Source organism: Micrasema longulum, unplaced genomic scaffold (assembly GCF_059751315.1).
Source record: "Micrasema longulum isolate JH-2025_06_02 unplaced genomic scaffold, ASM5975131v1 h1tg001003l, whole genome shotgun sequence".
NCBI lineage: Eukaryota > Metazoa > Arthropoda > Insecta > Trichoptera > Brachycentridae > Micrasema > Micrasema longulum.
The window spans coordinates 228212-290000 of NW_028278191.1; the positions used below are offsets into that span (position 1 = coordinate 228212).

General features: G+C 32.7%; 1 protein-coding gene and 2 long non-coding RNA genes across 3 annotated transcripts; 2 read left to right on the plus strand and 1 right to left on the minus strand.

The window, feature by feature from the left end:
- The first annotated feature begins 29128 nt into the window (after positions 1–29128).
- On the plus strand, positions 29129–36804 carry LOC148277620 (uncharacterized). Its single transcript, XR_015823406.1, has 2 exons — positions 29129–29777; positions 36639–36804. It is a non-coding gene; the product is annotated as an uncharacterized LOC148277620 (long non-coding RNA).
- Positions 36805–49320: 12516 nt separating this feature from the next.
- LOC148277621 (ketimine reductase mu-crystallin-like) lies at positions 49321–60150 on the plus strand. Its single transcript, XM_088232642.1, has 3 exons — positions 49321–49785; positions 51986–52150; positions 59764–60150. Exons 1-3 carry the CDS (start codon positions 49411–49413, stop codon positions 60133–60135), a joined length of 912 nt encoding a protein of 303 aa, XP_088088768.1. The 5' UTR covers positions 49321–49410; the 3' UTR covers positions 60136–60150.
- LOC148277622 (uncharacterized) lies at positions 55566–57177 on the minus strand. The gene is made up of 2 exons (XR_015823405.1): positions 57085–57177; positions 55566–57006 (listed from the first exon to the last, which is right to left on the minus strand). It is a non-coding gene; the product is annotated as an uncharacterized LOC148277622 (long non-coding RNA).
- Positions 60151–61789: the final 1639 nt, after the last annotated feature.

Sequence of the window (61789 nt, forward strand, 5' to 3'; positions counted from 1 at the left end):
GTGTAATTATTTATATCCTAACAAAAAGGCGTCTGGTGGTTTGTATGGGTGGTTAAATATAAATATTCATTGAGATATTTGATAAACAAAAGTTAAAACTTTAAATATTGAAACTATAAAAAAGCTCATTTGGGACAGTGGGCAAATAAAAATAAGAGCTTTATTGACACCATACTCAATAAACATATATTCCTAGATTTTAAATATTATTATTATTATTAGAGCACACATAAGAATATGTTTATATTTGCAAGTTTCAAAATAAATAAAAAATATTTTTAAAAAAGAATATCTACTGCTATTAAAAAAATTGACATTCAATGCTATTCAATTGTGATTTTTTATGAAATGTTTAGAAAATCTGGTTAATCTGATTACATTTAATCTTTCTAGGCCTTACGTTAACATTATTTACTCTCACCACATGACACTATCCATGTCGCCACCAAATAGTTAAAAGACAGGCTAGGTTGTTCATAAAATGCCGACATTCACCTAAATGGCTAGGCCGTTTGTTGAATGAATTAAGATTACTCAACGTGTTGGCTGGTAGTAAGCTAGCCTTTTGGATATGGCCGAACCAAATGCCGCCGAGTTAGGTAAGAATGTGTTCAATCATAATAATAATAAAAAAAATACTTAACTTATAAAGTTAGATTAAGGATAAATTAAAAGGTAAAACTAAGGATAACCCAATTGAGAAAACTTTTTTTTTAATTATCAAACTTAACCCAACCCATCCTAATATTACCTAGCTTCCCATAATAAAATAAATTAAAAAATAAAACGATTATTATCGTGGTTTAAAAATTAAAAAGTCTAAGGAACGTTCAACTAATTTGTTAAACGTTAATTCAACGAACCACTCATCCATTTAGTTGAAAGCTGGCGTTTAATAAACAGCAAAGCCGCTCAGTCCAGTGGCTGATTAAACTATTTAGACATCCATAATATCTTAAAACCGAATTTTAATTGAAGAGAGTTGCTCTTTCAATGCCGAGAGAAAAAGATAAAAATGTTCAACATTTGGCATACTTTATTGAACGTTATTTTTTCTTACATCTTATACTCGTAGTTAAGACAATTATGTATGTTTTGAAAACAATGCAAACATTATAACACATGGTTTAATAAAATAGATCCAGTGAAGACATTAAACTTATATTTTTTATTATTCCATCGCCATCTAAAGCTTATAAGGGTTTGTATCGTTAAGTACTTAAAGTTAATATGACCCATTTTACGCTTTAGATATCAAGTGTGACCTAAGATGATTTACAACCCCGTTGAGAATTAAGCTCAGAATCTTTTGCATGGTAGTATTATATGGCAGCTATCAACAACACTGAATTTTATTTCTTTATTTATTTTTTAACGACGGTAGTCAATTGGTGCAAAAGGCATAATACAGTTAAAAAGTAATTAAATATAAGATACATTTTAAGTTGATAAATCTGACTCATATATTATGAATTACACATAGGCACATTGTGTATGTTGTATATTTTATGTTTATTATGATAAAAACAATTTTTTTAATAACAACAAACTGGTAATAATTTCGTACAGTCTTTTTGAAATAGGGCAATACCTTCGTTTAATTTATTATGTCATCAAATAACTTAACAAAGATTTTTGTGTTCTTGTGTTCAGGTGGATGAAAAAAGTTGTTGTTTTACGGGAAATAGAATCACTACTAAATTAGTGTTTTCAACTCTTAAATAAAAGTACTCAAAAAAAAAATCGAGTGGAAGCTAGTGCCTCTCGTGATTCACTAGTGTTATTTACAACCATCCCCGAGATCTCGGGTTCAATTTTTGGCATGTTCGGTTAAGAAGGTGCAATTAAAAATATGACTTTTTAATGTAATATTTTATAATCATCGAAATAGATTAACATAATAACATACACGCCACATTCCAAATACTTAATTCCATACTCCAAACTAACAATACAATAACAGCACAAACACAAATTATGTCATCTGTACGTATTCTCATTACATTCTGTTGTTCTTTTTAGAAATTAGTGTTGTATATTGTGTTGAGTAAGCAAATGGTTATGTGTTAGGTTTATGCTTTTTGAAAAAACAATTTATTTATGAATATAATGTACCAACATAACACTGTGTCCACAATAAAAGCATCCACCCTTTTCCCAAAACTGTTAATAAAGACTCGTGTCTTTCTTCACTTTTGCATATTCAATTTAAGCAAAGTAGTAATTTCTTTACAATCAAACCGCGAAAACAACAATACCTTACAGATTTTTGTGATCAATCAAATACGCATGATCTGTACAATTATCTTTTTATAATTTCTCAGTATGATAGTGAAAGATTGCAAGCATGCTCCAGATCGTGAGATCTGATTGGAAACATTAGAAGATTTTGCCTTGTACAACATGCACTTAAGCAACACAAAAAACAAGAAAACAATATGCATACCGAAGCACATCAGTACAATAAATTATCAAGACACTTCTGGCAAAGTCCTAATACAGATCCAAATACGATCCCTATCAAACTCAGGCGAAATTACCTCTCGTCATAACAACGACCCCTCACAAAAACCCTAATTGTCCTTATACTAACAGTAGGAATAATCCTGTACAAAGACCCTAATCGTCCTAACAACCTCTCTGTCAACTGTAAAACCATCATCATCATTCCATACCAGATCCTCAAGGCATCGCTGTCAGCTCCTGTGCATCCTCCTAAGTCAGGTTCTTGTCCCGTATTTCCGACATGAACTGCCGACAAACGACTGTTCGCTGACTGGCAGTGGACGTCAAAAACGTCGAGAATCCGATGCCTTGTGAAGTACGCAAGCGTGATTAAGGCTCTTGGATGGCCGAGCTAACTGTATCGCTTCACCAGAGACGAGTGTTCTCATCTTCATGTATCAATCGGTCGAAATGCGCTACAATTGAAGTAACAATGCAGTTCCCTATGCACTTTTGGGTGGAGAAAGGGAAATGCTTATGACGATCGTTGTCAATTCTCATAAATAAACAAAAGTCTGGCTTTTTGCAAAACTACCCTGTAATATACATATTCTAAAAATACTAACACACTGTGGGAAATGGTGTCGTTATAATGTTTTCAAGAATAAAGACACATGGGCTGCGATAACAAGCGTTATCTTTATCGATACATTAAGAGACTTTACATAATCTTGTTTTCAATTTAACGTTTATTCGTCAAAAACCTGTAATTGAACATGTCAAGAAAAAAAAAACATATCCAAAGAAAATTTTATTTTTATTTGCAGATTAAATTGAAAATAAATTGATGGATGTGGTATTTATTTTGTAGAACTCCATATTTAAACTTATAAGAAATCAAACACTGATTTGAGTCTACTGAACCCTTTGTTTTATTTTTACAAATATAAAAATAATAATTTCGTGACAATTGTTTACCCTGGTGCGAAGGTTTTCACGGTCACTGTTATCAATATTATGTATCTTTTTTGGGTGATACCGTGTATGTTGGATTTGATCCGACGTTTCGGCTACCATTGCAGGAGCCATCTTCAGGGAAAACTGTGTGTTTTATAGAGAAATGTATGTGTTTAAGTACTAGTAATTTGTACCGTGTCACAGTCAGCAGTAGGCACATTTCTTGTTTTGTAGGAAAGAATAATTATGTTTATGTACTAGTAATTTGTACTGTGTCGCAGCCGGCAGTAGGCACATTTCTATTCGTTTTTGTCATATGTAGTGCTGGGAACCATGTTGAATTTAATTTAAGCCCGTCGTCTTTGTTTATATTATTTGGATGTCTGTGTATTTCAATTGCCTCTTTTATTATTCGTGCACTATAATTACTAGTTTTATGTAGAATTTTTGGTTCAAAGGCGAAAAAATGTCCTGTGTCTATAAAGTGTTCCGCTATTGCGGATTTGTCTGGATGTCCAAGTTTACACGCTCTTTTGTGTTCGTCAATTCTCATCTTTGCTGTGCGCCCTGTTTGTCCAATATACACTTTTTCACATCCTTGGCAACTTAGTTTGTACACGGCTTCAGTTTCCAGAGGATTTTTATCTTTTGGTTTTACTAAATGGTCTTTTATTTTTCCACAGTCCCAAACGTTGTTGCAATATTTTGTTTTTTCAGCACTTTGGCTATCCTGTCAGTTACATTCTGTACATATGGTAGGTATGCAGTCCCTCTGGTAATATCTTCTTCCTTGTTCTTCTTTGTCCCTTGCGATTTAATAATGTTGTCAATTTGTTTCTTCTTATATCCATTATGCTCCAATGCATGTGAAATTTTGTTGAACTCTTCGCCCTTTTCGGAATCTTCGCATATTCGAGTCGCTCTTGTTAGAAGTGTATTTATTAATCCTCGTTTTTGGGCTGGATGATGATGTGAATCAGCGTGTAAGTATCGATTCGTATGTGTTGGTTTTCTACAAATACACAGACATCCAAATAATATAAACAAAGACGACGGGCTTAAATTAAATTCAACATGGTTCCCAGCACTACATATGACAAAAACGAATAGAAATGTGCCTACTGCCGGCTGCGACACAGTACAAATTACTAGTACATAAACATAATTATTCTTTCCTACAAAACAAGAAATGTGCCTACTGCTGACTGTGACACGGTACAAATTACTAGTACTTAAACACATACATTTCTCTATAAAACACACAGTTTTCCCTGAAGATGGCTCCTGCAATGGTAGCCGAAACGTCGGATCAAATCCAACATACACGGTATCACCCAAAAAAGATACATAATATTGATAACAGTGACCGTGAAAACCTTCGCACCTATTTAACTAACCTCTATGGGGAGGAAATTTACAATTCTACACGCCTGCTGGACAGCAACAGACAGAAAAGAGACAAGCTATTAAATACTCTATCTTTTTTGTTGCGCTGCCGTGCTCAGGTAGTCACACCACACTTCATTACAATTAAACGACATATTCAATCACCTAAAGCTGAGAGAATATTTCAGAGAGCAGAACAAGCCTTAATAAGAGAGAGGATTAACGATACACGCAAGCTACTCAACGGTGTATCTGAAATTCTCTACAAACTTCATTTATACTTAAGTGCAATATTAGCACCCAATGACTGGACAAAAATTGATTCGATTACTTATCGTCAATCGGAAAAAGTGAAGTTTATCCATGAAAATAAACAAAAACGAAAATTTGAAAAGATTCGAAAGACGCAGACCAAAATCAACAAATGTTTGGATCCAAATACGGTGGTTAAGAACTTATCTAATCACAAATTAAGCTCAAGTGAAATAGAAGTATTGGCAAAAGGGTTCAATTATGCCATAACCCCTAAATTTATCCCAGTTGTGGATATCATCTGTGGAGTTGAAGCATCTCTACGCAAATTACCTACGGTTGTAGCGGAAGAAATCCGCCAAGATACGAGTATCATTCTACGACGAGCGAAGCCTCCAATATCGAACTTGTCAACATCTCAACGACAAGCCCTAAAAGAATTACGAAGAAATTCAGACATTGTTATATTACCAGCAGATAAGGGCAATACAACTGTAATATTAAACAAAACGGATTATATACAGAAAATGCGCGTCTTAGTAGAAACATCTACATACAGGAAACTAAAAAGGAACCCAACCGATAAATTTGATAGAAAAACGAGAGAATTAGTGAAAACATCAAAAATACCCAAAGAAGTGCAACAGACACTATTTGTGAAAGCCTCAAGGACACCCTCGATATATGGCCTTCCCAAGATACACAAAAAGGATATGCCCCTTAGACCTATAGTTAGCAATATAGGAGCTCCAACTTACAAACTGGCGCAGTATTTATCGAAACAGTTGCAATCACATACTGGAAAGACCAACTCGTTTGTAAAAGATTCGGCTCATTTTGTAAGCCTTCTTAACAATATATCTGTGACAGAAAAGGACATTTTAGTAAGCTTTGACGTAGTATCGCTGTTTACTAATGTACCAATGGGAGACTCGATGGCTCTTCTGAGTGAAATTTATGAAAAAGACATGTGCGATATGTTTGAACATTGCCTTAAAAGTGGCTATTTTTCATTTCAAGGTGAAATTTATGAACAAATAGAAGGAGTGGCCATGGGTTCTCCACTTTCGCCAGTGATAGCAAATTTCTTCATGGAAAAATTTGAAGATACAGCATTGGATACAGCAACTCTTATACCGAAAGTGTGGCTGAGATACGTAGACGATATCTTTGCAGTCTGGCCACATGGGATGAATGAATTAAATACCTTTCTAGATCATTTAAATGCATTACATCCTCTGATAAAGTTTACAATGGAATTACAAACGAACGACTCTCTTCCATTCTTGGATGTAGAAGTAAAAAGAAAACCAAACGGCAGTCTTGGGCATACGGTATATAGAAAACCAACACATACGAATCGATACTTACACGCTGATTCACATCATCATCCAGCCCAAAAACGAGGATTAATAAATACACTTCTAACAAGAGCGACTCGAATATGCGAAGATTCCGAAAAGGGCGAAGAGTTCAACAAAATTTCACATGCATTGGAGCATAATGGATATAAGAAGAAACAAATTGACAACATTATTAAATCGCAAGGGACAAAGAAGAACAAGGAAGAAGATATTACCAGAGGGACTGCATACCTACCATATGTACAGAATGTAACTGACAGGATAGCCAAAGTGCTGAAAAAACAAAATATTGCAACAACGTTTGGGACTGTGGGAAAAATAAAAGACCATTTAGTAAAACCAAAAGATAAAAATCCTCTGGAAACTGAAGCCGTGTACAAACTAAGTTGCCAAGGATGTGAAAAAGTGTATATTGGACAAACAGGGCGCACAGCAAAGATGAGAATTGACGAACACAAAAGAGCGTGTAAACTTGGACATCCAGACAAATCCGCAATAGCGGAACACTTTATAGACACAGGACATTTTTTCGCCTTTGAACCAAAAATTCTACATAAAACTAGTAATTATAGTGCACGAATAATAAAAGAGGCAATTGAAATACACAGACATCCAAATAATATAAACAAAGACGACGGGCTTAAATTAAATTCAACATGGTTCCCAGCACTACATATGACAAAAACGAATAGAAATGTGCCTACTGCCGGCTGCGACACAGTACAAATTACTAGTACATAAACATAATTATTCTTTCCTACAAAACAAGAAATGTGCCTACTGCTGACTGTGACACGGTACAAATTACTAGTACTTAAACACATACATTTCTCTATAAAACACACAGTTTTCCCTGAAGATGGCTCCTGCAATGGTAGCCGAAACGTCGGATCAAATCCAACATACACGGTATCACCCAAAAAAGATACATAATATTGATAACAGTGACCGTGAAAACCTTCGCACCTATTTATGGTATATCACGTCTGTTGTCGTGTCATATTTGTTTTTAAGTGTCATATCTTAATTTGCCATCTTTGGACCTAGAAAAATAGAGTACTTGAACTTTAAATAGTAACACGGCTAGTATAAAAATGGCATATTATACTTGGCGACCTTATTACTGGTACATACTTTCAAAAATCAGCTTAAAGAATTGTTTTTTTTTTTTTATTTGTCCAAGAAAAATACAAACGATGATATTCGAGGGTGTTAAAATCGGATAAATATTAAAAACATCTTCCCTGGTAACCTGTAGTTTTACGTGTTTAAAAAACATATATTTTATAAATCATCAATTTTCCATCGAGAAAATGATATTTTGTTGTGTAGAAAATCTTCCCATTCCAATACGGGCTTTTTCTACTCAATAGTTAGCTACTTTCTAGTAATCCCCAAAAAATTATCAATGTAGTGGACAGATGAGGATCGTCAATTATTACAAATTAATGACCCGAGACAACGATCTGTGCTCATAAAAAAATATTCAACAAAACGTAGATGACATGAAGTTTATTGATGTGTTATACTTTTACCCTTAGATGAGATCTCTGCTCACTTACTTGGAGGGCGCTAGGGTTCAGGCTACGGGGGCGTTGTTAGCACTTGGTGGACGGGGCCAACCTCCTCACCCGCTAACTCCACATCTGAGTCTACACAGAGACAGAAGAGGGTTGCAGCAAACTATACTTATGGTAACTTGCTTTTGCCCTTTTAAGATGAAAATAAATTTATATGTTAATGATATTTTGAAAATATGAAGATGCTCTGTGGTTATTTGATACCGTGAGGTTTGACCAAGCCGATGTATCTTATCATTTCTGAGGAAGGCAGAATAAATGGTTCTTTTGCGATGGATTTCGATTTCGCAGTACTTTTAAAGTTTTACAGTGTTGAGTCACATCTATTAGTGCTATTTTATTTATTTTGTTTTAAATGACTAACTCAAGTTGATATTCCGACTGATTTTGGACTGCCCCTTTACGTGAATATAAACAAAACCTAAAACATTTATTGTGTTCTTCATCTCAGTCAAAGAATAAGTATATGAATCTTAGCATCTTTTCCAAAGTAGTGAAGATTGTTCATACGCTTAGACTAATTACCTTTTATTTTAAATTCATCTTAGGAATCTAAACACCAAGTTTGCCAAAGTAAACGTTTTGTTCATAAACACCCTTTTCAGGGGCCTCATATCTTCTTCTTGGTGGTAAATGTTATTATTGAGCTCGTTTTATTATTGAGCTCATTTTCACTGGCAAGTCTACTAAAGAACTGGATTTTATATTCTTCAAGAGAAATTTTAGCGAAAGTATTAATCGAATTTGGTAATGATAAATTTTTCAGGTGCCACCCTGGCTGAGACAGGAGTTCCGCCCGCTGTCAGGCCCCCGGAGCACCACTGACTCGCCCCCCGCTACGCCCTCCGTGACACACTCGTCCCCGCCCCCCAGCCCCGACTCTTCCGCTCTGTGGGGCGCCCACAGGGGGGCGGCGGACGGCGTCTCTGTCCTGCATTATAGTGATATAGGTAATAATTTGGGATGGATGAAGCTAATAAAATAGATATTCCTCTTCCTTACCACCTCCGCTTCTAATTGAAGATCAGCAGACGCATCCAGGAGGCATGTTTGTAAATACCTGACGCGCTATTTGTTTAGGATGCTTCGCTATTTGGTGGGAAAACGAAATTCTCAACACTGGTGGTAGGTGGAACCAAAGTTTAGAATGCGGCACATATTCAACAAAATAAATGCGCGATGTACGACACGAGGTCTTAATGTGGCGGGTAATCAAAGGATACTGAGGTGAGAGGTGAACCGTAGTTGTGGGTAAAAGGATGAAGAAGTTATGACAATACTTTGTTGAAATAAGTTTTTTTTTGGTCTTAAAATAGTAAAAATATAATATATGAATGTCCTAATATTATTTAAATTTATTTCAACAGAGAGGGAAAAATTTTTGAGAAGGGAATATGGAAGTCTAGGCATTTACAGGGCTTATGACCTGTCATTGGCTGGTTTAAGTGGCCACTTTACACACTGTGTAACATTCACCATTCTGCCCAAGTTTGAACATCCACATTTCCTCAACTAAATTAAAGTGACCACTTTAACATTCACCATTTTAAGTTTAAACATCCACATCCACATTTACTCTTCTATCTGTTGACTTTTGTGAAGAAAAAGAGTTGAAACCTTTATCACGTGGGTGAGATTCATCTGGCTGAACCAATTCACCTACAAGGCAACGCCTGAAAAAAAACATTTTTCAAATTTTATACTAGAAATGTGTATTTGAAGCTGACGCAGAATTACTTACTTTTGTAAGGTTACTGTACAGCAGATTTAAAAAAAAAGATAATGCTTTAAGTTTTATATATGTTAATTAAAACAACACAATATTTTCTGTATATCTATATGTAAAAAATCTAAAACAATTCATGAAGTAAAACATATGTATACCACACCAAAATTAAATTATAAAATGTCTTCCTCGGCACGGGTTTTCCCAGTGAGAAATACATTGTAAATTCAATTTTGTAATATATTTTTGGGAAGTATTAAATAAAAAATAAAAAAATATTATAATAAAACATTTAACATAAAATAAAAATACAAAAGAAACGTTAATATTTGGCTTAAAATTAGTCAGGTTTAAATTATAATCTCCTCGGCGGGTGATTTTCAATTTGTTTCTTTTTTTGACATGTTAAATATTCACATAAATAAGAAATTAATATCTATTATAAAAAAGTATCACTAATATAGCTTTTAAGATTCTATCTGTGTTGGTTGGATTGTTACATAAATGGAAAACTTTTGGTGATGGCCTCCCTAAATGGGATCCACTCTCGTAGAACCCCATTTTCATCTCATGGACCCCCAATTTTTTACCTAATGCCACGGACCTCCTGCAAATCATGGTAGACCACCGAGGGGTCGATATAGACCATTTTGGGAATGACTGAACTAGATGGAGTGTTTTTCAGTTGCCTATATAATGAAATATTATTTCTGCAAGAAAATATTTATATTTGTTCTAAAAAATGACTTTCAAGCTTACCAGCAACATAACTGAAAGAAAATTTTATCCATATCGATTTTTTTATACATCAAATCCGATTTTACTTTAAAGACAATTCACTGTATTTTTGTTAACTTTACATTTTAAGTCGGGCCCTTGTTTGTTTTATTTACATACTTTTTTTTGCAGATGACAACATTTCGGAAGCAGTTCCTATTCGACCCCCTCCCCCATTGGTACCAGTTTTCAAAAATCTGCAAGAATCTTCACAAGTATAAGCAACAGTTCCACCCAAAGATTATTATTACGACTAATACCGTCACAGAGTGCATATGTGTATATGCGCATTTTAAGATGGAAATATAATTATTTTATTTTTAATGCATTAAAATTATATAAAACATAAGAAATGTTATTTTTTTATCATCTTGCTCCATGTTGAGCGTCGTGAACTTATGGAATGTCAGCCACTGGGAGTGTGATACGCTTCTATTCTTCCCGCTCTCGGGCCAAGTGAGGGCACCGTGAGGCTGTAGTCTGATAAAAAGTAAGGAATCGTACGATTTTCCCATTTTGAAAAGCAGTTCTTTCCAAATCGCGCGATTGAAAGAAATAAATCAATGAAAATACGAAAAGAATTTTTTTTTAAATATATTTCTGTTAAAAAAATAATTAAAATTTTGATATAACTCAAATATCGGCCCTCGGCTTCTGTTCACAATTAATTGGTTCTTGAAAATGTGTGCGAATGTTAAATGTTTGAAAGTCGGGGGATGTAAAATAATCACACGAGAATGTATTTTTGAATAAATATAATTTAGTTACTGAGGCATGTTTTAGTGCTTTAAGTGTTTTTTTCATAAATTTGTAAACATTTCGTTGAAAACGAGTTCCACTCTTCTTTTTTTTTTTCTTGATAAAGAGTTCAAAAATATGCTGCGTCTTTCTCATTCACCCTACATACTTGGGATATGACATGTTCTCCATTGTTATTGTTATTTAACTTTCTTTAATGTTGGTATAATTTACACGTCAATATATATATATGAATAAACAAAACAACACAAAGAGATAGATTAACAAATTACAACAGGGATGGAGAATACCTTAAATAAGGGAATATGGATGTCAAGGCATTTACAGGGCTGATGACCTGTCATTGGCTGGTTTAAGTAGCCACTTTACACACTGTGTAACATTCACCATTTTGCCTATGTTTGAACATCCATATTTCTTCAATTGTTCCATTTGTTGATTTAAGTGAAGTTAAAGAGCTGAAACCTTTATTGTTGTGAAGAGATTCATCTGACTGAATTATTTCACATACTAGGCAACGCCTGAAAACAAATTTTCAATTTTTACACTTTTTCTTGGACCAGTTGGTTTCATTACAATATTTGAATTTGTCCAAATGTTCGTAGACAAAAGACTGGATTTCACCCCCTCGGGAGTCATTAAGATTAACAAATTACAACAGGGATGGAGAATACCTTAAACATAGGCAAAATGGTGAATGTTATACAGTGTGTAAAGTGGCCACTTAAACTAGCCAATGACAGGTCATAAGCCCTGTAAATGCCCTGACATCCATATTCCCTTATTTAAGGTATTCTCCATCCCTGTTGTAATTTGTTAATCTTAATGACTCCCGAGGGGGTGAAATCCAGTCTTTTGTCTACGAACATTTGGACAAACTCAAATATTACAAAGAAGTAGGTAGTCAAGTTTCAATAAATAAATACACATTGTAAAAATAATCAAATTATTTGACACAAATAAAAGATATTGTCAGTTCCATATACTGCTGTCTTCCATGTACTCATTTAGTCCATAATAGGCCTTTTTTAGAAGTACGCCTTTTATAAAAAAGTTGGATTTATTGTCCGTCATAATTAGGACATTGACGGGTATTATATTGAAGAAGCGTACGCAGTGCCCCACAAACGATGTGCGTAATTTACTAAGCTTCACTTTCAGGATTATTAATTTATTTAATTTCTATTATTATAATTATGTTTGTCGCTATTTTTGGGAAAAAGAGATATATTTGTACGCACATGCAAAATAATCCCATAAATATACACTGGTATTACATTCATTCATAAAAGTTAAAAAATTGTAACGATGGATGAATGCTTAATTTATATTTTTTACTTTCAAAGTCTTGATGATTTTATCAGCCCTTTTTTTCCCACTTTCATGGTGTATTTTATTTACCAGTTTTTGCTCAATTTAGTATGCATTTGACAAAGGTGTGTGATATTTAATTAACCCATTATCATATTTGCTGATGACATCCAAATTAAGATCAATGAACGTAATGACATTGCCCATGAGGCTAAATATTTTGTCTGCGATAGTTTCCAGAGTCTTTTCAGAATTAAAAAAAACACTCATCATTTTTGGGCATAATTGTTTCGAGGAATCTTTCATTTCTGACTTTTTTATTTCAGCCCACTATTTTTCAATATAGCTGATTCCTATATTATGTATCTTTTTTGGGTGATACCGTGTATGTTGGATTTGATCCGACGTTTCGGCTACCATTGCAGGAGCCATCTTCAGGGAAACCTGTGTGTTTTATAGAGAAATGTATGTGTTTATGTACTAGTAATTTGTACCGTGTCACAGTCAGCAGTAGGCACATTTCTAGTTTTGTAGGAAAGAATAATTATGTTAATGTACTAGTAATTTGTACTGTGTCGCAGCCGGCAGTAGGCACATTTCTATTCGTTTTTGTCATTTTCAATTTAATCCAACATACACGGTATCACCCAAAAAAGATACATAATATTGATAACAGTGACCGTGAAAACCTTCGCACCTATTTAGCTTATTCCTTTTCCGATATAGTTCTTCATCGATAGGACACATTAAGTAAGTAAGTTCTCCTAAAATTCTCTGTCCGTTTACTTGATGACTTTATTAACGCCACGCCATTTCCACGTCTATCCTGGCATACATTCCTAGCTTCTTTCACATTCATACATCTTGTCATACATGCCCTTTGGTTTTGTCTGCTTTTGACATGACCAGACTTAAGATTTTGGTTTATCTGATCATGCCACGTCCACCGTGGTCGTTCTCGTCTCACGTTACCGTTCATATTCGCCATATATACTTGTTTTACCATGCTCTTCATATAATATCGTTTAAATGTAGCTGTTTTGACCGCGGGAGCAATGGCATTGAGGCCAAAATTTTTTTCATTATCTATAAAAATCTGTGAAAAACATAATGTTTAAAAATGTGCAAAATAGCGAATTGTGCGAGAGGAGAATGTGTCAAAATCAATAGCTGTTTGTAATTACTTTTTGACCGGTAGAATACGCCTCTTGAAATTTATACTTAACACATAAAAACAAAAGATTTTTAATTTTTTTAAAAAGTTTTCAGTTCAGTTTCAGTGCTGCAGAGCAGCGTTTATTTTATAATTAAAAAATACATAAAAGAATTTGTTACTCACTAAGTCTAAAGACTTTTCGGTGTGAAAATTTTTTTTATTTTTTTTTTATGACAGGTTTAAATTACATTAATTTTATTTGTATTTTATTTGTATTTTATTTGTATTTTAGATTTATTTATAAACAGGCACTATAAAGTATCAAGAAGATATTTCTTCAGTTTTTTTTTTTTCATTTGAAGATTTTTCATGTTAATGATGGTTTGTGGGAGATCATTGAACAATCTTGGAACAACGCAATTTAATGTTCGCTCTCCCAAGTAATTTGTAATTCGGGGAACAGACAGGGAGCCCTTAGTTTTTAATCTAGTGTTGTGAGTGTGGGAAACTCTTTTATAGATTAAAGATTATAAATTGAACAGGAATGTAATTAAAGTAAAAAGTAACATTTTGTTTTCGAAAAAGGAAAAAATGCATTTGCAATAATTTTAATTTGGAGATATTTTTCTAAAATTAAAATTAAATTGTGACATCAATAATTTTTAAAAAATATTAGAATTATTAACTCTGTTTCATGTAATTGTGTTTTTTTAGGAAAAACATTATTATTATTTTTTTTTTTTGAAAAAAAGAAATATTTGCGTTCTTATGATTTACCCAAATATTTAATTTTGAGGGCCATTTTCAACGAGTTGTAAATAACTCACTATTAGAAAATGGAATCAAGTTGGGGTAGAGTAGGATTCGAACTACAGACCTTTGGTCCGTGAGTCCGAGACACTAGCCACACGACCACAACCCGACCAATTATGGTTACAAATACTTAATTTCTTCAGCACGTTTTTGGCCATTCAGTTGAATTCTCGCATTTAACAAACAGCCGAACCATTTTGTTGAGTGGCTGACAACTATTTGGTGGTGATATATATAAAATAATGGATCACATTTTTTAAAATTGATGTCGACCTTTTTCAAAATGTTGGTAAGATAAAAATGAAATCTGAAATCGGCCATTTTAGATCTAAGCCATTAAATTATTTATTTGTATTTGACATTAACATTGACAGGAACATATTTACCAAAATAAAATATTTTGGAAATAATAAAATCAATAAATTTTTGATTGATAAAGTTTTTGTTTTCTTGTATGAAGTAATTTATTTATTCATTCTAGATTACACTCGTTTAAATATCAATGAAGTTATTAAGGCTATTTTTTTATTGTCATTATCAATCTATTTCCGTACCTTATGGTGCATAAGGAACTTAATTGGTACACCAACAGCAGCGTATCTTGATCATTTTTGTTAAATAATGGTAAGATCATCAGTATTATGCTTCAGGTGTTAGTCTATTGACCGATAAATATATTCTACTGTAAAAACACATTTTTCGATTCCGAAACGATGAAGAATATCATTCTGAGTGTAAACTAAAACTAGAATGATTTTTTTTTAATAAAAGTAAAACTGATTGCAAAAATGACGAAATTACGATTATTGACTATCTGAATTAGTACTAATATAATGATTGATTGATTAAAATAAAAATGGTAAGTCGGAGTTTGAATCTCGGGTTTTCTTATCATGAGTTCGTGACTCTACCATAAGACCACAACCAGCCTTATCTCTATAAAGTGGAAAAATGTATTATATTATTCTATGTACTCACAATATTGAATCGGCTTGTGGTCCTGTGGCTAGTCACGTGGACTCACGTATCAACAGTTCGAGGTTCGCACCCCGCTCTACGATAACAAAATAAATTACCAGAATCTGAAACGAACATCAAATGTTAAAGATCGGGGCGTTAGATTTGTGAGCACTCTGAAATTTCATGATCACGTAGAGACAATCAGTGGTAATGCATTGAAGATGTTAGGATTTTTTCTGCGTACTACCAGGGTTTTTGAAAATACCCGCGTACTGATAATTGTTTACAACTCGAAGCGAAGTAGACTCGAGGGTGGCTCGATAATTTGGGGGCCACATGAACTGTAGTCCTCTCTTATGATAGTTAAAATCTAAAAAAAGTTTCTGAGATATCTCTACATGAGAGAGTGCGGGTATTATCCTCGGCTCTACCCGATAGAGTTTCTCCAGGGTATGCTTGGCCACAACCGTTTAGAGACTAGAAGGAATGTGTATTTGATTTTACATTTTTATCGATTGTTGCACGGTATGGTCGATAATCCTGAGATTATGATGAGCATTGGTAGTTCCTGATAATTACCCAGTAATAAAGACAGCGTCAGCATACATTGTTTCATATTTCGATATACAGGACTAACCTGCCAATGGTTATGCCTGTTGGAAGGGCTACCGCTATGCTGAACAACATCGCCCTGAATCAATATCTAGATCAATATCTGTTCCATGTATCCGAAGGGGTTTTCCGGAGCAGGATTCTCCTACTACTTTGACGTGATTCTCTTTCTCAATTTTTTTTATTTTTATAATATGTACGTATTGAATGTATGTTTGTAATATATATGTAAGATTTAAATGAATAAATGAGTTAAATTTAATTGAACTTGAATCCTATTTTCTAATAGTAAGTTATTTATAACTCGTTGAAAATGGCCACCAAAATTGAAATATTTTGTTAGATTATAAGAACGCAAATTCATATTATTTTTTCTGTATGCAAATAATTGGCAGAATTCCAAATTAAAATTTGGTAAGGTATCAAAAATAAAACACTTTTATTGGATTCAATTCTATTTTTTAAAATAAATGACGTAAGGACATTATCAAACAATCTTAAATCTTTTTAAAAATTTATCAGGAAACTTTGTTAAAGGCGTTAAATTGTAACAATATATAAAGCCAGGAACTTTTGGGTAATAGCTCAATATTATGAAAGCATAATACTCTCCAATAGCAAGAGTTTTTTCCTCTTAAACATAGTTTCAGTGATGTGAAAGATGTCGATCTTCCAAGTAATCATATTAAGCTGCCTGACTGGTCTTCCTGTAGGCATGATCGGAGGCAGGTTGGTTTTCTAGATTTTCTAGCAAATCGGGGCAAGTTCATAGATATGAGTCGTTCCTGGTTGTGTCTTTTTAAAAATTTATTTGGACCCTTGTATTTAGTGGCCTTACGTTTCATGTACAAGGCTAAGGTACTCGGAAAAAATCGTTTTTGTTTGTCTTGGAAATGGGATGTTCAATCACTGATTTTGGTTTATTACCTTTATGAGTCCAATCACCATTGTTGCAAAGTTCAAGAACAATGGCGCGTGATAACTATTTTTAACTAAAGTTTGGATATCTGTTAAGGATATCCCATCTTTCCTGCATTCTGCTTCAATTCTGCATTTCTGGTTGTGTCACTAGAAGCCGTGTCATCGTATTCAAACAATTTTTGTAATGTGTGGTTATTAGATAAATTAATGTATGTCAAAAACGAAGGTAAATAAATAATCTGTCGAGGCTTTCAAAAACTGCATTTTGACTTATTGTAACGCCTCTTTCATCGCGATAACGCGTTATTTAAATTATGTAGTTACTGCATTCTACCTTGCAATAATTGATCTAATTACGCAGATTATCATTTCATTACTATAGTTGTTGTTAATGCTGGTAGCTAAAATAATCTACTGGAATTGAAGGACAAATCAGAACAAGCTAAAATGCAGAAACAACGTGAATTCTTGCACAATAAAAAAATAATAAAAATTGCCGTATGTGCATATTTGATAAGAAATTATTATATTATTTTATCTTCGATAACGTTACAATTATTGCCGATAATTTTTCTCTTTTTTTCTCCTTCCAAATTCATTATCTGATCCCACGTTTTCATAATTTAATACATATAATATAATGTACTTAAAAAAAATAAAATTAAGTTAATATGTTCAAGCCTTATCTCCCAAATAAAAAAAACAGCCGTTTTTTTTAATTAATGAGTTTTTTTTTATATTTCACCATAACATAAATATGTATGAATATTTATGGTTTTCAGTACAAAATTTTGACCAATCTCTTCTTTTGGCCTGTCTGTTTATTGGTTGGCTGGAAGATATTGCTTTTATTAATATGCCCGCTAAAGTACTCATTCTTTGTCCTTGAAGTTTTAAATAAATAACTTTAAATAATAATTTACATTGCATCGCTTTTGCGAAAATCATCTTAATTTCGCTGAATAATAAATTCCCTGTCACGTCTTGCAGCTACAGAGCGCATTTTCAGACTTTTTGGGATGTGTAATTATTGACAAATTACAACAGAAATGGAGAACGTTTTAGAGAAGCGAATATGGAAGTCTAGGCATTTTCAAGGCTTATGACCTGTAGTTGGCCGGATTAAAGGGCAATTTTACAAACTGTGTAACATTCACCATTTTGCCTATTTTTGACCATCCATATTTCTTTAATTCTTCCATCTGTTGATTTTAGTGAAGTTAAAGAGCTGAAACCTTTATTGTTGTAAAAAGATTCATTTGATAGAAATATTTCACATACTAGGCAACACCTGAATACAATTTTCGAATTAAAAAAATTTTTTTTTGACCAGTTGGCTTTATTACAATATTTTGAGCTTGTCCAAATGTTTGTAGACTAAGGACCGGATTTTATACCCTAGGGATTCATTAAGATAAATAAATTATAAACTTGAATATAAATACAATATTAAAAACTTTATACGCAGCACTTTTGTACGCAGTAACTTGGAGTTTGCATCTGTTGTGTGGAGCCCAGAATACATAATAAACATTGAAAGGATTGAAAATGTTCAACAATTTTTTTTGAAATACCTAGATTATTAAAACAATAAAATGCTTTGCACTTACAGCCAATCTGCTAAACAAAATTGATTTTTTACCCTTGAAAAAATATACGCACCATATCTAAATTTTTCTATTTATATAAATGATTAAATAATAAAGTAGACTCTTTTAACCTACTATCCAAAATTAATCTTAATGTGCCCTTTTGCGTGACAAGAAATACGTATTTATTCCATATGCCAATCTGTAGCACTAACTATGCACAGCACTCTTTCCTCTATTGTTCTTGCTCTAACTATAACGCCCTTTTTTCATCTATTGATATATTTAACACGCCCCTTAATTTATGTAAAATAAACTAAGACTCACTCTTTCTGGCTGCGATACGATCCCACTTGCTATTTATTGATGCTCACACTTACACACACCTGAACACTTACTCCCACACAAATACACACAATCTACACTTACTCTCACACAAACACACCCTTTTGTTGTGCCACAATTTAATATGTTTGATTTTTATTTAGAAACTTCGCTGGTCTGTCTTTAAACCGTATCTTTTTTATGTTTTTATATCATTGTCGACTGTTTGTTTCTGTAAAATAAATATATAAATAAATAACAGAGATGGATAACATTTTAGAGTAAGAAAGTATTGAAGTCTAGGCATTTACAGGTCTTATGACCTGTCATTGGCTGGTTTAAGATACCATTTTACACACTGTGTAACATTTACCATTTTGTTTATGTTTGAACATCCACATTTCTTCAATTCTTCCATCTGTTGATTTTAATGAAGTTAAAGAGCTGAAACCTGATTCCCTTCCCTAAATGTTCTATATCTCTGCCGTAATTTGTTTATAATAATAACTCCCGAGGGGATAAAATCCAGTATTTAGTCTACAAAAATTTGGATAAACTCAAAGTATTGTTTAAAATTATGTTTTAAAAATCGTTTACAAATAAGAGCTAGATTATAAAAAGAAGAAAGTATTGTAAATAGGACACACTATATAAACAACATCGTTGATTAAAAATAATGTTTAAATGCCGATAAGATTATTCCGGAAGAAGAAATATTAATTCCTCGGAATAAATTAGTTTAATCAGTAATTTTACCAATCACATATAAAAAACAATTGTTTTTTTCTGCTTCAAGTCTCTTCGCTATTGAAAGTCTAACGCATTGGTACTCTATATTAATTACACCTAAAATCAATATTCAAAATGCTTTTCATTCTGATTTTAGTAGTAGCGGTTACGCTTCAAACATCGTTCATAATATTTTCTATGTGGTATACTTTGAAAACTAGGAGAGAAGAATCCAATACATGTGTCACAAAGTTATGAGAAAGTGCATTGTTTTGTGTATATGTGTGTTAATATTCAAATATTTCATAATTATCTGCCAAAGTTAATACTGAATCAAGAAGGGATTATTCCAAGAATAAACAATTGCATTTTAAAGGTGAGTGAGTTATATATCTTTATATATTTAATTCTTCTGTACGTGTGATGTCACTGAACTCCTAAACGGCTTAACTGATTTACATGCGGTTTTCAGCGAAATGTAGATCTTTGCGCTGCGCGTGTTCGAAGAAATATTTTTTTTTTAATCGAACCTCTAAAAAAAAGTTAATAGCATAAATATTTTTTTCATCGACCTATCAGGGTTATATTCAACGAGAATGCATATAAAAAATGGATAGCTGTTATTTTTTTGTGTTTTGTGTTTGTTTTTGAATGTTTACAAACGACATTCGCTTTTTACGGATCCCAATCAGATTTTTTCTTAACGTTCCTTATAATTTCTTCTCATTTATTTCTTTTTATTGGATTTTTGGTAATGCTAAAATATTATTAGCTGATATTAAATACATTTTAAAAATCACATTCATAAATAATATGCACCCCTGTTGGTAAGAAGAGCCGAGTTTGACATTTGCAAAAAGAATTCTATATTTGAAAATGAATTATTTTATGTTTTGGAATTTAACCATAAACAAGTACCTAGATACCTACTAATCAATAAAAAGTCTTTTGCCTACTTTCGGGCAGGACAACGTCTGTCGAGTCGGCTAGTATAAATACACAGTTCTGTGTTCATGAGGATGAAAAATATAACTATGTACGTGAAATAGTATCGGAACCGTGGACAAGCGTTTTTGACTCGATGGCGCTCTTAAGTAAAATTCTTTAATAAGGAAATCGAGTGGAGATAAGTTCGCTTAGTGTTAGAGTGGTCTGCACGTTCGCCTACCATTCTTAAATTTTAATATTTGTATATTACCATTTACCGACTTTTCTGTGTCTACCGGTTTCAAGACGTGCCCGTCTCTCCGTCAGGACACCAATTAAACAAACATGCAAAACCCACTATACACCTTCACCTTACTATTCGTGTTAAAGAACATATGAGGTGTCTTCACAATAAAAATTCCTCCGAGTTCGCAAATCACCTAATCAGTTTAATGCGTATTTATTGCATGGCAAATAAGATACAGCATTTGGTTGTGTATGCGTTGCGGCGATGATGGGTTGAAGAGACTGCACTTGAACTACATGCTGGAACTGAACTGAAATTGTTGGGCTGACTGATGTTGACTTCGTTCTGTGGTCCCTTTACAGCCCACATTCCTTTGCAGTTCTTTTTTTTGTGGTCGGAACGATGTGAATATAATGCATAACGATGCTCCCGATTTTATATGCAATACAGCTAACTGTTCTAGATTCTAAATTCTAAAATTGCATTGTAGGTTGTATTGGATTCTATAGAAAATGATGACATTGCTTTCTTCGTTCATCAGACTATTTCAGGTGAAATGTTTTAGCACGTGTGTGTCATCGATTGTGGACTATGAATCCTACAGGTGTATTTTCTTTTAATCCGTGTCCGAGAGGATGAGTTATGCATGTGAATTAGAACCTGTACACTGGATAAATGTTCTTGACTCGATGGTTAACAACAGGTGAAACCCTATAAAAGGAAATTGGGCAAAGATAAGTCTGTCTTGTATAGTAGCGAGTTCGTTTAAGATTCTTGAGGTCCCGATCTTGTCATAAAACAGATATGCCATTTGAAAATGTAGCATTATTATTAAAATTATCATTTTTATACATTTTAGGTTCTTTATAGATAGAAATTAGCTCATTTGGTTTAAAAAATATGTTTTGGAAATTGCACAATAACAAAATTTCGTTTCGTAAACATTTCGTTCGATGTGATTCCCGCGGTTTATCCTTTATGGTACTTCTTCTTTTAGCGGTACCTTATCAGGACCCCCCGACGTTTGCGATCACTCCAGCGAAAGCATCTCAATCCTGCACTACTCCGCAGCCAAGACAACTGCTTATTGGATGTTGATGACGATTGAGGATGATTCGCCATAGCGATTCCTGGGAAAAGATGACCAGAGTGGTTTCCCGTTGCTTTCTTAGGTGGATTTATCTGTCGGGGCTATCTTCCCTTAGCTGGTTGGTTCTGGTTTGGAGGCGCCAGAAACTCGCCTTTTATCCCCTCGCTATCTGCTATGATCACACCGTTATGAGTGTGATCACATTGCCCGGGGTTCGCGAAATGGACGCTAACAAGTTGGACTAGTCAGTATTGTTGCCGGTGGAATGCAACTAGGCGTTCGCAGCATTTTAGACAATCACACCTTCCAAGATGTGACTCACTGCGACCCTACTGATGCATGACGGTTCGAACGGTACAGATATACATAATATGTAAAATGTTTTTACTGGAACAAATATAAGAATATGTTTTTGTGTACCCTATTTCAAGATTTAAAAGATTTATATTTGAAAAAATATGAGCACTAGAATCAAAGTAATATAAACTGTATTTTAAACACGTATCTTTAGTTGACAACGTTATCTTAAGATTACATTTTGTACTCACGCTTTGATTTTATGCAATAAACAATGTGTTATCGAGTATTTATATAGTTTTATCACGTATCTATACAATAGATTAACTGAGGCTTATTTAATGACAATGTACGTAAATTTAAGTAAAAAATTATACAACCATGTTTTAGTATGTCCAAATGCTTGCAGGCCGGCTGGATTTCCTCCCTAGGAAGTTATTCATATTTAATTGATTTTATTATTTATTTATTTATACTTTTACATTGTTTGTATTCTTTTTTTTATACAGAATAATGTTCCCTCACTGGAATGTCCCGTGCCGAGGGAAACATTTTATAAAATTTGAAACATGCCTAAGATTAGCTATTTAACATAATAATAACAATAAAAAAATACGTAATTTATCCAATTAACCTAATTATAATGAACATAATAAACAATAAAAAACAAAAATATTCATAAAAAACATAACCAATTTATATGGACCAATTAAAAAAAATTCATAAACAGTGCATACATTTTACCTATTTAGCTTGATCCACTCATCGATCCGTGCGCAACCCACCTCCACTATCCATTTCTTAATAGCAATTTTATATTGTGAGATTGTTGAGAATTTTAAATAGTAATTATCCTTTTGGGTAATTACTATATAAAATAGTAGTAAAGTAGTTTGATCCAAGGTTGTATTTTTTATTTTTTTTTGCAGTATCAGGGTGGAGTATCTAGTAACTCTTGTATTTGTAACGGAAGGTAGAGAATAATGTTTACGTGCGCATAGTAACAAAATTTGGAATTTAATTGGAAGTTATTCATTAAAATTATAATTGGAAAATTGTTTTCAGGCGTTACATAGTTGGTGCTTTAGTTAAGCCGGATGAATCTCACCCACGTGATAAAGGTTTCAGCTCTTTTACTTCACAAAAGTCAACAGATGGAAGAGTTGAGGAAATGTGGATGTTTAAACATGGGCAGAATGGTGAATATTACACAGTGTGTAATGTGGTCAGTGGTCAAAGTGGTCAGCAAGACAGCGTATGTGTATAACATACGCTATATTGCAGAATTTTATGTAAAATAAATCGATTAATTACATTTTTATCGGTATTTCGTGAAGGTTTTAAAACAGACCATATTAGAAAATGCCAAGAATTCATTACAAATACGGAATTATAATTTCATAGTTGAAAAATCAATAGGTATCAAAGAAGCGACTAGTTAAACAACAAGATTGTAAACAGATGTAGAAATACCAGCGCTTGAAACACATTTTTAATCAAATGACACTTAAGTACGGGTATGTGCGAACGGGGACAAAATATTGTTCGCGTATGCTGTATCAATGAACGGAAATACTGGCCAGGAAATTGTACTGTAAAACTACTGCTGAATGAGGATATTAAGAGTCACGGCAAATTGGATATTAAAAATGTTTTCTTAAACGCAGTAAAAATAAGAACATTTAACTGTACGGCAAACTTTCTTAAAAAATGTATGTAAACATTGATAAAAATGCTTTTAATAAAACTGAACTACGTTGAAAAGTCACAGGTTCTGGTGAACAATATTCAATCAATCAAAGCGTTTTTTTTTTTTACATTTTTTTTTTTTTTTTTGCACCACAACAGGCCAGGAGGCCTAATTACAGTGGTGAATTACATCACAGAGCACCCAGGCTTGAGAAAAATCACATTTTAATTTTTGTGTTCTCACCGGGAATCGAACCCGGAACCTTCCGTGCGTGAGTCAAGCGTCTTGACCACTACACCACGGAGGCCGCCGTTGTTATGTTTTGTGATAGACTTTTGGGGTATGAACCCCAAAAAAGACATGAGTTAGGAAAATTGTTTAGTTTAGTTTTTTAGTATAGTGTAGTCGTTTGACTTGAACTTGTGACGTCACGGGTAAAAGAAATGATAATTCTTATTCTTATTCTTAGAGGTGGGGGTCAGTGCTATTCAAGCTCCTGACGTCACTGCGACCTGTGAAAATCTATTGTGACGGGTTCCTGCGAATAGTTTTCGCCCTCCAAGCCCGGGTCTATAAAGAGCCTGGCTACTGCCTGGAAGGCGAGGGTTTACATCTCGCTAAATCCCCCCTCTATGCCCAGATCCGTAAATTATCAGAATATTAGGTAGGGGGCGAGCTCTTTAATATCCTCAGGTTTAACCAGTGATCTCCCGAGGATGAAGCCCCTTTTATGATGTACAGGTGTTTCTTCATATGCACTGCAGAACCTACACCTAGATGTTTCAGAAAGGTTCATTCTAGCAAGGTGTTTGTTTGATCTGCAGTGTTCTGTAAGGATTCTGGTGATAACCCTCACATGATTCTAGCTGAGTTTTATTAGCAATGATAATACGATACATATTAACAAAAAACTTTTTTTTGGCTTAGATTGTTAGTTTATAAACAAAAAAATATTTAAAAAACCAATGAGCTTGCTTATTGAAGAAAGATAATCATCTGATAATGTAAATATTTTAATAAAATGCTAGGCAGTGTCTTTAGTTTTTTATTATATACGTACATTTTTTTAATTAAAAAAATAAATAATAGTAGTTTGCTTATTATATAAGTAGTCTCGTTTGGAGTAATTCACCGTCATAATACTGTCCACAAGCAGTGGTGGATAGGGCACTGCATTGATTCATTCAATGTAGCAAATGTAGATCTTCCATTACACGAAGCAAAGGTGATCAGCTTACGGTTTATTTGCCTCTCCAGGGAGAGTGAAAAATTGCAGTGAAAAACCACGTTTGAAATAAATATTTCATGCCAACCATGACGAGAATCCAGCTCAAGACCTTAACCAATATTGGCAAACGCGTCAACCACTATACCACAAGGCGAACTTTTTTTTTCATAATCGTTATTATGTCAGTAAAATTTCACTTAAATTTTAAACATTCCTTTTCAACATTTTTTTCTAAATAATTATTTCAATATTTAAGTTTGTCCAAAGGACTTTCTTTGTTTACAAACATTTGGACAAACTCAAATATTGTAATTAAATCAACTGGTCCAAGAAGAATAAAAAAAATGGATGTTCAAACATAGGCAAAATGGTGAATGCCACACAGAGTGTAAAGTGGCTACTTAAACCAGCCAATTTAAGGTATTCTCCATCCCTGTTGTAATTTGTTATTACTTTATTTATGCATTTGTTACACGGGTACTTATTTTTAATCGTTTTACAGATGTCATATTTGTTTCTTTTAATTTTAAGGCAGATAGATTTTTGAGTGTAAAGTAGAACTAGAACCCTGGACGAGTGTCACTCGATGGCTGCTCTCAGGTAAAAAACCTGAATAATAAAGTTGAGTGAAGAAAAGTCCGCCTCGTTGTGTAGTGGTTGATGCATTCGACTACCATTCTTGAGATCATGGTTTCGATTCCGGAAGGTGAACGTGAAATATTGATTTTGAATTTTGTTCAAACTACAAATTTTCATTACACCTGGTAAGTGTAAAACTGATCACCGTACCTTCACGAAACATATCAACATGTGCTTCATTTGGTTTACCACAACGATTTTTTTTTTTTTTTTTTTGTGTTTTTTTTTGTATTTACGTTTAGTCACTCCAATAATTAATTAAAAAGTAAATAAATAAACAGTTTCATATCATATACATCTAATAGGGATTTAAATACGTTCTCACGGTTTGGTTTTATCTTAGCCTTTTTACATCCGGCAATACTACAGCTCACTCCATCGTGAAACTTCACCATTATTAGGCTTGAATGGATAGTTCATGTTATTCCGCTGAATTTTAAACAATAGTGCCGAAAAAGAGTATTTGCAGGGAACTTTTTAGCATTACGTTTTATTTAAATCTGCAGCAGAACAACACAGAACTCTTGTGCAGACCTACGGCAACCATTTGTTGTCGGAAACAGCATGAATATATTGATTTTGACGTTTTAAAGATAATAATTTTGATGTCTAAGGTGATGAACGCTCAGGCAAAAAACTGAAAGCATTACTCTATAAGGATTCATGTCAGACTCGAAATGAACATACACATTCATTAAGAGTTGATCACATAACAGATGCCAAACGTTTGAAAGCATTAGAAAGTATTCAACAGTATAAACCACGTATTTACTGAGAGAAAACCAAATGCCGCCAGTAAGGCGTTTGTAATAAACCAATTCTCCTCTACGGATGCGAATCGTGAGACCTTACAAGGGCCCAAAAGAGTGAAATTCCGAGTTCAAGAAAAGGTGCCTCAGAAGAATTTTGAGGTAATAACAGAACAGACGCAACAAACGCCTACTTTTCAAGGCATCAGGTTCTCAACGTCCTGGACGCTACTATCAACTGTGCGTCGGTAGTTCATGTCAGAACCGTAGGATTTGAAGGTTGAGGGTTGGAACTCCTACTAGAGTTAGAGATTAAAAAAAGAAGCGAGGTAGCTGTTTAATGCGTATTATTACATGACGAATAAGATGTAGCACTTGGTTGTGTAGAGCGAGCATAGCGACGATGATGGGTCGAAGATACTGCACTTGAACCACATGCTGGAACTGAGTGACTGACTGACTGAACTTTACCGGATTATTGGGCTGACTGGGCGTTGACTGCGCCCTGTGGTCTCTTTATAGGCCACGTTCCTTTGTTCTTCATTTCGCCATCGTAGGGACAATGTTAATGTTCTGCAGGACGTCGATATCGTGTTTCACAGAATGTGATGAATTGTATTCAATAGAAAACGCTGAGTTGCTTCATCGGTCGTCACCTTATAATTTCAGGTGAAATTATTTGGCACATGTGTGTCATCAATCATGGACTATGAATGAACCCCACAAAACTACGGGATGCGAACCTGATTTGGGAGGATGCACATAAGCTGGCAGCCTTCAGAGATGGGGAATCTTCGTGGATAAAATAAGCTCTAACTAGGGAGCGAACACGGAATGGTGATGATGATATTATCTTGCTATATGCAAATTTATATCATTATATTTTGCTTTCATTTCATTGAATTATATACTTAATTTGCCATGTTATTTCAATTTAATATAAACGAATGTTGAATGCAAATACACTGGCTCAGGCATAGAATAAAAATTCACATTCTATCACTTTTTCACAATATATCCTGTTTATCTGAGAGAGTTCTTCCAACTCCTGTAACAACATGGACCATCTCTTCGTTCTAGTAACGAGAAAACCCCGTTAAAACCCTTTCACCACTCTAATTTTCTTGCCTCCTCTTTCACAGTTATAGCTGCTCGATTGTGGAATAATCTACCCACTAATATAAAACCTCTTTATTTATATATAAGTCAAGATTGAAATGTCACCATCTAAATATTTGAGTTGTTCCTTTCTTCTTCTTTTTTCTTTTCCATCTCCTCTCCTCTCTTCATAGTATAGTGTTAATATTTTTTTTTTTTGGTTAATTTTGGTTTTAATATTGTATAAAATTTTAAGATTCAGTATAATTTAAAAAAATATGTTAAATGTTCATGTACTGGTAATTTTTTAAAAACAGTTTGGGTAGGTAAGAAAAAATGGCTTTAAGGCAATATTCCCGCCCTTATGTTTATATATATATATAGTATTTATTTATTTACATACTTAAGTTTATTGTACATTATTTGAGACAATAAGTCCCAACTCCATGGGACTAAAAGTCCTGTGTTGAGATGGGACGAGCAATTATATATGACACAGACACATGATAATATAACCACAAATATAGAATTAGAAATATAAATAATAATTTTTAAAAAATATAAAAATGTAAATAAATCTCTAGACTTGCCCATTCTCTAACCCCTTCTTCTTGGTTGATTTAAAGAAAAATATTATTTCCGGGATCACGTAAAAGTGTACGCTGAGGACTATTATTGCATTTCTGATAATTACTGCACTCATGTACGCGTGGTCAGAATGCCACGTTTCAATAATTTCGGCCAATACGTTGGCCAGTACGCTGGCGTATGTATATATCTACACTGCCCACATGTTGGCGAATCCTTTAGTATCTGTAAGTATGCTCCAATGTGCGGACTTCAAAGGCGACATAGAAACTGTTGCAACAGCCACTTTTTAAATTTTATTATTTTATTTAAATAACAAGTTCGAAAATATATGCACTTTAGCGGTCTTATTGCTAAAAACAATGTCTTCTGGCCAACCAAAAACATTATCATCAACGTCATTCCCTTTCCGCACCTAATAATGCATAGGGCACTGCATTGGTACACCAATTGCAGCATATCTAGATCATTCTCACGCTCACGCTTCAGAGACCAGTCCAGGGACAATTAAATATTCTATTGTAAAAACTCCCCTTTAAATTAATATTACAAATCAACCATGTCGGGAATCGAACCCGAGACCTCTTGCATGGTAGGCAAACGCCCTGACCATTGCACCTCGAGGCCGACTGATCATCTACCATAGTAATAAATAATTTAAGAAATAATTCATTCATGAAAAATGAGCGGCTTGTAAATGGTTACCGCACAACCCCCCCAGCCAGCTATTCTGTGGGTTGCTGTGGATTGAAACAGAATATAGTTTACACTTCTGAGAGTGTCAATATCCAGAATGTGTCTAAAAGCGCAGAACAGATGGCAGTGTATGTTTATAATGTTTAATAAGTAGATACATGTACATAACATTACTTAATTCTGTATTATTATCATACCTTTATGTAACTATTTTTGTGTCCTAAAATGAGTTTGTTGCAGCTCTTGGAAGTACGTAAAAAATAAACTAAATGATTTCACAATAATAAAAAAAAATATTCACAGTTGAAAAAAAACTTTTCGAACATAAATTAATCAATATATTTGATTGTGTTTGCTGCTTTTGAATATGAGAGTCATTTACTAAAGTTGAGAACCGCGAGACGGAACGGAACGAACATCGTTATTGAGAATTTGAAATGACAACCAATACGAGTATACACAGAAGGTCCAACATTACTTCTTTAAACTTCAAATTGTTAACACGCAAGAAATAAACACACAACCGTAACGACGCGACGGTAATATAATAATTTCTTCAATTTCCGGAGATAATTTGTTTGTTTTTTCAACAAAAGTGTTATTTTCCAAGTGAAAAATGGCGTTTATTTTTGTGTTTTTCTCCATGCTCATACTGAAAATTTCTTTTTTGATGTTTTCATACTGGTTTACGAAAAAACACGCTCACGAAAACTGCGCTTCCCCTAAATTGGATCTTCCGAGTATTAAAATAACAAGATTCTAGCAAAATTAAACGTCAGTAATTTTTATAGTTATTTATGGAAAAACTGTAATAAATGCAGAGACTAAAAAGACATTGAAGTTGTGGATTGTGTATCAAAGAATTCTGTAAGTAAAAACACGAATAATATATATCATTTATATTTTTAATACTACTGTATGGCGGAGCGTACCTATGTATGTGGCCATTTGAAGGGTTACGTATACGAATTTTTTTTAAATAATTTTAAGTGTGAATTGTACTGAAAATAATAATAATTTCTGTACTTTAATGTTGTTGGATTTAATAAAATCAAGAAATAAATATCAGTTTTAAAAAATCTTAATTTCTGCACAGCTAAATTGAAATTATTTATTTATGCTTCATTTAGTTAGTTATTTCGTTTTTTTATTTGATTCATACAAATACATACATATTAAAAAAATATAATAAAACGTATCTCAAGCTCTGTGAGGACAAGGGCCCTGTGTTGAGTTGGGATACAACATAATGGAAAGTGGAAGCACGTACATAATTAAATAATAGCATTATTTTTGTTAATATTATTACACGAAGATACATATATTTTAAAGGGCATCTGGACAACATGCTTAATAGTATATAAATCTATGCAATATCTCGCAGCAGTCTGCTGCAATGGTCTCTTCCCTTAGACAAAATTCAGACTATAACGTCTTAAGAATAAACATAAAATCATTTAATAAAATAAATATCATAAACATTTTTTTAAAATTAAAGTTTAAGTGATAATTATTGATGGAAGTTCACTGTAATTTATTTTAGAAATGGAAGACGAGGGATATTTTAATCCACTTTTGGAATTTGAAATATTCAGTGGCCGGTTTCATCTCTTTCGCGATATCTTTGAGACTGGTACATTTATTATGAAATTCAATGTATTTATACAAAACAGAGGTAAGGAGGTGATGTCGCGAAAGCGATGAAACCGGTCACTGGATATTTGAAATTTGTGGGTTAAAGTATCACTCGTCTTTTATTTTCATTATATATATTTTGAAATATAATTTTGAACAATAAAATTTATTGATACATTTATTAGAGATCGACTGAAACAAGATTTTGCAGTCGAAACCGAAATTGAATTTGACTTCTGTTCTAATTTTGGCCAAAACTGTAACCGAAATTTAATAAAATAAGTTAAAAGTCACTTCAAAACGCCCAAAATCAGGCGTTTTAATTGTTGAACCTTACGAGTTTATTAAAATAAGTGTTAAATAAAATACAAAATGAAATTAAACACATTAATTTAATGAGTTAATTTGTTTATTTTAAGCGCATTTTGATTCATTGTTATGTTAAGTTGTACATAAAAAAAATCTTTTATTTAGGAAACATACAGTACAGTTACAAAGTTTGATATTTTACACAATTAGACTTAATTCTAATGGACCAGTGAAGTTTCCATATTATAAAGCAATTATATGTAAGGTTAATTATGAAAGTATAAAAAAGAGAAGGAAAAAGAAAAACTAAATGAAAGTTGTTTAAAAATTAAAATTCAAGTGAAAAAAAGATATTTTAAAGTTTGTAGTTTGTAGTGAGTATTTACAAATGGAAATAATATTTTATACATATACATATAACGAATATTTAATAATTCTTCAATGTACGCTATTTGAACTTATATTTGTAAACTTTAAAGTTCCCTTATGAGAATATGTAAGATCTTAGAACTCACAAGAACTAAGTCACAAGCCATAAGATGCATCCGAGTACAGCCAAACGTAATCAGAAACCACGGCCGAAACTCGTTTTATCGGCTGAAACTGAAGCCGAAATTTCGGTCGGTTTATAACATTTCTATTAATTAAGATATTAAAAAAAAGTTTAATCATAAGTCAATTAAAATTAAACGTTAAGTGTAGTATAATCTAGACATGTCTCATCGAAAATTGCGAAAATTCATTTGATAAAGAAACTATAGTCCTTAAAATGTAACTTGACTAGAATAATGTCAAAGGAGTTATTTATATTGACACACGAAAAATCATTTGTATCTGGCGTGTTAATTATTTTTTTTATACAATGCTTGAAACATAAATCAACATTAATATATAAAATCAGCGTTAAAACTAAAAGAAAACTAAAACAAACCTAATTATTAACGACGTTCTTACAATGGACTAATTCATCAATGTAAATTGATTGAATAAAAAAATGATTCATTTGATGTTCACGAAAAAAGTAGAAAAGTCTCATTTTTTGTTGAATAATAGTGTTGAACATACTACAACAGGCTTGTTTTTTCGTTTTTTATTTTAATTTTCGGAAACAGAGTTTCATGATTGCATGAAATAACTGATAAAATCGATTTGATCAGTGACCAGTAATTTCCCATCACTAATGAAATTAGTTTGACAGCTGTCATTCTAATCAAGCTATATTTTAAGGACTATAGATTAACAGGAATAAAAAAATTAGAAATAGCGCAGTTAAAAAAATAACCGGATTAATGTGTGCCAGACGTCATCCGGATATGCAGAAATCCGGATAATTGGACAAACGATTAAATTAAGGCAATTGAGAAAGAAGCTTCAGATCTTCCGAAAAATGAGACTGAAAATACAACAACAACAATAACAAACCATCACGCCGTTTCCTCGTAAGGGTAGGCAGAGAAGATAGTACGCCACATTACTCTATCTTTGCACACAGATCTCTCTTCCTCTACATTCATACATTCATCCTATCATGCACGCGCGCCGATTATTCCGACTTTTGACATGTCCTTTTTTTAAGTAATTGTTGGATTTAGTCATGCCATGTCTTTCTCGGTCTTTCTCTATTTCTGCGTCCATCAACATTTGCACTGTAAATATTCTTAGTCGTTCTTTCGCTGTCCATTCACTCTACATGTCCAAACCAGCGCTGAGCTCCTTTCTTGATTTTGTCGACGATGCTTATCTCAGCCTTGCATAATTTACGGATCTCAACATTTGTGCATTTATCGCCTGAGAGATTGCATTTCGACAGCATTGGGCCTACTTTCATCCCTGTTTTTCCAAAAGTTCATACTTGCTCTCATACATCAGGGTCGGGAATACCCCCAATAAAATAGGGTTTATTTAACAAAACGGTTTTATGAACTCTGCTCTATTATTTGAGAACCCGCTATCCTGACTAGTTCTCTGTTACAGGTAGCAGTAAAATTTATTTATGTGAACAATTCAAAAATTAAAACTTATTGCAACACAGAGGAAAAACATTTTTGAGAACGGAATATGGAAGTCTAGCCATATACAGTGCATTGGCTGGTTTAAGTGGCCAATTTACACACTGTGTAACATTCACCATTCTGCCCATGTTTGAACATCCACATTTCCTCAACTCTTCCATCTGTTGACTTTTGTGAAGTAAAGGAGCTGAAACCTTTATTTTGCGGGTGAGATTCATCCAACAAGATTCAGCAATAAGTTTAAATACGAATAACTAGCTAGGGAGGAAATCCAGCCAGTCTTCAAGCATTTGGACATCCTCGAACATTGTTGAATTAACTACCTGGTAAAAGAAGAAGTATAAAAATTGGAAAATTGTTTTCAGGCTTTGCCTAGTAGGTGATTTGGTTCAGCCGAATGAATCTCACCCGCATAATAAAGGTTTCAGCTCCTTTACTTCACAAAAGTCATCAGATGGAAGAGTTGAGGAAATGTGGTTGTTCAAACATGGGTAGAATGGTGAATGTCACACAGTGTGTAAAGTGCCCACTTAAACCAGCCAATCAAAGGTCATGTAAATGCCTATACTTCCATATTTTCTTCTCAAAAATGTTTTTCCTCTGTGTCGCAATAAGTTTAAATATGAATAACTTCCTAGGGAGGAAATCTAGCCAGTCTGCAAGCATTTGGACCCACTCAAACATTGTTGAATTTAAAAATTGCCTAGTCTGTTCTTAATTGTTATTTTAGAAACCGTCTCACGATACAGTTTTATTAATTAACGGTAATTGTTATTGCTTTTTAATAACTAAAACGCGGGTCTCATAAAATAATGTATAAAATACAATCAGTAACAACAGTCATTATTTAAATTCATAAATAATAAAATCGAAGTTCACCTTGGATTATTTTTTGTAATTTGTAATGCATCAATCAAACCTAGTCTCTTATGCACAACTGGGTGTGGAAAAACAAACAATGATTATTTTTTTCTTATTTGAATGAATCTACCGTAAAGAACTAGCCAAACAATGTTTTTCTGCGCGAAGTTTTGATGTTTTGAAAATGACATTTCAATTTGGTCACAATGCTTCCCCAACCGATAAATAATTTGTACTCAAAAAACGTAGAGTTTTGCCTTGAAATTGATTCTTATAAGGTCATTACAGTAAGCGGTTTATTCTAAACGCGACATTGTGACTCTGGCGAGCTAAATTTTGGGACAATTAAACTAAATGGGTCTCTTCACGTAACGATTTGTTATTCTAACAATTCTTGACGTCCGCGTCCGTCCGTGATGATTTTAAATGATTTCATAATGCTTTTTTTTCGGTCAAAACGGTCATTATCATGATTAAAAAATGTAATAAAGTTTTAATGTATATATTACTTATAATTTTTCGTAAAGGAATGACCCGCTAAGCCTCTATTTTGCGGCCTATCAGCAGGTGGGATAGAGGGAATATGAAAGGAGGTAGTGAAAAATACACCACAGTACCCAGACCATATGAGAAAATAATAATTTCTTCGATTTTTTTCTTGCAGCTGGCGTGAATAGATTCCGGAACGCCAGTTTCACAGTAGACCGTCTAACCAACTGCGCCACGGCGCCTGTCAAAGTGATTCGGTTTATGGTATTTTTTGACAATTGAGGAAGTTTATTTTTCATGATTTTTATTTGTTAAAAGACCAAACTAAGCATTTTGTGAATACCATAGTTTTCTTTAAAAAAATATAATAATAATAATAATAATAACAGAGATAAAAACTTTGTTTTTAAATACCTATTCTTCACTTTTCTACAGACCGGTATCAAAGCTATACAAGATTCTTTATAAAGGTTTCCTTAACTAATGAATTCTACCCTATTTTATATTATCAATGTTTACTAAATATTACATTTAGAGCTACATTTAGAGCTAATAAAGCAAATAAAGTATTTTCGTCCTGTAAAGAGGAGAAGTGTAACGTGAGATAGATACGATCTTTAAAAATACACACGAGTGGATTGAAAGAAGTCCATATGTAATATTTAGTAAGCCTTGAAAAAATAATATTGGATTGAATTCATTAGTTAAGTATACTTTCATAAAGAAGCTTAAATAGCCTTAAAACCGGTCGGTAGAAAAAACGAAAAAATGGTATTTAAAAACAAGTTGATTTTATCAAACAATGTTTTTAGTATGTCCAAATATTTGTAGACATGCTGGATTTCCTCCTTCGGGAGTTATTTAGATTTAATTTTTTGCAACATAGAAGGAAAACATTTTTGCTAAGGTATTATGGAAGTCTAGACATTTACAGAGCTTATGACCTGTCATTGGCTGGTTTAAGTGGCCATTTTACACCCTGTGTAACATTAACCATTCGGTTTATGTTTAAACAATCACATTTCCCTAGCTCTTCCATCTGAAACCATTATTATGTGAGTGAGATTCATCCGTCTGAACCATTAACCTGCTGCGCAAAGCTTGAAAAGATTTAAGGAAGACATTAAAGATTTTAAGGAAGTTAAAACATAGGCAGAATAGTGAATGTTAGGACTAATGACAGGTCATAAGCCTGTAAATGCCTAGACTTCCATATTACTTTTTCATAAATGTTTTCCCACTCTGTTGCAAAAATTTGAATGTTTTTATTTATTTTATTTTGATGAATAATTACAAAGTTAGTGCTTAAAATATAAAATTTAAAGAATAATCTCTTAATTTTATGCGACAAATTACTGACAAATTAATTGCACGTGATTTTTCTCCGATTATTTCACCTAGGCACCTGTTCAAATCTTATTTTGTATCACGTAATAACGGATGTTATTTGATAAGAAATTATATAAAATACCTGCCAACAGCATCCGGTTAGCAGCGAGGTATTTTACATAACAGCTTGCTAAAACCTCTTGAGATCGTTATTTGCAGCGGATAAGATTCTATTGGACAAACGCAGACGGATAAAATAATATTTGGATAGAGATGAATGGAATCCCCTTCTTTATTCACATTTAAATCCCAATTGAAATGTCACACATCGCCATAATTATTTAGATTTTTTTAATAACAAAGTATGCTTGAATCGAACAGCTTGCCCACCACATAGCGCACATCGCTTCAAATTAATATAGAGAGAGGTCGCCCAGCAGGGGCGAATCGTTCAAATAAGCGATCATGCACAGCTTACCATTGTATTAGACTTTCGATAATAATGTATTATAGTAACCATGTTTAAGGGAAAATAAAAAAAATAATTGTTATCCATTATAAATCACGACCACCGTTAAAATCTTTTTATAAAAAAAATCTATGAAGTGTGTGCAGGGCCCAGCCAGTTCTTAGTGAACGATGAAACTAGCCGATTATTTCAGCTTATTCCTCCATTCAAAAAAGGACACCATATTTTACATCTTTAACCCAGTCAGGTTTTTTAATACTGAAACAAGCTTGCAGATTACATATATTATTTGAAGATTCTCTATTTGGAAACAAGCATTTCGAACAATAATTCTGAAGGACTATTTTTCTTTAATAGGATACCGTTGACGGGCGTTGACATATTATGCTTCACATAGGACATGTGGCGTTTTGGAGTGGCCGGTTTCGGCATTATTCATTTTAAAAGCAATCGGCTCCATGTGGTGTTTTATTTTCGTTGCTAGTGGGCCAGATGGTGTGATTGTTATAAAAAGCAAATATTTAATCTTAAAAAGTATTCCTTGATCAAAAGGGAAAAAAAAAATTAAAAGGAAAACATTATACGATCGAACAATGTATTTATATTAATTATTTTTTGTTTCAGAAAATGGAGCCAGAGACAAGGATTGCCAAACGAAGATTTTTTATTTTTTATATTAAATAATAATTCCAAAGTTTTATTTATAATGTAGATGTAAGATTATTTTATGATCGAAGTTATTTATTGTTAACATGTTTTGCATTAAAAAATAAAATAATACTTAAAATGATGCCTTCGTTTTTTTTTTTAATGCATTTTTTCCTTAAAAACGTAATTTACAGATACATGCACACAAACATTAATAAACTATAAACAAAGCCAATGACAGGTCATAAGCCCTGCAGATGCCTAGACTTTCATATTCCCTTCTCAAAAACAGTTCATGACTAGTCATACGCTCTATAAATGCGTAGACTCCCGTATTACTTTCTCAAAAATGTTTTCCCTCTCCGTTACAACTAACTTCAATTTAAATAAAGGTTGAGTTTTTCTACTAACATTTCTTTGTGGAACTGCATTTTAATTATATTTATTAATGATTAATTATATTATTCCACTTTTATTTATAAATTTTTACCAGTGACCGGGTTTCGTCGTGACTGACTCTGGTAGTATAATGGACTCTTGGGCCAAAGGTCCAAGGTTCAAATCCCAATTTACTACAACTCGATTAGTTATTTACGAATTTTAGGAAATTGTCCAAAATTTTTAATATTTGAGTAAATAATAAGAACACGAGTATTTCTCTTAAAAAAAAAATAATAACAAATAAAATATAACAATGAAAATAAATTAGTTCTAATTTAAACAATCTAAGTATAAAGTATTTTATTTATTTGACACTTTATATACATATACAATATATATACATATACGGGCGGGCATATTGCCTTAAGACAATTTCTTCCTACCTACCCAAACCGTTCAGTTTGAGAAAATTATAAATACATGTAGATTTGTAAAGTAATAACAATTGTATGGATTTAAGTTTTGTTTGTATATAAATAATTAAAACCGGTGAAACTTTCATAGTTTTATAATGTTTTCTAATGAAAATGTATTTGAATTACATGTATTTAAATTTTATTAAAACTATAAAAGGGGCCGCTGGTTGGTAGTTCCATCGATAGCTATGTCCCTGGGCCTGGGGGTTATTAAGTTATTCTCTGAAAGCAAAAAATCCCGGCAGTTAATTTTTATCGAGTAGTTTCATTGTTTGTTTTTTAATGGTTACAATAATGGGGAATGAACGTGTGTTACTTTATAGTTTAATATTATTTTATCGGGGCAATTCTTTAAGCGGTTTATTTCTAAAATTTCAAGTTCATCTGATTTTTGACATTTGTTGCATGTGTAAAGGAATTGCAAACTTAATTGAGTCAAATCATGTTTTTGATGAAAATACAAATTCAAGGTAAAAAATTAGATAAACTTGGAATTTTAGAGTCTTTAATACTTTATATTAAAATTATTTTAATTTAAACTCTTTTTTTTTTCATAATTATATAAAATCATAATTTACAACTCCTGTTGCTCTTGTATATAACATAAAAATTTGTTTAGTCTCCTACCAGTCTGACGATGTCGGTCACGGCAAAACCCGGTCACTGGTAATTTAAAAAAAATAAAAGTGGAATACTTAAATCAATAAAAGTTTTATGATGTTGACGTTGAATTTTCGGAAGCGTATAATGCATTTTTTATAGATATCATCAGCCTGTTTGCCTACCATTCAAGTGGTCTCGGCTCAATTCCCGACATGGTTGACATAAAATATTTATTCAAAAATACGATTTTACCCTAGAATATTTCATAGTCTACGGACAGGCACCAGAGGAATATGATCATCTTAGCTTTATGTAACAAAAATAATGAAGACACGTTTTGGTTGGTGTAGAAATGCAGTGCCCCATCCATCAGTGCAGAAAAGGAATGATGATGATAAAAAAAATATTGGTTGATTCGTAATTTTTTGGGTCAGAGACCCTCACCTCACTTCCAACCTTACTGAACATGTATGATACTACTGTAGGTAGTATCATACATGATAAATATAGCGCAGGAAATTGGTAAAATAAACCAAAGTAGGGAACAAAATGCCGAACACTCTTCTAGTGGAACGGAAGGCCTGTTGACTGCTGCCAACAGGCCGGCTTCTCCTGAAGAGTTTTAAGTGGTTTCCTTTCCACGTGAGCAAATGCTGAGAAGTTCCTGATTAGCCCACATTAATATATCCCTCCTGATCCCAATGGTTTAGATAAATTTTAAGATATTTAATTGCAGAAAAATCCACTTTTTGAAATATAAACCTTGTTTATTATAAACAAGGTAAATAATAAAGCAACTCCCATATAAAAAATTAAAAAAAAACCTTACTGAACTTAATCTAACCTAATTTTAGTACGAACTTGATATTTATTACCCGATGTACGCTAAGAATTTCACGTAGTACTAATTTAATACCAATCACCCGAGGTAAAGTGAGCATCTCGCTTTAATACAAACAACTCGAGGTAAAACTACAACCTCTTTTTAGTAGTAATTTAATTATTATTACCGTCTTCCTCTTTGTTCAATTTGTTCAGGGAGCACATAGTGAAAAAAGCACTAGAAGGCTAGAAAGGAGGACCTAAAATTGGTGGTTGCCTAATCAACAACCTCAGATTTGCAGATGATACCCGACTCCATGCTGAAAACGAGCAGGAAATGGCAAATGTATTGTCTCTGGTATGAGGAAAAAGTCGCACATTTGGGCTGGAAATAAATCGAAACTCAAGATCGTTGACAGAGTTAAATATCCTACAACCAGCTAATAGACTCCAAGACCCCGAAAAATTGCAAGACTTTATTTATTTAGGTTTATTATTTCTTGCGGGTGGTGCTTACATTACAGAAATTGAAAGACGCATCCTATTTGAAAATAAAAGCCATAACTCTGACCAAAATTTAGCAAGATCGGGGCATCTCTAAGGAAACTTAAATATGGGTAGTGCGTATGCTTGTCTTTGCAATATTCTTATGTGGCGCAGATACGAGGACAGTTAAAGCACGCGAGCAGGAGATAATAAATGCCTTCGAGATGTAGTGTTGGCGTCAAATGCCGAGAATCCCATGGACAGACAGAAGAGCAAACGTCTTCATACTGGAGAAGCTTAACGTGAACATTTACCATTCTGCTCATATTTGAACATCTATATTCCTGCAATTCTTTCATCTGTTTATGTTTTTGAGCGCTGAAACCTTTATTTATGCGGGTGAGATTCATCTTTAACTTCAAAAACATCAACAAATGAAAGAATTGCAGGAATATAGATGTGCAAATATGGACATAATGGTGAATGTTACACAGTGTGTAAAGTAGCCTCTTTAAGCCATCCAATGACAGGTCATAAGCCCTGTAGATGCCTAAAATTATGTATTACCTTCTCTTAAATTTTATTCATCTCTGTTGTAATATGTTAATGTTAACAGCTTCCTAGGGAGTTGAATCCAGTCCTTGCCTATGAAAATTTGGACAAACTAAAATATTGTTGTCTATAAAGCATGCTGTATAAAAAATTAAATATTTCAGACCGACACACTTTAAATTTTCTTTAAAATATACACATTTTCGTACAGAATATTTGATTTTACTTTATAAACAATTGAAGCTAATTCTGTTACTTCCTATTATAATCGGGGCTCTAGACTGACATCTACTTTGTTCTTTAGTACTACTACTACTACTACTGTACTTTAGTACATAAATGTAAAGTACGTAACAAAAATCCGCAATTGGAGTACCAATGCAGTGCCCTATGCATCATCGGGTACGGGTAAGGGTATGATGGTGATGATATTATTAAGATAATAAAGCTTTGTCAATACAAGTATGAAAATGTTTTGGAATTCGTACCAGCCTTGTCTTGTTTAGCAGTAGGTACCGACGTAAACCAAGTTTAACATCTGAATCAATGTTTTTCAACAAATTCTTTTAAAATGAATGAATCATTTTTACAACGTATGTAAATGTTTGTGGAATGAAATGGGAAATCAGTTATTAATAATCAAGCTTGGGAAATATTTCATATTTCTTACTTGAACTTTCCTCATTTCCTCTCCTTTCTTCCCTTTCACAATTTTTGAATTTTCATTTAATTTAAGGACAACAACAGCTTTTCAGAAAAAAATATATATTGGATAGCCACTATATCACAATTCGTAGTTTTCTACTTACAGACAAAAACATTCACAAACTTTGAATGATAAAAATTAGGAATTTAACAGAAAAAAAGACAATTTAAATAAAAGGTATGGTTTGCATATTTTAGGTACATATAACATATAGATATAAACAACCTTGGCCATACATACTAGGCAAAAAGACAAGTTAGATTTTTTTATATTGGGATTGAAAAAAAAGTAACAATTGTTTATAAATACTGATTTATTTACTACTACTACTACCATCACGCCATTTCCCCGTAGGGGTAGGCAGAGAGAATGAACCGCCACACACGTCTATCCTGGCATACACTCCTAGCCTCTTCCACATTCATACATCTTGTCATACATGCCCTTCGGTTCTGTCTGATTTTGACATGACCAGACTTAAGATTTTGGTTTATCTGATCATGCCACGTCTTCCTTGGTCGTCCTCGTCTGATGTGCAGAATTTCTTTGCTTGTATAACAAGCATCCGAAGTAAATGACACTCACAGCTCAAGAGATTTCGCTGCGGTACCAGTCATGACGTAAGAGAGGGCGGAACCACATGGAATGATGCGATCGGCAGGAGGCCGAAAGAAACCACTCGAATAGCCACCATTTCTTTATTTGGGTGTATTCTTCAAATACGTATTCTTTATTTCGGTTTTGATGTTGTATTTTTAAGGCCATTGTTTTTTTTTTAAATATTGACTGTAAATGATTAATTGGATCTAAACCAGGTGACTGGGCAGGCCAATTAATAAGGTTGGTTTTATAATTTTAAACCGACCAATACCTTTTTAGAGAAAAAAACAGGCAAAATATATTAAAAATTATTTTCATATAAATTATTTTTCTCCAATATATTTACTTCGACATTCGTTTCACCCGGCCAAAGAGTTTTCGCTAAGTCATCTGGTGTCCAGTTTTGGTGCTCTCGTGGCTAGTTTAGCCGTTTTTTCCTGTTGACCTCAGGGAGCCAAGGATTTTTTATTGCTTTGTAAACCCATAACCAAGATTTTTAAAAATGCCTCCTCATTGTGCGAGCTAAAATTTTTGCACTACGTTCAATTTGAATCTCTGCAAATATATTCGAAGACGTGCTTTGACAGTTTTTTAGTGAAATGTTTATCTTTGTCTTGTCGACAAGTAGTAATTATTATTCTGCCAGGTTTTGGCCAGTTTTCATAAAAATTTGATTTTATGAATCATTTAAGTATAATTTAGACCGCATATCTGGGCATTTTTTTTATTGATATTTAAAAAAGGCAGTTTATTACACATTATTTGAGATATAAGTCCCAACTCCATGAGACTAAAAGTCATATGTTAAGTTAAGACGAGCAATAAGTTAACACATCACAAATATTTTATAGGATCAGAAACATAACAAAAATAATAATAATATGAAAACAAATATATGGAACATCAATCTGGTAAAAAGTAAATTCACATTCGAAAAATCATCAGGGAGTTTCCCACTCAAATCCCTCCCACTAAGGAAAATCCAGTCCTTAAATCCTTTCTTGAAAATAGTTTTTGTTCTTGAGAGCTTAATGCGCTCTTCCAAAATATTGAATACTCTCGGTGCGATAAATGAGAGATGTCTCTGTCTGACATAAATCGTGCTCTGGGAAAACCTTGTACGAACATTTTGCTGAGATCTCTCCTTCTTGTTCGACCAGAAGTGTGTTAGTGCTTCTTTTAGGTACAGTTGTCTCATATCCAGCACCTTCATGTATTGGAACAACTGTTCTGATGAGTATGATGGAGGGCACTGAAATATTATTCTCCATTGTATTTGCAGTAAAATTATGAGAGATTTTAAGATGGATGCCTCTACACCATATACTTCATAATGTATTCTAAATTTAGTTTATCCCCACGCACGGGCCATGCCTATGTGGGATTTTTTAATTTGTATAAATAAAGTGATATATTATGTTATAAAAATGTAACAAATATAAACAGAAAATTGTAAATTAATTAATCTCAAGATACTGTGTATTTGCTTAAAAAACATAAAAACTTAACAAAAACATAATATCGTTTTTCGAACTAAAATATTTCTGTACTGCTTTTGGCTTTATATCAAAGCTTTGAAATTATTCGTAGAACATTATCTTATATTTAACTCATTGTGTGATTTTTATCGAAACGCTGTCTTTTTGCCGAAGGCAGCATCTCCAATGTCAAGAAATTATTAAGTATAACAAAGATTGACAAAATGTTAAACAAAATTATTATGGAGTTTTGAAAAAAAAAAAATTAACTCGTGAAAAACTTGTAAAAATTTACTTTGTGGTTATTGAATATAATAAAAGAAATAAAACAACTTTGTTTTTAACGAAAAATATTTTTTTTTTCTGCTGACCGGTTTCAAAGCAAACAAGCTTCTTCGTCAAGGTTTACGTAGCTAATGAATTCTTTCCTATTTTATTTTTATCATGTTCACTAAATACTACACGTGGAGCCTCGAGTCTTTTTTTTTCCTAAAAAGGTGGTAATTTGATATGATTATTTTCGAAACTAGACAGGAGTGGACTAATATAAATATTGTTTATAAGGTTATTAATTATTTTTTTCTTATTATGATAACTCTTTTTTCATTTCTAAGATTTCTAAGTTGTCTAATTTTAATATTTTATTTTCAACATGAAGTCCTTTTAATCCAGTGTCTTTATTGAAGTTATGATTATTTTCTATCAGATGGTTTGTGAATTCAATAAAATTGTCATTATTTAAGTCCGCAAGTGCTTTTTTTACGCTAATATAAAAGTTTCTTTAAGTTTTTCCAGTGTAGATTGCATTACAATTTTATTGGTATATTCCAGATTAATTATATTTATGGACTTTGTCTTGATAATTTTTCAAATTACCACCCTTTTAAGAAAAGAAAAGACTCGATTTATTGGCTCCACGTGTAGTATTTAGTAAACATGATAAAAATAAAATAGGAAAAAATAAATTTGTTCCCTTGAAGAAAAAGCTTGATTGCTTCGAAACCGGTCAGAGGAAAAAAAAATGTGGTTAAAAACAAAGTTGATTTAATTACAATATTTGAGTTTGTCCAAATGTTCATAGACAAAAGACTGGATTTCACCCCCTCGGGGGTCATTCTTCACAACAATAAAGGTTTCAGCTCTTTGACTTCACTAAAATCAACAGATGGAAGAATTGAAGAAATATGGATGTTCAAACATAGGCAAAATGGTGTATGTTACTCAGTGTGTAAAGTGGCCACTTAAACCAGCCAATGACAGGTCATAAGCCCTGTAAATGCCTTGAATTCCATATTCCCTTATTTAAGGTATTCTCCATCCCTGTTGTAATTTGTTGATTTAATTATTTTATTAAAATTATTATGAATCAGGTTACTGTCCCATGACTAGTGTTTTGGACTCACGGATCAGGAATCTGATGTTCGAACTCCACTCTATTTTAAATTGATTCCCATTTTCTCATATTGAGTTATTTACACCTCGTTTAAGACCCTAGAATTGAAACATTTGGGTAAATCATAAGAAAATATTTATTAAAAAAAATGATTCGGTCGGAGTTCTAATGCAGTTCCCTATGCATCATCGGGTGGTATGAAAATGGTGTTATTTTTGTAATAACTTAAATTGAATAATATTGTTTACTGTTAAAGGTCATTGATCTGTTAACTAAAACAACATAGAGTGAATCGACGTTGTGGTTAGCAATCTAAAAAGGAATCTTGAAATTGCCTTATATAGATATTTGATTCACTTATGAGTGGTAAATAACAATACTATGGTAAATAACAATAATTATCAATGTTTAACGGTATATGCAGTCAATCCAAATGAAACATTTAATAATCATCATCATTTCCTTTCCGCACCTAATGGTGCATCGAGATACACTGCATTGGTACACCAATGGCAGTGTATATTGATCATTTTTGTTACATGAAGGTAATATGATCAGTTGATCAGTCTTACGCTTTAAGTACCAGTCCAGGGACTTTGCAATATTCTAGTGTAAATCCATACTAATTTCTTGACAATTGATATGAGAATAAAATAAAAGAGACATTGGTTTTTGACTGACAATGGCATATTATAATACTTATTGTGAATATATTAATGTGACAATTTTACAAATATGTATTTTGATGTCACGAAAAAAAGTATGAATGTCCCGTTTTCCGCACCCCAAAACTGAAAGTATCAAAATGAAATTTCCTGTGTTAGTAAGGGAAACGTGTCTAAAATGATGCCTCTAAGGGAGAATTGATATTTAATAGACAAAAAATTTCAATTTTTCAATAATTTGACTAGTTTTGAAAAGTGTAATTATTTTTCTATCTACCACAATTTAACAAATTATGTAACTATTCAACAATTTATTTATATACCGGTTTTAGCAAAACCCAACCAAAGGATCATTTTGCCCTACCGCTTGTACAAAATGATCCCTTGAGGATCATTTCATAGGATCATTCAGGAGTTATGGTTACTAAAAAAACAACTGCATGGCATAAGATGTTAACGACCTTATCTCCCTTAGTAGATTAATGACTTTTTTTAAATTCTTCTCAGCGTTTTTTTTAAATATATTTATTCTGCTTGTGCAAAAAAAGGTTTTAAACGAATATATTGTTGTGCTATATGCTTGTGTATATATTGTTGGGTTATAAAGGTGCTAAACTTGCTTTGTTTCTTTGTTGTTCTCAATATGTGTTATTTTCTAAATGTAAATCTTATTTTTGTCCCGAATTGAGTTGTTGTAACTCCTGAAAATGTCATTCAACGTATTAAACTTGTAAAATACTTTATGTTATATGATTTATAAATAAAAAAAGCTAAAATATAAATAAACTGATATATGAATAATGAAGGAGATAGGTATTTTTTTGTAATATTGTATGTGCAGTATAAATAATGTCCTGTATTAAAACTTTATATGATGTTTTAAAATGACTTTCTTTAGATCAGACAGGTGAAAATTATGTTCGCGTCTCTCCGCCTTTATTGTCAAATGTTTAAAACGTTGTTATGCAAATGTTTAGAGAATTAAACAATATGTAGCATTAGAATCTTCGCTAAAACCCAAAGGGATTGTTTTACTTCAAAGGATCATTTTGTACACGTTTCCTTACATTATACGTTTTCCAAAATTATTTTTTATATTTTTTAATTGCACGTCCGAAGACGGCAGATAAAACTTGGTGCTTTTATGGGTTTTAAGGTGGTGACGAAAAATCAGCGAGCGTTTCATAAAAATTTCATTTTTAAACTAAACTTTTTTAAGGGGGTATTTGCTAATATCTAAATTAAAACTTCAAAAACTAAACTATGGTTGCATCGTCTGCTTATACTGTGATAATAACGACCATATCTCCTTTATTTCTATATCTACCACTTCCTCTATTCTTGAGAGCGTTTCATATATTTATTTTGTTTGTGTAAAAAAAGATTTTCGGCTCATATATCATCATCAATCTATGTCCACTCCCTAGTTGGAACATATAAATGATGTACACAATAGATGTACATAAATTAATTATAAACATAAACATTTGGTAAATTATCTCTGTTTATTAAGTTAGTCTTCTTTGTTTATTCTCAAATGTAAAAATATTTTGAAAAAAGTACATGGTCAAGTGTCCTCGACGGGTAACCCCAGTGAGGTCACATTATTATTATTATGAATTATAGTTTACAATGAAAAAAATATGAATAAATTAGTAAAAAAAATATACGGTGTCCACGAAGATTCTCCAGGCATCCCTGTCGGCTGCCAACTCCTGTGCATCCTAAGTCAGATTCGCATCCCGTAGTTCTGACATGAACTACCGACGAACAGTCAGCAGTGGACGTCCAGGACGTCGAGAACTTGGTGCCTTGTTAAGTAGGCAAGCGTGGTTAAGGCTCTCAGGAGGCATCCGCAGTACATGGCCAAGCCAACCATATCGTCTCCGATTGGTGACAGTTGTCACCGGAGTTTGCTGCGTCCCTTTTTTTATTACTTCATTCCTGAAAAAGTCAAACCACCGCTTCATATATCGTTGTGTTATAATTATAATAATAATTATTAAAATTATTTTAGTTTTGAAGGTTAAAAGTGTTGTAAGACGTGACTTATTTCTTTGTAGTTTTTAATACATGATTTAAATTTTTCTGAAATATATATTTGTCTAAGCTCTGAATTGAGTTGTAGTAACTCTTGGGAATGTAATTTTTATGTTTTATACTTTGTGAAATACATCTTTTGTATTAAATGCCAACGGTTTTTATCTGGAACCACTAAAGACAAATACTGATTTTATTTAATAACATTGTATATTAAAAAAACAATCTAATCATTTTAAATGCACATTAATCATTAAAATACTTTTATATAAGATAAGAAATATGAATATAAATTGAAATATTATGTTCAAAGATTATCGTTGATAAGAACAAATAATATTAAACGAAGCTGATAATAAAATATTTAATCATTTTAATATTTGATAAGCGATAGAATGGTTGTAGATTATTCTATTTAAAATAAAATATTGTCAATAGTTTGAGAATAAATGAATAAAAAAATAAAGTACTATAAAAGACAAAGCGATCCAAATGTTTAAACTAGATAACAACATTTACATTTATTTCAACAGAGAGGGAATGTAAATATGAATAACTCCCCAGGGAGGAAATCCAGCAAGTTTGCAAGCATTTGGACATACTCAAACATTGTAAAATAAATTCTGCTATAAAAATTTATAAAGAAGAAAAAATAAAAGAACTTGAGATGAATAGGTCACTCAAATACCAACATAATATTAAAATTCCTAAATTCCATACAATTCATGGTTAAAATAGTTTAGTCTTCAAAGGTGTAAAAAATAATCATAATCTTTCCAATGAACTAAAAACTATTAAAAATAACATGTCAATAAATAAATTTAAAGTTAATCTAAAGAAATTTTTTGAAAACGTGTAAAAACAACATTAAATCTTAATTAGTATGAATGTATTATTGTTTTATGTTTTTTCTTTATATATCCCATGTTTTTATTTTTCTTTCTCATGTACTCGTATTTAAAATTATATAAACTCTTATAAATAAACAACTAAAACAGTGTAAGTCTCTCCAAGCACAAGAGTTAGTCTATTTTTTTGGAGAGTTACAGCGATAACATTGACTAGATGTGTAAAAATAGATATGTTTAGAATTTTACAAAAACATGTACTTTTTTATGAATAAAAAAAATATTTAAAAAAAGTATGAGGTGACATTCATTATCATGACGTTTTGAGATCATGAAGTTTTCAGAGGGTGATTATTACAGTTTTTTGTATGAAAGTGTCCTGGCTGTTTAAAGCAGAACATAACATCTGCACCTTAAAGCTGAAAGGCGGGAAGTCACATTTTTCGCAAAATTAAGGTATGAATGTCATTTTGTTCATATATTCAGATGCTATTAATGCCAAAAACATTGAAGTCCTCTGGAAAACCACTACTGAAATAGCTTGTTCTAAAACACCGGTAGTGCAGTAATAATAATCATGCTTTCAACAAAATTCAACGGTTTACTGGTATTAGCAGTGGATACCGAATAAATTTCACAATTTTTATAACAAACTACCTCTGACGCAGCGAGGGATTTTGAACAAGATTAAGTCTTATTGTCATAATCAATTATGAATCAAACATTATGTGTTTTATTTTGCCGATAATTTAATTATTTTACTTTAATTTTTTTCACATAATAGTTGCTTTCAATTACTCTTTTATTGCTACTAATATTATTATTATTATTATTTTTTTATTTTTTTTTTACACCACAACAGGCCAGGAGGCCCAATTACATCACAGAACACCCAGGCTTGAGAAGAATCACATTTTAATTTTTGTGCTCTCACCGGGAATCGATCCCGGAACCTCCCGTGCGTGAGTCAAGCGTCTTGACCACTACACCACGGAGGCCGCCATCATGTAATATCATGTCATTAAATTTATATTTACTTGTTATTTCCATAAATAGTGTACGTTAATTAATGGCACGTAATTTAATGTTTTCGACTAGAGAAAGATTTATAAATCCATTATTTTTCATTCGATATTCTACATGACTTTTTATAATTAAGTCCGAAGAGGAATTAAAGCGCCGGCCGGTCGGTTGGGACAAAAAACGTTGAAGCTCCATAGTTTTTTGATAGTCCATATTTCAAACCTTTTTTTCTTAAATATTCTTATCAAAAGCCTATAAATACAAATACATAACAGCAATAAAATTGTGTTTTTACTTCGAGCGATACATTTGAAACAGTTTCACAACTTCAAATCGCTCTTTTGAACAATTTACCAAATGTGACTTCCAGCATTTCAGCTTGAAGGTACAGAAATTGACTTTGCTGAACTCGATAACACCAATGTATCACTTTTTCAAAACTGTGGATTGACTGCTTTCTGCATAACTTTCAACAGAACTATGCTAATTAAAAAAAAAACAATTGAATGTTCCCTAAACAACAACATCCTTTGGTTTGTTATCAATATTAGCTATAAATACTAACAGAGACCGCCAGTGACTTTATTATTGAATCGGTTTAACAAGTGTTCGGTTGTGTTAACATATTTACAATACTTATTGAAATTAATTGAGTGAATTTATTATTCAGTGAAAATGGAAAATATTGTAAAAGTGTCGGACCGAGAAGTCGAAAGATTGCTCACTTGGAGCAAAACTATTCAGGCGGTAAAACAGGCGTTGATTTCGGTCACAAACGTGCCAAAAGATGGCGCTGACAGTCCAAAGAAAGAAGATTTGATTTCTGTTCAGACGCCGCGAACATTCACCAACCTGCCATCTAGTTCTGGAATTTTACTATGCATGCCGAGTTTCATTCAAGGTATGGATCTCGGCTACGGAAGGAAGGAGTCTTCGCTGTCTTGCAAACTGATAACGGTTTTCGAAGAAAATGCGAAAAGGGATCCGCCATTACCGACATCTGGCGGCGTCGTTATGTTGTTCGATGATGAAACAGGTCAAATCAAAGCGGTGAGAAAGTCTCAATCTTCTTAAATGTTCCGTTTTTCGACTGTGCATTAATCTTGTTAATAAATTACCAAGTTAACGCTTGCTACGCTACCGTTTTCTGATACTTTAATCTTAATAGGTTTAAGAGTAAAAGTTCACAAGCAAACTTGCTGTATATAGAGTAGTTGTTTTCAATATAATATCTCAATAGACTTTTGGGTGTCTTAGGAAGTGTATAGATTAATGGAAAGCTTTGCTTTATTTGCATATTGTAATGAATGTGATTAAGAAATAACGATAACGTAAATTCTCAATGAATATTTAACTAAAAACATTATTTTTTAATCAGTTTTCTTGCTTTCCTTAAAATTTATTTTGTTTAAGATTCGTATAGACGAATATAAAAATATCAATTTAATGATGAATTTCGGTGCTACGGAGAATTGTAAATAATAAATGTTTTCTTAAACGCGGTAAAAATTAGAGCATTTAATTGTAAGGCAAAGTTTCTCGAAAATGTATAAAAAAAATGTAAAAAGGTTTTGAGTTAGTCCAAATTTTAGAAGACAAAGACTCGATTCAACCACCTAGGGAGATGTTAATATTAACATATTACAACAGAGATGAAGAACACTTTAGAGAAGGGAACAAAGAAGTCTAGGCATCTACTGTAGTTATGCTTGTCATTTGTTGTTTTAAATTGCCACTTTACACACGGTGTAACATCCATCATTCTGCCTGTTTTTAAACATCAATATTTCTTTAATTCTTTTATCGTTGATATTTCAATTCAATTAGATGAATCTCACATGCATAATTAATAGCCTTAAAATTAAAAAAACATCAACAACTGGAAGAATTGATGGAATTTGCCAATACTTCTTATTCCTTTCTCTGAAGTATTCATCATCTCTGTTGAAATATGTTGAAAACGAACTTTGTGATAGATTTTCGGTTTGCCGGAAGCAAATTCGCCAATCAGCAAAACTCACCGTATAGAACTTGTGACGTCGCAGGCGTAGTTATTTAAAAATGTCAAAACTTTAAAAAATCATAGCGTAGATAACATGGATTTTTTTAGTTTAGCTTAGTTCGATGGTCTATTGAGAAATTTATTTTTTTAAAACACTAAACAATGATGAAGATTTAAAAAAACTTAAAACAAATAAAGACATGTCTTCATTGAAATAGTTCATATGAATAAATACAATATTTCAATTTAATTTTAAAATCATTAATATTTCAGGTGTAATTTTACAATAAATTAATCATTGCCTATTTGTATCATCATCATAATCTTTGCCTTGTCATATGGTGCATAGGTAACCGTATCGATACACCAAAGCAGCGTACATTTATTTATTTATCAAATATACATTTTTTCATGTTTATGTCCCGACAAGCTCCAACTCTAAATTAAATTCGTGTTCAGTGTTAAGTTGGAACTTGCAAATGAGTCAAAAAGTAAAATAATGAAAAGATAAAATAAGAAGGTAAATAATTTAACATTAACTCATTTAGTGGTACAAAGGGCACTGCATTAATACACCAACCTCCGTGTTACAATCATTATTTTAATGTGAAAGTAAGATAATCACGCATCAGGTTAGTACAGGGAATAAGAATGATTCTAGTGTTCAAACACATTTTAATGGGCTTGTCACACACTTGACGAGTGGCATGGGAAGTAGTGAGGAAAGGAAGCAGAGACGTAGTGTGGCAACATGACTCACGCTCCTCGTTGTGCCCACCGATCCCTATTTTGACTGTTTTTGAGCGCGAGTCAAAGGACTGGCAATATGAGCGCGAGTGGTTAGCCACATAATCGCACGGTCGCAGTACGCATCGAGCGCTCACACAAGACGCACGCGTCATTTTTGAATGATGTATATTTCTTTGTATGACATTGATATAATAAGCAATCCTAAAAATGCATAGCGCGCACGCTGTCACAATTTCAACGTCCATTGTATAGTACGACAAATGACAAGCGCGAGTAGAGCAGTGTATGGGCGGAGAGGGCAACATCGGGCGGGGGGGCGGCAGCGCGAGGAGCAAAGTGAGGAGCAGCGCAAGGAGCATAGTGTGGCGGGGCAATTACAGAATACATGTTTCATGTCAACCATGTCGGGAATCAAACCCGAGCCCCTTGCATGATAGATAAAGGTGCTGACCAGCTAGGCTTGCATTACGTAAATCAAATGATAATACAATTTTGCAGATGATGGACGCAGATCAGTTGACGCAACGCCGTACGGCTGCGGTGTCCTGCGTTGCTGGGCAGGTTCTCGGGGCTGGAGGACGCAGAGTTTTGGCTGTAATAGGAGCTGGTAGTCAAGGAAGGACACACGCCATCCTGTTTGTCAAAAAATTCCAATTTCTCGAGGTAAATAATTTTATTTTATTATTTTTTACACCACATAAAAACCCTAAAACAGCTCAACTACGTAAGAAAATAATACAGTACATAAAACGTTTTCACCCGCTTCAGCGTATACTGCGTAAATATCACGATCAGCTTTGGCAGTTTTACTCCCTCGAATGAACGCGACCAGAAGAGGTGTCGAAAATGCCCAATTTCGTATCCATGACATTCCATGTAATCAAATAAAATAATGTATGCATCGTAAAACCAAATACAATATCTTGTAAAAAATAAAAATTTCTTTTGAATGACGTATATCTAACCTTTACCATTTAATTTAATTTTAAATTAAAATTTTAATTTATTAAATATGTTAATAGAATTAAAATTTACATGTTTTATAAATTAATTATGAGAATTTATTTTTTTAGCTGAAACAAACAACCTCGGTATATTTTTAAACTGTGAAATAAGTATAATATATGCCTGAAGGCGTTATTTAAACAATTCATAGAATCCCTCTAGGAAAATGTAATGTTTAACTTTGTATACGGAGCTTGGAACCAAAATATGTAAAATTATGTAAAAGTGGAGGTAGGTTTTCTGGTTAAATTTATCAGGGCGGTAGTCAAACCGTTTACTGTAGGAATAATAATGTCTTTAGTACATTCATGTTATTTGTTTTTGATTGAATTTCTTAAAACATTTACTTGAGATGACTCTAGACGAAGCGAGAAAACTTCCGACGTTGCTTTTATAACCTTATGTACCCGTACACGTACATGTTGAACTTATGCATTAAACATCAAGTTATTATTATGTAAACAAAATTATATTATACTTTCCCATACATACAAAATATAACAAAATAGGTTATTATTAACAAATTACAACAGGGATGGAGAATACCTTAAAGAAGGTGATATGGAAGTCTAGGCATTTACAGACCTGTCAATGACTGGTTTAAGTGGCCATTTAACACACTGTGTAACATTCACCATTTTGCGAATGTTTGAAGAATCCATATTTCTTCAATTTGTTGATTTTAGTGAAGTTAAAGAGCTAGAACCTTCATTGTTGTGAAGAGATTCATTTGACTAAATTATTTCACATACTAGGCAACGACTGAAAACAATTTTCCAATTTTTTAAGCTTCTTCTTGGACCAGTTGGTTTTACTACAATATTTGAGTTTGTCCAAATGCCTGTAGATAAAATACTGGATTTAACTCCCCGAGAGTCGTTAAGATTAACAATATTACATTCTTTAACGTATTCTCCATTCCTGTTGTAATTTGTTAATCTTAACGACCCCCGAGGGGGTGAAATCCAGTCTCTTGTCTACAGGCATTTAGACAAACTCAAATATTCTAAAAAAGGTTATATTTATTCCAACTTTGAGTACTTAATAATGCATTTTGGTGGGTTTTTTGCTAAACCACACTAATATTAACCTATAAACCCTTAAGCGGGATAGTTGAGAAGGTTTGCACGTTCACTGTTAATGATATGTTTCTTTTCTGGATGATACCGTGTGTGTTGGATTTGTTCCGACGTTTCGGCCACCATTGCAGGAGTCATCTTCAGGGTTAATTGTGTGTTTTGTAGAAAAAAGTATGTGTTTCTGTTTTCTACAAAACACACACAGTTTACCCTGAAGATGGTATTAGTGTGTATTTGTTTAAGTTGTCTTTGTGTTTTTGTATGTAACCGCTTACTGACTTTTTATGTTCACCGCCTTCGAGACGTACCCGTCTCTTCGTCAGGACACTCACTGCGCTAACATGCAAATACTAAAATACAATTTCACCTTTACCATTACATTAAAATAATAGCTTTAAAGAGTTTGTAAAATTATTTCATAAATTTAAGGGACAATTTTTTTTAATCGACTTTAGTAATTAGCAATAAACAACGTATTTCAAAAGGTTTTTAAATGAATAATTGTTGTAATAAAAATGTCTATATCATAATATATATTTACTTGGGGACTTACTTTTAACCTGATTTTCACCTAGATTTTCTTATACCAAGCTAAATCCGAATAAGAAAAAGGTTACTTATAAAAATATTTACGACCTAGTATAACTATACTAAGCTTATTTCATCTTTTATTTTTTGACCATGCAACATTTCTGAGTACATTTATGAACAAGCTGCGTGTGCATGTGCAGTTACTAATACTAATACGTTATTCGTATTAGTAACAAAACAAAACGAACGAAACAAATGTCAAGCGTAACTTATAAAATCCTGGTCAACTTAAAAACGATAATGATGTTTATTTACTGATAATGTTAATATTATGGCGTTCAAGACTTGGATTTTTTTCTAAAAGAACAAACTGTAAATAATCTATTTTTTCTAGGTTGAAGTAAGACGATTCATAGATATTACACCTCGCACAAATTGACATTTGTCATAAAAAAAATTACATACCGAAATGAAATATGCCATTGATAAATGTTTAGACACATATATTTTCTTTAAATACATTTAAAAATGTAATATAATAAATATATTATGTATAAAATACTGCAAAATATTACAAGGATCATTTTCAAAACAGATGCTAAATAAAATTTATCTGAATGTTATGTAAATTTAACTATCATTTTTATACTCATAAACGATATTTCACTTTCAAATCTCTAAAAAGATAGTGTGTTTTCTGAATTGTTTAAGTTCAAGATAAATGCAATTCATTTTACTACTGATAAACGGGACGAATGGCAGCTCGTAGTTATCCTCATTTATTCTAGTGTTATACGACGTTAAACGCGGGTATAAACGTGAAATAAGTTTCCATGGTCGCTGCCCCAGCTCTATGCTGGGTATAACTTTTTGCGAGGTTTGTAATTAAGAAGGTTTACTTTACCATCCTTATTATATCACTATGCCTAGGCGTAATTTTATACCAGGTTTATAAGTAAAGCCCTAAGAGAATTCGGCAACGAGGATGATAGTTTAAAAAGTTATCAGCTTTCGTTAGAATAATTGAAGTTGGCAGTCTACAGTGGATTCTAGAAACATATATTTTACAGAATACGAGAATCGTTCTGTTATTTATAAATACATTTACAAACAGCTTTTTCCTTACACGAGGGCTTCTGTTTTGTTTCATTTAAAATTTACTCTGATTTACGACTCACCAAACAAAACAAGGAATGTTTGAGTATCCAACACGTACTTTACTTGTTTGGCTGCTATTTTTTTTTATATATATGTATTTTTTATTTAGTTAGTTGATCAACAAAGTCTAATTGTATTATTTTTTTTATGTACATAAATTTACGGATAAAGTCCATTTAGAACATATGTTCTTAATGGACTTTATTACTTTATTTCAATAACGAACGAAGAACTTGAAACGAAATAACTTAAAAAACTAAGGACAAATAAAAATAATATATAAACATAATGAGAAGCAGGTTATAGATGTAAGAAATTTATTTAATATTATTATTTATTTTTGAATTAATCAGAAAAGTTATTTAAATTATAAACATAACAATTCAGATCCATATTCAGTTGCATCGTCAGACCTTAAAAACCATCTTACCCACGCGGTCTGGCTTTTTAAAGAAACGTATTCCCTTATTTTCTCCCTGGATTATGGAAATAAAACAATGTTTCTTACGCAATATAAACATCTACCATTGGCAATATCTATATTGCCATTTGCAATTACAAAATTGCCTTCTGAGCTAGAACATTCCAAAAACTCTTAAAAGCGCCTAGTTTTATTTAGCCGCCAATTAATTTTATTTAGTCGTCTTCGGTCGTAAAGTATACGAACATGATAATTATTTTTTTGAAAAAAACGAAGTATGCCTACATAGTAAACTTCTATATAATACCATTTTTAAATTATTTTTTAAAATCTGTTTGTCGATTTTAGTTTGGTACAATCAGTCTCACGTGCAGTGGTCTTTTTCGCATTGCGAGATAGTGACATAACAGTATTAAAATATGTATTCATAAAATCGCTCTGCGATGAAGAATTTCGGTGGCAAAGCATCCATGCTTTCTCATCCGCCTACCAGATTAGGCAAGTGAAATAAGGGACAAAACCAGTCTTAGACAAAACATGCTCTGTTACCACATGTGAAATTGCGCAATAAGACAAACATTAAAATAAAAAGCTTTTTTTGATAAACATTTGTTTATTAAATAAAAGCATTTATCAACCTGCATCAAATTCCCTAACATTCTAATCTCACGAGTATTTTAAAAAAAATATTTCAAAAATCAAGTGGAGAATTTCACAAAAATTCAATAAATATGCCAAATTTTTTTCTCGTGATAATTTATACAATCAAACTGTATCTCAAATGATAAGAAATTCTAACTATTGTATAAAAAATATAGAAGTAAATGTATTTTAGTTATTATTTGACACGTTGACCAGCAAAATTGAAATCCAACTTTCGCGCGTTGATTCGCAACCGGGCAATTCACTGCGTCATATGAATACTGAGTTCAATAATTTGCAAACAACAGTTATTTCACGTGGAATGATGACATCTCAGTTACGAAATGCTTAGGTAAAGTTGATATAAATTCTCGGGGATCACAAGGAAACTAATGAGAAGATCACATTTGTAGCTTCATAAATCCTAGAGATATTTGTCGCGTTCACACCTCAATTAAGTCTCACGCTATGTGCTCTAGTTTATGCGACAAATTTATACGAGACAAAATCGGCTTGAAAAAAAAACGTTGTCTTGATCAATAGAAGCAGGTCTGTTCCTTTTGACAAAATATTATATTTCCACATAACAACAGATAGACATCTCGTGCCCGCTGGAAAGGTTTATCGTTCATCGCAGAGCCATATCAAAATTTGTAGGTCAAAGGTAAATGAAAAAAAGTACCCTGCATGAATACACAAATAATTAGAGGAATGTTACAACGTTGGTTTACAACAGATGAGATACGCTTTAAAGTTTTTACCTGAAATCGAGTCATTTGTTCAAAAATAAAATGGTTTTTCCATTCTCCGACGGTGTCCCACCGCCCTGTTACTTTATCAAATGCACGGACAAAAGATCGTTCGTTGTCACAAACCACTCGAATACCGCACCACAGAGAACAGGTGAGTGTAACCGGTACCAAAAACCATGTGACGAAGTACTTACATAAATTATTCGTTACAACACTCAATGTCCTAATTTATAATTTTACTCTGTTCTTTTATATTTGGTGACGTCATGGAGTGGGAGAGATGTTCGTCAACGAATATTTCAACGTGGGATAAAAATAAAATTATTTTTAAATTTTATTAGAAAAGTTTAATATTCAAAAGTTGACGGAACAAGTTTCTCACGCCTCCCTTTCAAAATACATCCACTAGTTAAGTAAATTAGTACGAATCAGTTTCCATTAAAAAATTAAAAAGAGGAATATTTAATAAGACCTTGTACAGATTTACATTGGATAATAATATTTAATACGACTTCAGAATACGTGCATAAGGTACACTTTTGGTCTTAGAAAATATGATCACATTTCTGATTATCGTAGGCAACTGAAATGGCTCAAAATTAGACAGCGGAGAGACTATCACTCCCTCTCACTTCTGTTTAATGTACTTCATGGTCCTAACGCTCCTATATACCTGCGTAACAAATTTCAACGCTTATCAGTTCACAGTTTACCTCTTCGTTTTGATTCTCAAGGTACTCTCTAAATACCCATCCACAATTCCTCATTCATATAGTGTCAATATTTTAAGTTTGTCCAAATTTTTGTAGACAAGGACTGGATTCAATTCCCTGGGGAGCTGTTAACATCATCATATTACAACAGAGATGAATAACATTTTAGAGAAGGTAATATAGAAGTCTAGGCATCAACAGGGCTTATGACCTGTCAATGGCTGGTTAAGGTGCCAATTTAATATAAATAAAGAAATAATTCAATTAGATGAATCTTACCCGCATAAATGAACATCAACGGATAAAAGAATTGAAGGAATACAGATGTTCAAATATGGGCAGAATGGTGAATGTTACACAGTGTGTAAAGTGGCCACTTAAACCAGCCATTGTCAGGTCATAAGCCCTGTAGATGCCTAGACTTCTACATTACCTTCTCTAAAATGTTCTTCATCTCTGTTGTGTTATGTTCATATAGTGTCCATGCGGCTCGACTGTGGAATCATCTCCCATCCACCATCAAAGATGTTACTACATTATCTCCGTTTAAATCACGTCTGAAGAAACATCTCCTTCCTCTTCCTTAATCTCTCCTCCTTTCCCCTTTCCTCTTTTTTCCTTTTCCCCATTCACTTATAGTTTTGATTTAAGGTAATTTATAAACAACTACGTTTATTTCTATTTTAATATATCTTTAGCTTTTTAATATTTTTTTTATTGAATATGTTCTGTAACTTGAACTATAAAAATAAAACTTTTATTGTATTGGTTGGTTGGAAGAAATTGCCATTTGGCATTATTGCCCTCCAATATACAAATAACATTATTTAGAAAAAGTTAAATAAATTAATATTCAAGAAAACAAAAACACGCGCTAATGGCGTTCACAAAATGTATTTAATAATATTATGACGTTCACAAAACTATTCTGCCAATCTAAAGTTATCATAATTATATTTGTTAAACTCGAAAATATTTTAAATACAATTATGAATAAGATGAATGAATTTTTACAAACAAATCTACGTGACTAGAATATTCAATGATTAAAATTACAAAGAAGATGGATTCGTCCAATGAAATAGAGGTTGTTCGAAACGCATTTTGTTATTCAGTACCTTATTTGGAACTCACTTATTTGCAGACATCCATCTAATAGTGTGGTACTTTCATTATTTTTGGATCTCCAAAATTAATAGTCGTCGTTCAGTGATTAAAAATAATACATTTCAGAGATCTTTTTTGAGTGTGGTAAATAATCTTAAAGCTAATTGTTATAATATAAATCAATGTGTATCGCGATTGAATATATATTAGTTTTAATACAATATTTGAGTTTGTCCAAATGTTCGTAGACAAAAGACTGAATTTCACCCCCTGGGGAGAGTCATAAGGATTAACAAATTACAATAGGGATGGAGAGTACCTTAAATAAGAGAATATGAAAGTCTAAGCATTTACAGGGCTTATGACCTGTCATTGGCTGGTTTTAGTGGCCACTTTACACACTGTGTAACATTTAACATTTTGCCTAAGTTTAAACATCGATATTTCTTCAATCATTCCTTTTGTTGATTTTAGTGAAATTAAAAAGCTGAAACTCTTTAACTTCACTAAAATCAACAAATGGAAGAATTGAAGAAATATGGATGTTCAAACATAGACAAAATGGCAAATGTTACAGTGTGTAAAGTGGCCACTTAAACCAGCCGATGACAGGTCATAAGCCCTGCAAATGCCTAGACTACCATAATTCCTTATTAAAGGTATTCTCCATCCCTGTTGTAATTTGTTAATATTAGTTTTAATTATTGAGGTGAATGCAATATTTGCTATATAAGAGTGTATTAGATGTAAATAGTGTAAAAATAAGGTGTGTTTTTATTATTCGTCGGTTGGATGATGTATTTTTTAAAACTTTCTTTAAAACAAGCTGAATTAATGATTATTTTCGATATATTCGTACTGTTTTCAGGTTCGAATTTGGAATAGAACGACAGGGCGTGCCCAGGCATTGGTTGCAGAACTAAAGGGGATGGCGGCGCATGCGCTCCTGTGTTCCTCTCCTCAGGAGTGTGTCCAGGGTGCTGACGTCATCATCACTGCTACTTCCGCTGCTCAGACCTTGGTGATGGACGATTGGGTAAAGGCAGATGCTTTGATCTTAGGTAAGACGTTTATTAATTTATTTTTTTGTTTTTTTATTTTTTTTAAAAAGTGCGTTCTAATGGTTTACTCCACCTCGTTTTGTACGTCTAGTGGTGTGATGGTCAACACGTTTGCTTACCATGCAAAACATCTCGGGTACGATTACCGACATGGTCGACATGATATTATATTAATTTAAAGAGGTGTTTTTACATAATAATATTTCATAGATTTTGGATTCGCACCTGAAGCGTAAGACTAATCGTCTAACCTTTGTGTAGCAAAAACGATCAAGATACGCAGCGATTGGTGAACCAATGGAATTCCCAACGCACCATTCAGGGTAGAAAAGGAATGATGATGATGATATGGTTCCCTCAAATATTTACATTTTGTAAATAACCGTGTTAGAAAATTATAAACAAGTTGTGCTAGAGCGGCGTTTGAACCTCGAACCTCCTGATCCGGAGTCCGCGACACTTTCCGTATATTTAAACAATTGTTTTTGTATCATCATTATCATTTCTTTATGCGCATATATAAGTGCATAGGGCACTGCAGTAAAAACCCGAAAATCCAGTGTATTTCGATCACCTGTTATACAATCGTGAGGTGATCAATTTTAAGAATGTGCAAGTCCAGGAACAATGAAAAAATGCTTTGTAAAAACATCTAGAAACACAGTATTTTATATCAAATATCTGTATTTAAAAAAAATATTCCATCCGTTATTTTTGGGAATTAAAAAAGATGATAGTGTTTAATTGCTTATTCAAGACTTTATGAAATCTTAGGCGATAAATTCCACCAGTAATTGTGTACACATTTTAAGACCTACCAAAGTTTCGGCTTAAATTTTGGCCAGTAAAACGAGTTTCATCTGCAGTTTCGGTTTCGGCCGAAAATTGGCCAAAACATCGACTCGGCCGAAATCTGCGGTCGGGATGTGTCGGATTACGTTCGGCTGTACTCGGATGCATCTTATGACTCGTGACTCGGTCGCGTAACCTGTGACCTGTGACCTTTAGTTTATTTTGGCTTTCCTAAGTTAAATTTCTTATAGCGTAGGTACATTGAAGAACTGTTAAATATAAGTTAAACGTATAACATACCACAATACATAACAAACATAGAAAGGATTGAAAATGTTCAACGAAAGTTTTTAAAATACCTAGATTACTATCAATTATTAACTATATATTGCCATGTAACATTTCTGCCTTCCATTTTTTGACACGTAATAAATTTTTATTTTTTATATTTTTCTATTATTATTTTGTATATTGTTTAATATGTAAACAAATGTTTTTGATTTATAAACAGAAGAGTCCCGACTCAACAAGGAATTTTCTAACAAGTCGGGACATAAAAAAATATAATTGTGCTCTATGATAAAATTGTGTATTTTGTGAATTAAATAAATAAACAAAATTAATAAAAACAATAAAAGCCTTTGCACTTACAGCCAATCTGCCAAACAAAATGGATTTTTTACCTTTGAAAATAGACGCACTATATCTGAATTTTGCCATTTATATAAATAATTAAATAATAAAGTAGACTCTTTCAATCTACTCTCCAAAATTAATCTGAATATCCACTTTTGCATGACAAGAAATAAGTATTTATTCCATATGCCAGTCTGTAACACTAACTATGCACAACACTCTTTCCTTTATCGTTCTTGCTCTAGGTATAATGCTTTTTTTTCATCTATTAATATATTAAACACGCCATTTAATTTATTTAAAATTGAATTAAGACTGATTCTTTCTGGCTGCGATACGATCCCACTCACTATTTTATGATGCTTACACTTATTCACACCTAAACACTTACTCCCACATACACAC

Excerpts from the sequence above, each read along its gene's own strand:
- LOC148277621 (XM_088232642.1), top strand. The coding sequence starts at position 49,411 with ATGGAAAATATTGTAAAAGTGTCGGACCGAGAAGTCGAAAGATTGCTC. Across the intron at positions 49,786-51,985 it reads AAACAGGTCAAATCAAAGCG|ATGATGGACGCAGATCAGTT; the intron begins GTGAGAAAGTCT and ends ACAATTTTGCAG. Across the intron at positions 52,151-59,763 it reads AAAAATTCCAATTTCTCGAG|GTTCGAATTTGGAATAGAAC; the intron begins GTAAATAATTTT and ends TACTGTTTTCAG.